The sequence below is a fragment of the Labrus bergylta genome, chromosome 23, assembly GCF_963930695.1.
Source record: "Labrus bergylta chromosome 23, fLabBer1.1, whole genome shotgun sequence".
In the NCBI taxonomy this organism is placed as follows: Eukaryota; Metazoa; Chordata; class Actinopteri; order Labriformes; family Labridae; genus Labrus; species Labrus bergylta.
In genome coordinates, this window is record NC_089217.1 from 15,859,984 (window position 1) to 15,932,072 (window position 72,089).

At 40.2% G+C, this 72,089-nt stretch overlaps 1 protein-coding gene across 2 annotated transcripts; it reads right to left on the minus strand.

The window, feature by feature from the left end:
- Positions 1-5,447: 5,447 nt before the first annotated feature.
- ntf3 (neurotrophin 3) lies at positions 5,448-54,158 on the minus strand. 2 transcript variants are annotated; one of them, XM_065951551.1, is made up of 3 exons: positions 53,989-54,157; positions 22,663-22,820; positions 5,448-11,458 (listed from the first exon to the last, which is right to left on the minus strand). In XM_065951551.1, exons 2-3 carry the CDS (start codon positions 22,753-22,755, stop codon positions 10,595-10,597), a joined length of 957 nt encoding a protein of 318 aa, XP_065807623.1. In that variant the 5' UTR covers positions 22,756-22,820; positions 53,989-54,157; the 3' UTR covers positions 5,448-10,594. The 2 variants fall into 2 exon arrangements, with proteins under 2 accessions (XP_065807623.1, XP_065807624.1); XM_065951552.1 differs by lacking the exon at positions 22,663-22,820 and having other exon boundaries at positions 5,450-11,458; positions 53,989-54,158.
- Positions 54,159-72,089: the final 17,931 nt, after the last annotated feature.

Genomic DNA, 72,089 nt, shown 5'->3' on the forward strand with positions numbered 1-72,089 from the left:
GGTGAATCATCTAGTTAAACCACTGGGTAATGGTTAAATTAATTGTCTGCACACAATCTTCCTTCACTGAACTAGACTAATAGAGGAAAAACGGTTTCCACCAAAAACAGTTGTTGGCATGTTGTAAAGAGTGTTTTATTCTGGATAAAATTGTAGTTTTTAGCTGTTCATTGTGATTGTATCCATTTTTAAATAGATTTGAGTTCAGATAATCAACCCCAAGGCAGATTTTGTGAAGGGACCTGTGAAGCTGTGTGTGTGTGTGTTCGTGTATGTGTGTTCCCTTTAGTCCAATAGGATACCATTAAAGAGGAAGCACACTATAGACTTTCGGTGCAAACTAGGCAAAAAAGAGCCTTGCAGAGAGTACGGCCTTTTCTCTCTCTCTCACACACACACACACACACACACACACACACTTACACATACATACATACATACATACATACATACATACGTACATACATACGTACATACGTACATACGTACATAGACTCAGTGGGTGGTCAAAGCTGTCTTTGGCTCCAGATGTTCACGCTGAAGGCCCGCTCTCATTCGGCCTCACAACTCAAAGTTTACCTGTCAATCATCTCGGTATAAAGCAGCTTCTCATTTCCTTCTTCTTTAAACCCTGTTGTGTGTGTGAGTTTGCACATCATGGTGACAATGGGAGGCCTGTGTGCACAGCAGTGAAATGTCTCCATGTGGGCTCCTCTCAACCCCTGTCAGCATCAGCTTACTGTAGCTTAAAAATTTCACATGATTTTGATCATTTATTTGGCAGGGCCTCCATTTTCCTTTTTAAATTACAAAGTCCATGGCCTCTGCATGCCCTAACTCTGTGTGACATGGAGGAAATAATACCATACTCACTAGATGTTGAATTTCACTACAGCTTCAGAGACAAGGTTCAAGTTTTTTGACCCTGTAAACGTGATATAAATTAGGTTTTTTGATTCTGGGGCAGCAGCACATATTGATCACGGGCTAATTTTAGCTTATGTAGGTCAAATGAATTTCCCAAATACAGCAGGATACACGCTAATCAGTGGCAGGAGTGAATTCAATTTAATTTTTCACTGTGGTTCAAGCTTTGTAAATGTAATTTGTTAATTCAATTGTTAGCTTTGATAAACTGGTTCCTATAATTTGTCCTTGCCTGCAGCCTTGAAATGACCTTAAACCACATTTGATAAACTTGTTTCTGTTTTGCAGCCAAATTGTTGACTTATCAGGCTTTTAATAAGTAATTGAAGATGGCTCAGCATACATAGATAAAGGATTTTTTTGCAGGACATACCTTTTTTTGGTAATACTGTAAGTTGGCCTCCCTTGGGACCATATTAGGACTCCTGTCTTGAAATACTTGGAGTTAAAGACGTGGCATTAGTGGATCCCTCCAAAGCCGTTTTGTGGAATGTCCGATGTCGAATGAAGCACTTGCTCTGGATACGACCCGGGCCTCTAAAGCACCGGTTAATCCCCGGAAAGTCAGAGCCTTTGGCACAAGAGCTGAGCAAAGTATATGTCTGACAGGGCTCCCACACGCAATGCAAATCCTTCAATGTTTGTAGGCTGAGAAATGTCGGATGTTACAAGTGTTTGGACATTAATGAATGGCCTCAGACAGGAATTAAGACATGTCATGAGCTGTCATGTCATGTTGGTGGTTTAACACAGCAGTGCCATGTTGATGTTGTGCCCCAATGGTGTGCTGGTTATTTTCCAACTGGAATAAACTGGTGAATTTGGCCCAGAAACCATAGAAAAAAAGTAATAAACAATGTAAAAGCTACAGACATATATCCAACAAAGTATGAGGTCCCTCGCTTGCTGATGATTTCCAGCTATAGTTTGAGCTGAAAGCTTACAGTTATAAAGCTAAAAATATTTTGTTTTAACTGGTAATGTTGAAGGACTTAGTTTACACGTTTGCATGCTTCTGTTGCACTTTTAGCAAAACCACAAAGTGAAGCTGGCACAGAATGAAATGGGGAAAAATGTATTTGGTCATGAACCAAAGCATTGCCCAAACAAAAACCTATTGGTGATGATGATACTAGATTAGGTCATTGGATATAAGTTTTACAGGTAACACTTTACAATAAGGTTCACAAATGTAGCATAGTAACCCAGGAATGAATGAGGAACTAACTACTAGTTATCAGGTAGCTATAGTACACAAAATGTTGCATAATTACAAGAGAATTTATTATTAGTTAAGCATTTGTTCAAGTTAGATAGAGAGTGACTCCTCATCACATTTTGTAAAGTTACTTTTAACGGCTTGACAGGGAGGGGTTAAAAAATACATGTATAAAACATGTTTTAGCCTTTGATTGACACATCTGTCCGTGGGCTGCAAACAGAGCTGAGAACAACAAACCCAGAGGGAGTTTGACCTCTATTCGGGAAGTCATTATTCCATAATATATTTAGTAAAGGTATTATTGAGCTTTGCTTTGTAAATATTCAGAATGTCGCAATTGAAAATCTAAATCTTTAACCAAATCTAATCTGCTGCAACAGTTACTTGGATATTTTGGAAGCAATCGAAAAATTGTCTCGCCAATGGCACTATCAGATCAACATTAAACATGCAGTTTTTTGTTTTGAGGGGAAGTTTCAAACACTCTATTTCTCGTTTAAATTGGAGGAGTTTTTGAAAGGTCTGGATCATGGTTTAGTATTATTAAGACTTAATGGACTTGCTCAGGTCGGTGATCTCGTAGTATTGGAGTTGTTTAACAATGGCCAAACCTCATCCACTCCTTTGATCCATGTAGTGATCCTGCCATCTGCAAACACTCCTGACCCTGTTACCCTCAGGCCTTTAGCAGGCTTGAGGACTGTATGGAAACCCCCAAATAGCTTACAAGGACTTTTAGTTAAAGACAGATCTCACGCACCACTCAGCACGAACAGCCCGGTCTACGAAACCATTCTCTGTAAATCCTCCTACATGTATCAGCACAGGATTGAAAAGAAAAACCCCTTGACGTTCAGCAAGCCCTCTTTACGCCTACACTTGTCAAGTCGCTGTTGTCCGACACTGAAAGAATCCCATTTCCTGTCATAATCCTTTTCTTGCTTGTTAAGCATGCAACAGGGATATAAGTTGAAGTCCAAATACAGAGGCCAAGCAGCCTTTGCTACCTATGGGGGCGTACTGGTAATTGATGCAGGATAATGCATACAAAGCACAGAGTTTACTAGTTATAGATCTTTCTTTTGGAGGTTCTGAGAACACAGCTTGCCAGGATGGGAGGAGTGCCACAAGATTATACAAAATGCTGGCTCCCATTGATGCTTCAGGGACAAAACACCTTTCAGAAATGTACTCCAGGGGTTTTGATTTATTTGAATCAAATGATCCACATTCAACGATATCACTGTTAACATGTTTCAGAATGCTTATAGAGTGGTCTGTCTTAGTGTAAGTAATATTCTTTCCTATTCTTCCTTCGTGCTTCTGCCAGTTTTATTGTAAGAAATTATTAATTGATAGGACACGGATTATTGGATCTAGTCACGTCAGCACTTTTAGCTCTGGGTGTGAGAAGAAAATACAACAGTCAGCCAAGGAGAATTATTGTGCTACAAGTAAAACCATTTTTTGTGGGTACTAGTTGATTGCAAAGACAATTTTGTTGTCTTGAACACTTTGTTAGATCCATTTGATCCATTTCCTTGGGAATCTGCTAAAACCTCAGGAAAGCATTTGACCATATGATACAACTATCAAACCACTGGTGCCAAAGATGAGTATTTTCATAACAAAAACAAGGGGGGGTCAGCTTTTTTCAGATACAATGGGGGGCCCAAGGGCGGCTGTGGCTCAGTTGGTAGAGTCGTCGCCACTCAACCGGAAGGTTGACCGGAAGGTTAAGGGTTCAATTCCCAGCTGAGCAACATGTCCGTTGTGCCCTTCGGCAAGACACTTAACCCTGAATTGCTCCCGCTGCTTCAGTGGTGGTGTATGAATGGCATTAGTTACTTCTGATGGATGATACTACATAGCGATCACTACCATCAGTGTGTGAAAGGGTTTGAATGGATGCGTGTGACATGCAGTGTAAAAGCGCTTTGAGTAGTCGGAAGACTAGAAAAGCGCTATATAAGCTCAAGTCCATTTACCAAGGAAAAAAGGTTTTGATTCACTGTACTGGAGTGTAACTATTTCATCCTGGTTATCTGTATCTCTCCTAGAGAGGCCCAAGCTGTCAAGGAGGAGATATCCTTAATTTACTAAATTCACTTAACAATCAATTGCAACTAGAGCACTGACAACATTAGTGCAAATTCAGTCAGCACATTGAAGGCGTTGCTGATCAGCTCCTCTCTGCAGCCTGACAAGTGGTAAGCCCCTCTTAGAATAGAAGATTACTGCCTCAAATCCCAGCTCTGCATATATGTACATCTCCTTAAGTCAGCTTTACCCCTCAGTAAAACCCCTTGGTCATTAGAGACTGCAAATTCTGCTGCTCTGGCCCGTTGCCTCCATCACCCTATTAACAAATCAACACCCCTGTAGGTATAGTGCAAGAAGAGGATACAAGAGGAGCGCATGTCTGATCACAGCTCTCTGTGGGAGGGCACAGTGAGGGGGGAATCCATCTCTTGCCGGAAGCAATGAGGTTAATGGGAGGCATGACGGGCTGATGGATAATCATGGGAGGTCTAATTGATGTTGTCACGTTTGGTGACAAGCCTTTGTGAGAGATAATCAGCAGTGGATGACCTCAGGACTTGAGCTGGACCTGTTACAAGGTGCCCTGACTTGATCACATTACTGCTAAATGTCTTGCCTGTGATCATTCACCCAGAGTCTGATGGCCACTAAATATGCAAAAATAAAGAAGCAGTGACCTCCTGGAAGAATAGAACTGTGTCATCTGCGTACTTTAACCATGGGGGCAAAGTCGTAATAAAAGGAGACCAGCGGTGGGTGATCACATTACTCATTTATAAATCATGCTGCTTTTCAGCTTTATGTGGTACCTTATTCTCTATTCTGGACTTTATTTTTCAACCATTGCTTGTTGTGTTGTATTCATTACCTTTTAGTCCATTGCAGTTCCAGTTTAGTAAGAGGAAAAATCGACTTTCTATGGTCATCAGCACTCAAGTAAAGCCAACGCTGTCCCAGCTCTTTTGACATTCTGAAAAAAATATGTCTATGTAAAACAAGGAACTCCAATTGCACTTTGCCTCTTTGCATAAGTCATATTTTCCTGGATTACTTTCCCAGATTTTTAAACGAACAAGCAATGTTTCAGCACTTGGTGTTCATGCTTTTGTTGAACACAGATGATTGTAACTAACGTCATAATCTGGCTCAAGTGCCATGACAAGTATGCAAAAGGACATCAGTTAACTGCAAATAATAATGATTTATTGTACGAAAGTAAACAAATGATATGAGAACTGCAAACATGGAGTGTGTCGGTCAGTAGTATGAATGTGGAGAGAGACACACCCTATGGTCCGGTTTTCATGCCCTGAGAGCAACCTGTGCTCTAAATTGGACCAGCTGAGTCCTCTAGGAATAAGAGAGGCAGAACTAATTAGTAATATCCTGGTAATTAAGTCAAGGTAGTGACCGTCACAATAACAATCTGCAGAAAAGCTGCAGAAAGTATGTCTGCTGTGTGCTCACAAAGTTCAAACACTTATAGAACTTGCATACAACATTCATATTGACTGTACTGGGTTTGTGCAGTAGCATGTGCCCTGATATAAGGCACTTGAAGTGGAAATCCAAGGTTCAGGGACAGCTTCTCCATAATTTACTTCATTTCTTTAAAATCCTGAGCAGAAATCAGGATAGAAGCCTTGTGCATCAACAGAATGGTATGTGGAATTGCTAACTTGATGTCACCTGCCAACAAACATGTTCGTGGTGTAAAATTTATAAAAACAATTTTATTGTCAACTTATCTGGTTTCTAAACAACAACGGTTATGATCATAGTTCAAGTTTTGCAAAGTCAATGAACTAATGGAGTTATTTAGAGAAATGTCCATCCACTCCATTTACTGCCTTACTTTAATTCCCCAGGGTGCATTTAAGCAAACAAAAAACCTAAACATGTCACAAAAATAGTTAAAATGGGAGAAAAGCAACATTTGTTTTTTTTCTATTTTTGGTCAAGAGAGTAATCTATTACAGACCAACTCTCCCAGCTTTGTTGTCGCCTTCTTCTCTCTGTGGGAAGCAAAATTCACAATGAAAACAAATAAATGTGTTATCCAGAGCTGAAATCACAAATTTAGATCAGAAAATATTCCCTGCAGACCTTGTTGTATTTCTTGTAAACATCTGGACATGTCATCACATATTTGTTGTATGGTCGAGAACAATGCAGAAAACAACATGAGGAGCTCGGGAGTGACCCAAAGAAGGTAAAGAAGAAGAAAGAAAGAAGTCTACTTTCAGTTTTTTTTTCTTTTTCTTCTAGCCAAAGATTTGTTGACAAAAATTAAGCGTGACCAAGCATGAGTGGCAACTCCTGACTTGATTGTTGTTTGCGATATGCTCAGAAGAAAAATCCCAAAACTTGTAGTTCCATTTTGAAAAATACTTTATTCCTGAAAGCCACTCCACTGTTGACAACACGGTGGAATCTGCCGTTAGAAGACTTGCTTATTGCTTTCACTGATACTCAAGGAGGATGACTCACACCGCATAGTAACCCGGGACAAAGTGTTGCTGTCACGCAAGCACTCACTTGTTATTTATCACTCTTAAAGTGGAAGCTGTTACATACCTACTCTTAACACACTCTTTGCTCTGCAGTGACCTATGAGGAATTTGATAATGACTGATTCATATGTTTGTCAATCACACTGCCTCTGATCTGTTTCTCATTCACTGCACATTTTTGGGGGATTTGCTTTATTTGATTTTTCAAACTTGTGTCTCTTTGCATGTATGTCTCTATGTCAGTGTTTCTCAACAAGTTTTCTTTTCATGAAATCAGATTAGCTTCAAAGCATTGAAAAATGTCATTAAAAGCATTTGACATTATGAAACCTTCATTTTTTTAAAGCAGCTTTGTTTGGGGTTGTTTCTGTAATTTGAAGATAGACAAAGAAGAATATTCAGACTCTAAACCTGCCTTGTGTCTTTCACAGTTATAAACTACTGGAACTAACATCAGATAATAAGAGGTCCATGGTGATAATCATCCCTGGAGTTTGACTTTGAGTTCATCCTCTATGACTGCTGCATACAATGGGAGCCATTCTTAAAGTCCCTTTAGATTCAGATAATTGATTTTAACCATTCAGTCGGAACAATACGTCTGTAATGTGAGTGAAATAATGTGAGGCAGCTGGTTGTTTGATACGCAAAATGTTTGATTTTTTTTACTCTGAACGATCATTGTTATAGACTCACATACACACATGTTCTGTCACTTCCTATCGTTTCTATAGAAAACTTCATGTCTTTTGACCACTGACCCCATTTGATAGAGATTTGGTGCCATGTGATATCACACTGTGTGCTACAACTGGCAAGATAACTGAGGTGTAAATTATCTAATCAGATTGCTGAATAAATTACTATTGATCAGACTGTGATCAAACCCCAACCATCGTTGTTCCTCTCTCTGGCTGATCAGTGCCTGAACACAACACGAAGGATAACACAGATTTTAGGGAGCTGTATCAGTCACATTTTTAAAATAAGGTTGTCGTCATTTTGCATGTCAAATATTACCAAAACTAACCAAGCATTAGCCATTCTCACTCAGTGCCTCTAAGTGCATGGTTAGCTTGACTAGGCCTTTTAATTGGACCACTGTCCTTGTCACAGTATACAAGCATGTATTCTATTCAGTATACAAGAAGTATTACCAACTCCGCTACAGTAGGTGGCGATAAACTGTATATATGCCACCAAGCCGGTTAGTCCTGAACCTTCTCCTGGTTACTATTGATCCAGGAGAAGTTGGCCTTGCTAACAAGTAAGCAAACAGGAAACTGGTTTACTTCTGGTGCAAATCTCTCTAACCTATAGTGATATCTGAAGGCAGACATCATTGTAGGCATGGGAACTATGGAGCATGCGCATCACACCAGTTTGGGTCTCATTGAGACGTATACATGCAAGACTAAATTGATCCCCAATCGCATGATCTAGGTGTGTTATTCAGACTTTGAGAAATTAAACTTTCATATCAGTCGTACTAAATTTGCAATTTAAAAGTCCAGTTTTAGTCGGACTAACACGCTCAGTCCACTTTGTCCAACTGCATGCAAATTCTAACTTTGAATTAGACATAATGGCCCTTCTTGTTCTTATCACCAAGTCCATTTGTTCTGACTGAAGACCCAGATCTTTCTCTGTCTACAAAAGGTATTATTTTTGCCGTTGATAGGTTTAGATTGTCATTGTGTTGGATATGAGCTAAACTTTCCTCGACAATAAAAATAAACCCAAGTGGTTGAACAATTATAAACAAGCAACTTCAATTTTCTGCATGTTTTAACTATTGTTTTTGTAAATCCAGTCTGTTGTCAATGAAGAGAACAATGTAACACCTGTTTCTGGTTGGAAATTGGCTTGTTATTAAAAAGGTCCTTTTTGTAGGGAATCTTTGCATAAAGCTGTCCCGCAATCTGAGACGTTTGATGTTTTTAATAGATGTTCTTTGATACATGAGTTAATGATGCAAGGACCAAGAAGCCGAAGGAGTCACTTAAACATTTTACTGAAAGTAATACATTTTGTCCCTCATATTGTTTGTGTTACTTTTTTTTTCAAATCAAAAACTTTAAAACTTTGGTCTTTCATCCATTCTGCATGAAACCTGTTTTACGTATATTTGCCTTGAATTATTACTTTGCAGCTGTAGCATGCAGGTCGTCTTGCATCTGCCAACTCAGAAATCCCAAGTCTGTCTAAACCTACTGCACTTTCATACAGCAGAATCTCCCTTTAAATATACTTTAAAAACTAGAAACAAAGACTTACAAAGGCCCATCTTTTTTTGACATGATTATTTACAGGAGTGCTTGATGCATGGGTATCTTCGAGTTGTTCAGGGTTGGTTTTTGGTCGCAGTGTTGTTGTATATTAACTGCATGATGCATGTAGTCTAAGCTCAATAAACCACATTTCCCATATTAGTGAGATCAGAGTTACACATCATCCAGTGCAACAGTGCAGCTTTTTAAATGTGTTTTTCAATTTAAACCCAAACCAAACAATGAGGCTCTCTGGCACAGATAAATACAATCCCAAGGCTGTCTTGTTCTTGTTTTTTGTTCTCAGGAAATATGTAAAAAAATGTAGACTATTACCAGAAACAGTACTTTACTTAAACCATTATATTAGTCCAGCTGATTATAAAAGGAAACCTCACGTCTCCTCTTTTCTTCAGTTGAGGAGGTCAGATGCAACAAAACCATTCTGGTATTGAAGTTTGAGACACAGTAATATAACCCAACTCCATTTTCCACACAGATAGGAGCAGTGTGACGGATTGCTGCAGAGGCCTAATAATAACTATTACTTTGATAAATTACCTTGTTTCAACCTTGTACTTCATCTTTACCTCCAATGCAAACAGCAGCAGCTGTTCAAATGACTTTTTTTTAAGGTGGACTGTTCTACTTTTGCAAGCATTTGTTAATGACATTTGCCGTTTTTAAGAAATATAGGTTTTTATTGATAGGAAGAAACGATAACAGCTCATGATAACAGTTGAGAGTAAAACTTGGTCTGAGGAAACCAAACAGTTGGATTTTCTTTCATCCCGGTCGGATTCCACAAGAATAACTCTTATCTTCAATTTTAAAGAAAGTGTCTCCCAGAGGAATATATTTGTCTTTTTAGTGTGTTAAAACAAAACAGTATGGAAACACAGTGTAATGCATAAGTTTGGTCATGAATCATAAATGTGTGTTTTGGTCGTATGATGCCTTGTATCTTTTTTTTCCTTGAGGGCTAGTTCTAATAATAGGGGCTCCATATTTGTCCATGGGAAAGGATCGTCCCTAGATTAAACAGATTCACCTCTGAAACATTTGTAGCCACTGCTGTGTTTGAGTTACCAAGTCCTATGTCTCTGCTGTGGTCAAGGCACGTGTAAAGTCTTACTGTGAAGCACCTTTGCAGCCCAGCTCTGTGTTATAGTCCATAGCATTTCTCATTCCTTTTTATAGACTTTTTTTTTTTCCTTTAGAAGAAGACTTCTTTCAATAAATAACACAAATATATTCATATGTCATATATAGATAGATAAACATGTATAAACTACATGCATTTCATATAATTTAAATAATTTATATTTACATATCCCCCCTACACACGCACTCACTTCCTCCCTCCCCGACCCCTCTTAAACAAGTTCTTCCGTCAACAGCGGGCGCCGCACTGTTTCGTGGATTTGCAGCACATTAACATGAAATATCATATATGGACCCATGGTTTCTTCAGTGAAAGTATTGTTTTTTAGCAGAAAGTTGCTCTTAACCACCGTGACACATAATCCTGTGGTGGGAGCACTGTGCACAGGAAATAGATCCTTAACAGGGAATATAATCCAAACAGGTAGTCCTCAGCAGGGCGTGTGTGGTAATGATTACGTCCTGTGACGTTTCCTTGACAACGCACAGACGCAGGAAGTGTCTATGCGTATCCACCTCCAGCCCACCGAATTCCGAACCTGAGTCAGCGCTCGAACGTATGTCTGTGTCGTCTTGCACTGCGAGTTCCAGTTCTTGTCGTCAATACCCCTGCAGCCACCTTTAAACGGCCTTGGGGTCCGACAGCGTGTCTCATAAAAGTACTGTTTGATGTCCTGCGTGGCACTGGTTTTAATTTTGGCCAGAACAGTAACAGGGTCCCCCCTGGTGTCCATAGCGTGGGTTTTATCCGTCACCCACTGGCTTTCGCTGTCACACACAGAATATTCCCCCCTGTAGCTCTTGTGCTCGGCGTATCGCTTCTTTCGCGTCTTGTTTCCCGCCGCAGCGCTGTCTACAAAATCGTCCGCGAGGTACAGCGGGGGAGGCTGCAGTGGCGGCCGGTCACTTAGCAGCACCCGAGGTGAGTTGTACCGCTTGTGCTGCCTGAGAATGTCCGAGTTCAACAACATCACCTCCTGGTCAATAAAGTCTTCACTGCTCCCACCACTGCGACCCTCCGTCCCCCACTGATCCGCATCGTTCTGCTCCTCCAGCGGAAAGTTTTCACTGAGTAGAGGAGGCAGTGTGTCCTGGGGCTCGCTGTGTCGACTCTTCCCCTGTTGGCTCTGGTTCCCCCGGGTCCTGCCCTTCGTCAGGTCGGCCTGAAGCAGCTGGATGATCAGGGAGTTTAAGGGGTCGGGACTTGCCTGCTGTTGTCCCTGTTGACTGCTGTCCATGGTGGTTGCCTGGATACCATAGAGGTACACGAGGACCATCACATACAGCAGGATGGACATCACTAGATTCACCTGTAAGATCTGCAAACACAAAGAGAGAGAACTTTTAAGGGTTATGCAGGGTTATGTCTTTCTTACAGAGACTAGACTAGATCACTATCTTGTTTTTCTTGGACCAGAAGTGGTAACCAGTAGTCACGTCACTGAGTTAAGTTATGACTTGTGAAATACAGGTAGTCATGCCCTACAGCAAATCATTCTACAGTGTGGAAAACTACTGGTTGAGACCATAAACTTGTTCCAGATTTTTTTTTTCTCTGTGCCTTCCAAGGGGCTAAAAGTTAAAAGGGGGAGGGGTTGAAATGAGGCAAAGGTAGGACAAGGTCAGCAATCAGAGCAGCAGCAGTGGCTAAAACATACAGCTTAGGGAGAATATGAAAGTCCTTTTAAACTATTTTCCCAATTGGTGCAAACTGCACCTTGCACCTGTACTCTGTTGGAACTGAACACAAGTTATTAGATTTGGTCAGACTCCTCAAAGTCACAATTATCTTTTTGTGAAAATCCAAATAAAAAATCACAGAAATAAGACGATCCCCACGTCTCCTGAACTTGCCCGAAGGGGATTTTCTAAGGGGTGAAGTGTGTAAGTCTCGGGGGGATTTGTGGGAACCTCTGGCTTGAACTCGACAAACCGCAATGTAAATAAGCAGCAGCAGTGTGTGACTGTGTATGTAAGAGTGTGTGTGAAGCTTAGAATGGAAACACTCCAACGGGAACTAACCTGCAGCTACATGTACAACATACCATGCAGCCATTAAACACCCATCATTTTGTTCCGAGTAATACATGCAAGTGCATTTAAAAAGGGGAAAAACGAGACCTGAATCCAACATTTGCACACTATGTTTTGTTGCCATTCCTCTTTAAACGTGTAAATTATGTTCATCGAGGTGAAAGACATTTCTTGGTTTTAGAGTAAATGTGATATGTACTCGTTTGAGAGGTAGTTTTTTTTTTTGAACGGGAAAGTTGAATCTCTGGACCAGCTGGATGATTCTTCGAGGTAACACCCTGCTTCATTTGAAAGCTGCATTTTCAACAATGTTAACGAACCAGCCTCTACCTGAAGCGGCTGTTCATACTACAGTTTATTGTTTTTGGCTGATCTTATTCTAAGGCTTCTGTCCTGTCAATGGTGCCAATTACTCTTTAACATATCAATCAAACACGCCCAATGATAGAACAAGCTTTATCAGTGTGTTTGGATGCTAATTTTCACTTCCACAGAGCTCAAAAACTCTGCTATGATCAGCAGGACGAGCACCATGTCTGGGAGATTTTTCTAAAGTGAATGCTAAAATGAGATGTAATGGAGCCACATATTCATTCCCAATCAGCACGGGCCAGGGAGCTGGTGGTGGGTAAGGAGGTGTTACAAACGTGGAGTAGTTCTCAGAAAACTGTATGCCTTTTTCTTTTCCTGAAGGAAAGCTTACTGACAAAGCCTCATTCAGCAACTTCAAAAAATTAGCAAAATCCAGGAAGTCTCTCAATAATGGCTATGAACAGTTTCACTGATGGGAAACTTGGTTGGAATGGAGCGCCATGTCATCCATTCATTTGATTAGTCTATATAGCTTTCAAATTCAGTCTGCCACTAGAGGGCAGTGAAAATAACCTTTTAACTGTGCAGTAAGTGATGACATGTAATATGAACATGCCTTCAAAGTTGTATGGTAAACCTTTTAGCTAGTTAGCTTATTTTAGCAGCCATGAGACACACAACAACTTATGTCATGTGTGTGGCCACCCATACAACAAACTATTTATTTTTTTTCATCTCCACCAAACTTAAAGAGTGTACAAGCTGCTCAATGCAACACAATGTTCACAGGCTAGCTCACAAGAACTTAAAAATTAAAACAGATGGCATTCATAACACAACACTGTCTGATGTCGGGGCTGATAAACAATTAACAGTGTTCCCTTTCAAAAAGGACAAAGTCAAAGAACAAACTTGACTTCTCTTCCAAACATGATAATTATAGTATTTACACAGATAAGCAGGTGGTGATGCAGATTGTAATGTGATACACACACACACACACACACACACACACACACACACACACACACACACACACACACACACACACACACACACACACACACACACACACACACACACACACACACACACACGTTCTCTGGATGTCTTTCAGAGAGAGGAGGAGAAAGAAAGGTGATAATGGACAAAACAGACGGCGGTGAACAAAAAACAGGTGAATTGTTCCCGTCAGTGATGTTACAGCTGGATGAAAGCTGCTGTATTGAGGGGCATCTGTTCATCAGCAATGTCACCTTACAATCAATGGCTCAGAAAAAAAACATGTTCGCACAAAAGCACGCTCACACATGCTAATAGCTTTCTTCATCTCTACAAACTACACAAAACACACAGACACACACACACAAATGCCTACTTCAAAAACTTGCAAAGACTTCAACTGTGCATGCAAGAATCGGACAGCAAAACTAGGAAATGGCGGGGAAACCTATTTGAGGTAGCATACAGTTAGTAAACGACAGCATCACTGCCCAAAGTTCAGGATATTTTATGAGGAAGAATTCCAAAAAATGTTACGCAGCTAACTCGAAGTATGAAATATTGTTGATATGGACAAAAAAACAAACGCTAATAATTTTCACATCAAACACCTAACTTTCAAAATGAATTTAAATTTTGGAGGGAATTCATTATTCATTTCACATTTGACATCAAATACTAAGAAAACACATTGATATATAGCTACATGCTTTGAAAAACATGACTATCACATGACCATAAAAACACATCAAGTTTCATTCAGACTGATATTCCTCGACATCAGAGTAAAAGCCAGAGGCAGAATGGTGGTCAAACTTGTTCCTGTGCTGAGCTGACAGCAGAGGAAGTAACAGAGGCGTGACAGCGCTGCGTTGTTTGTTTGCACCTCATGCTTCTTTTGCTTCAACACACCGTCTTCACCCCGTGAACACTCACTCACTAGGACACGATTATTATGTCATAGTGTGGTTCACTGTACAAAAGTGTCCTGTGAATCTGTCGTGTCCTCCTGCAGCTGTTGTCAGTCTAAACCTGTCGATAACTGCTTGTCTGAGCAATTATACACACAGGACAATATCTGTAAAGCAGCGTAGATAAATCAAAATATGAGAGACTTCAGTGCACTTAATCAAACTGTAAATAACATTCCTACCAAGATGCCAACAGTCTCAAAAAATATTTCATTCTCAAAGTACAAAACCTACATTTTTCTCCTGTTAATAACACATGCACTCGCACACAAACAATGTCAGATACAGATGATCCATCCTTAAACTAAGTATTAAAATGTATAAATTACTCATTAATCAACACACATGCAAGAGTCCAATGGGAAATCTGAGGCAGAACCTATTTATTTCATGCATTCCTTATTTTCAAAGCCTGGCCCATTCATTACCACAAGGTAATGTCGCCTTTAGCTGCTAGCCTAAAGCAGAAATCTGGAGGGGGGCACAGAGTTTGTCAGCTGTCTTTACTCGACACCCTCATTTATTTCTGTTCAGGACATTTGTCAGGCTTCATATCGATTAAACAAGCGGCAATAATATTTTCATAACTCTTTTGTAAGCTGGATCATAGTTTTCCTAATAATTATGCTTTAACACATAAAACTTCAGTTACCAGTGGACAAGTTTGATTTGAGCTGTCTCATGAGATTGTTATTCTAAGCAAAGCATTTATTCATCATGACTTTTTATTAGTAAAAAACTTAGCTAAGCTAGCATTAGCACTCGGCCATGCTAATATTTTAAACTTTATGAATAACAAACCCAATTAAAACACAAAATTGTCCCTTTGAAAACACTGATCTCTGTATTTTGTTGAAAATAAAGCAAATTCAAACCAATTGTTGGGAGATTTAACTTGTTAGGAAACAAACATTTTAATACGGACACTTCCATGCAAAAAACAAGATCAGTGAAAATACAAATAGTCCATGTTTACATTTCCCAGATGAAGTTCGACACTGAACTGAACTGAGACTTTAACGGCAGCAGGAGCAGATTTTGAACAGATATTTCCCATGCATGTACAGGACAGGATCAGCAAAGTAGAGTGATAGCCATATATAGACACATTACCTCATAGTTATGCATCCTGCAAACTGCTTCGCTCAAGAAAAAGAAAAAGGGTGTGAAAAAATAAAAGTTGCGTCTTCCTTTCACTCCTTTCTAAACTAAAAGCATGCCTTAGCCTGATGAGGTTTTTATGACACCACATGAACGGCTTTTAACCACAGGGGTCGCTGACATAAAGTAAGAGTTCCTCTCAGCTGTTTAAGCAGATGTGATTAGTGCCCAACCCCAGCTGCAGACTGTATTCCTCCTTCTTGCACTTGTTCTATGTGCCCCAGCCTTTTTTCTACTTTATCTAACACTGCAATGTTAGATAATTCTTCTAGAGATGCATTTGTTCATCAGAAGACCTCACCTCAAGACTTGTAGATACAGGGACTATTTTGATCCTTTTCCTTTTGATATGGGACAGGACAAAAAACACAATTCTACACAACACAACGAGAAATCCTAGCCCCTTTCACACATGCATGCCTTAAAATTTCTAGAAAAGGTCCAGGACAGCCTACACGTCTAATTTTCCTGAGTTGCTCGTTCCTCCACATCCAGGCCTCGAAATATTAGCTCTGCAACTCGGCTGTGCTCAGAAACCTTGCTTGCCAATGTCGTTTTATATTATCAAACTTCTAGTGACTGTAAACATACAATCTCCAATAAAAGGGGAGCTGAAATTGAGGTGGGGATTTTAGAAGGCTAAAAATTATTCAGAAGTCACAGTGTAATGTTACAACATATGTAGGGACGGCCAAACAACGGTGCAACAGAGTCCAATGATGACTTTTTTGCTTTTATTTGTAACTAAGTGTTCATGTATCGACAGAAGAGTTTGAAAAATTACATACATGAGAAGTATGACGCAGCTTCTATGTGATCAAAGATCTCGTCAATTCCACGCTGGTGGCTTGACATAAACTTTAAATATCACCTGCTGCGTCCAGACATTGGCTCTCCCTGACTTCTTGTGGCAGTTGAAGTGCAGGTGAACATTTCAGCCCACTCTGAAAATGTCAATGAGCATGTGTAAAAGGAGCTTTTTCTGACACAAACTTAGAGTTTTGCCTCAAATTAAGTCTAAATATAAGAATAATAAGGATCATTTCATAAATGTAGAGCCCGGCCTGTGAAAACTCCAACAAGTCAGACAAATTAATTTCCCCTCCTGCTGCTATAATCATTGCTTTAAATGACTTTTCTGTAGTGTGTGATGCTGACATCTTCGCTCATGGAGACAAATGAGGTACAGCAGGAGAGCGATAACTTTCACAGCGGGGAGGTTGTTAATGAGACTTTGAGCGGGCGTGTACATGTGTGTCCTGCATGCTGTCCTCAGCTTCTGTGTTTACTATCAGAGCTCAAGTCCACAAGAGGAAACGCCTTCCAACTGGGAACACTTCATGTCCTCACTTCAACTACAAGTTACCTTAGGACACACATCAAAGGTCAGGGTCAGCTCTAATTTAGGAGTTGATTAGGGTATATACTTAGTCATATAAAGTCGCAGTATGTGAGAGGCTGATTAAGCAAAGACAGATGAGCAGAGCTGACAGATGCTTAATGCTTCCCAAAGATAAAATGCACAAACATAATGGTGTTCAGACAGATTTTAAGATTAGCAAGTCTACTTGTTTAAAAGGCACCACGGTCCATTTGCTCATAAACGGTCTGCATTTACTTATTCCCTTTCAGTCTACTTTTGTTTGGCTTGATCAACACAACATCTGAAAATGTCCAACATTATTCTTGTTAGTACTTAAAACTATTTTTTTTTTTTTTAGAGAAAAGACATTGTCTGAATCACAAAACGCTTGCAAAGATTAAATGCACCACTTACTGGGCTGCAGAGAAAACAGCGTTTCTGGTCATATGATCAAGTATTAAAATGAGCCAGTATGCAGTCATATGGGGTCATATTGGCCCTCTCTATGCAATTCCGCTTCAATGCAAAAAGCGTCTAATTAACAAACAGCAGCACTAAAAGCCGCACGTGAAGTGTGGATAAATTACAGTGAGTCAAGAATACTATTCCGCCTCTGTACGACTTCAATAAATGATTTGGTTATGATTTTGCGTTGAACCAGAAAGTTCATGTGCATGTCTGGAGAGGTCTGAAACTATTACACATGAAGAGGGTTCAGGTGTATTTATTTTTGGAGTTGCCCTCGCTTGCTCCTTTCAACGAGGAAGCTTTGTTTTAAATGGTGAAACTGTTCGGTAAGTTTGGCAATAAACATGAAAAGTTCCCCCTCACCTCCTGGCTCATCATCTTTATGTGTGCTAAACTGGGCTCAGTCGGCACGAGGGAGCCCAGCCCTGCAAGCGTAGACGCTAAGCAAGAGCTAACTGAACGGGGCAAGACAACTTTATGGGTGCGGGAGAGAATGGTATGTACATTTCTGGAGCTTTTAGCAGATACATTTGATTCTCAGTGAATAAGACAGCGAGGTGTTGAGGTCTTGCAGGTCCGTCTAGACCCCAGAGCCCGAGTCCTTGGACGTTGGTCCGGGCCCAAGTTCGACTATGATAAATCAGTCAGGAATAAAATGGAACCGACAGTTCAGTCCCATTGTATAACTTTTGATCCCGGGCTCAAATAAATTAATCTTTAATAAGATTTAAAGAACCAAAACAAGGCACAACAAATGTTGAGTAGCAGAGTAACATGGTTAAACACCAGTGGAATAAAAAGATAAATAAATGGTAAAGGGACTTGAGACTTGAGGTCACACCTCCACATTCACACCCTGATGGTAGAGGCTGCTCTGTAAAGTGACCATCAGAAATAACTTATCCCATTCATACACATTCATACGCGGCTGAAGAAGCAGTGGGAGCAACTCGAGGTTAAGTGTCTTGCCAAACGACACATCGGACATGTTGTAGCAGGAGCTGGGGATCGAACCCTCGACCTTCTGATTGAGAGACGACCGACTCTACCAACTAAGACACAGCAGCCGCCTTGACCTCAAAAGTAAAAACAAAAACAAAAAAACAGAGCGCCAGATAGCCCAGTGGTTATGTCGCGCACCCTTATGTCTAGAGGCTATACTGTAGTCCTTGCTGTGGGTTCGAATCAGACCTCAGGATGTCAGCCCCCGGGTCTCTCCTCCCAACAAACAACAACACTCTCTTCAGCTGTCCTTTCAAGGCAAAAAACACAAAATTAACTTTAGAAATGTAACGAAAAATAATATAATAATAATAATAATTAGCAGAATTTTTTTTAAAGAAAAGGTTATGAATACTCATGTCGTCCTTAGAATCTCTACACTTTTGTCTTCTGCTGTCGGGCGTTGTACATTAACGCAAGAACAAAACTAGTCTCACAATGACCGTTCAGTGATTACTGTCAAAGAGGTTTCAGGGGGAGACAAATGATCGTCAGAGTTTCTCAAACACTCCAGCTGAAAAACCACTTAAAACTGACTAAAGATATTTTAGGGGCAAATTAAAAAAATACTTCTCTGACAGAGGAGCATGTACATTATGTGGATTTCAAGATAGATAAATAAATCACATCAGGAATTCACTCTGTTTTGATAAAATGCGTTAATTTGAGGAGATACTATGCCTATGATACTATGCCTAACATGTGAGCAATTATTCCAATTAGCTTGATTTATAGAATAGAATAGATGTTTATTTCCATTTGCACAGGTACAGGACAGTACAGGTACATTGGAATTCTTGTGCCTTTCTCCCTGAGTCAGCTTCTACAAAAACATTAAAATTATATATAAAATAGAATAGCATTATAAGAAAAAAAGTACAAATAAATAAATAAGTTGTAGCAACAGCTAAGTAAATTAAAATAAACTGTACAGAAGCTATGCACTGTATTAAAGCAAAGATAAAATACAAAAAAAATAACAAAGGGGAACACTGTACAATGAGATGAAATTATTAATATGTTTTCTTGTCTCTAAATTTATGTTTCGTGTTTGCAATGATGGACGGCTTTTTTCCTCATCTTAGAATCCAGCCTTTCAAAGAGCTGAAGCACTGTCTGCCCGTGTTTAACAACCCTCTCTACAAACTCGCTCAATTCAAATCCCAACTTTCACTGTGTTATTCTTGACCCTGCTGTCAGTAGAAACTGGAATCAGTGGAGGTAACACCCTAGCTGAAAACTTTTCTTCTCAAAGTCTTTACATTTTCCAGAAGCTTTTGAAGTAGATTTGTCTCTAGCTTTCGTCTGTCGGCTCTGTGGAGTAAACACTCTCTCTCTCTCTGTGCACACTGTAGAAGACTAAAGGAGCAGGTTTGGACAAGAACAAACATCTGATGCCTCTGGGAACTGTCTGATGACCTGTACATGAATGCGAGGAATCCTCTCACATTCTGAGAAGTTCTATTCATGACATGAAATTCATAACTAGTGCTCACGCCCAACTTGTGTGTTTGAGGGTTAGGTTATCATCGATAGCTCTGTGGTAGGTGCATACATCTTTTATTAAACTGACTTGTCCCCAAAAAGAAAAACAGATTTGACACAAACAGGAAGCATGTTTCTCAAGGCAGTCATGGTGTTCCTCTGAGCATCACACTTAAATGGTTAATTACTCAAGAAAAATCAATTTTTCATGTGACGATTCAGATGCTGCTGTGACCTGAAAATAGAAACAGAACTGGATGAAGCTGCAGTGTCTACGTCACCATGAGCCACCACAACTCCTGTGTGACTCCAAGTATTTATCACCAATAAACATTTGGCTACATATTCCTGGTTTTTATTGTACATATTTACAGCTCTGAAACCAATAAATACCCCCTGTAGCTCTGGAAGTCCCCACCTGAAGCTTACTGAACCATCTTTGAAATCACTTTTGAAAAAGGACACCATTTATTGCTGTTAACGTCATTGCCAACAGGTCATTTTTTCAACATTTTTCTTACATTTTGGACGCTTTGCAACAGCAATGGTGTCATTTGGAGCCCAGTGAGATGGGGAGTTGTGTTTTCCTATTGGGCTGATGACTTCAAAGTCCTCTAGAGAATGTAGGGAATAGGAAATTAATCTGTTATTTTGGGCACATCCTTAGTCCATTGTCAGGGATTTATTTTAACTTGCTAAAGATATTTCATGAACAATATACAACTTCAATTCTTATCTTTACAGTTCATCAACTGAACCCCAATGTTTTCATCTAAACCTTTCCAAGAAGTTCTGGTTCCTAAACCAAACCAAACTGTGAGTTACCCAACAAAACTACTCTGGCGTGTTTAGGAAGAGTCTGTGGATAAATAATATATTAACGTTGAACCTTCCTTAAGAAAAAGAACATTGACCTCCCGGAGAGAGCTTTGCACCAGAAAACTCTACAATTCACTTAGCAGACACTTTTATACAAAGCGACGTACATCAGAGAGTAAGAACAACACAAGCAAGGATCTAGAAAAAAGGGAACAATGTCAGCAAGTGCAAACAAACAGCTTCAAGTCTGATCAGATACAGGTGATGACAGGCAATGCAGAGAGGCAAAGCACAACATCGACAGCTGTTCTAAAGAATTCTAATCAGCTTTAAAACCATCCTAAATATTGTCATTATCAATCAAAACCATCGTCATCATCATCATAATCGTAATCAATATCATTACGTGCGTAGGTGTTCTTTAGCTTTTTCTTAAAGGTTCAAAGGGACGCTGCAGTTCGAATTGAATTTGGTAGTTTATTCCACCACCAGGGGGCAACAGAGAAGAGTCTAGTTAGATACTTAGGACCTTGTTGTAAAGGTTGGATCAGACGTCTTTCATTGGCAGAGCCTAGTGGGCTTAAAGGAGGGTAGACCTGGTAGAGAGTGTTTAGGAAAGGAGGAGGAGCCGTTGTGGCGTTGTTTTGAATGCTACCAGACAAATGCTGTTGAAAGCTTTTATATCAAAGACACAGATAAACACTTCCAAGAAAGAAATATGTTCCTATGTATGAACTGGTTAAAGTCAAATGTTTTGTTCAAAGCTGTGCCTAGCCTGCATGCTTTAAAATGTAAGTATTCATTGTTTCAAATGGACAAATCTCCCTTGAAACAGCTGCGTGTTTGAAAGCTGTCCTAAAAAGTGAACATTTTTTTCTACTTTTTACATTCAATTCTATGTAGCCTAAAACACAATGTAAAAACACAGACTGAATGAGAGTGGACACTTCACACACATTCACTGTCCGTGCAATCTGTCAGGTGGATCGAGACAAGAATGTAATAATTATAAGTAATGTCCGTCCTCTCTGAGTGATCAATGGAGTTTAGTTTTCCATCACCAGGCGACTTAATGACATGATCTCGTATATAATATTATTATATTAATGAGCAGTATCAGGTAAGAGTTGCATGTAATCTTCACACACCAGCTTCATTAGTAAAGAAAAAGTGCTGAATGAATATCTCTTGATATTTATTTCACAATGCAACTAGCCTGTTTAAATGCAGCAGGTTATTCATGAAGCTAATTAGCTTGTAGAATAATGTTGTATGACGCAGCATTTCATCTCATTATGTGGCGGATGGTTAATTTGTCTTTATTTCTCCATCATCTAATCAGGTCGTTGTGGTACAAGATGTCTAATATGTAAAATCTAAATAATGTTAAAGTCGACTGATTGACGTTTTTAACTGGCCATAGGAGTTTGTCTTTATATGTCCACCCAAAAATCTGAACATCAAGCATTGGCAATACAATTATTTTTGCTGACGAACAAAACAGACTTTAAAAAATCAGTTAACTCCATAGAAAACAAATCTATAACACATATAAGTGAGCACAACAGACCAAAATGGACAAAACATTCAGCACAAGAGCATCTTGAAGGGCTCAAATTGGTGGAATTCAACAAGTCTAAGAGTTTATCAACACTGACTCTACTTTTATAGCATTAACCAGTTATTGTATCTAATAACATGAAATGGGCCTTTATTCTACTATTGTATTTTGTTCTCTCAGTAATGCATTGAGCTCAGGACTACAGATGAGTGTCTTAACTTCTGTTGACCGCTGAATTCAAAGATTAGCCTTAAGACCTGACTTGTACTTAAACATAACAATCCAGATAAGGCTGTATCACCGCAATCCACTTTACTCTCAATCAGACACTCAGTAATCCTTCACCTGGAGAATCACACTTGGACCCGGTGCCATCGTCTCTGTTGGTTTGTTTCTGTTCTTCTCTTTGGGTTTGCCTCTCTGCTTTTCCTGCTTCATCAGCCCAAACAGTCATGGCAGAATGGTGGTTCTCCAGTGAGTCCAGTTCTGCTCAAGGTTTCTGCCTGTTTAAAGACAGTTAGTCTTTGCATTAGTTGCCACTTGTTTTTTCATGGTGTATTCATTTTCTCAGTCTAACTGACAAAGCAAAGAATAGAGTCTAGACCGGCTGGTCTGACGTAACTTTTGTTATGGTTTTTAGGCTTTATAAATATAAATTGATTGTTGATTGAGCCCTGCCACCTAAATCCTACCCATCAAGCAGAGATAAAAACATACACAAAAACATTCACTACATAAATTATACAAAAAAAATGATTAAACTAAATAATGACCATATAAAACATGGCAATTTTGGGATGGGAATTAACCGTAGACTGTATAAAACATGGACATGGTCTAAGTGACACCACCCATTGGTTTTGAACGCTCTTCTGAAGCCCATCGATGGCGAAATTCGACACTGCTCACATATACATATATTGAAAATGCTAACACTGCTCACAAATAACAGTTTAAATAACAGTATTTCTGCTGTTTCAATGGACATCGTAATAGTGTATGGGACTTCCTGTTCTTTTCGAGCTGGCTTCAAGTGGACACTAGAGGAAATGCAGTTTAGTAGCACTTCTGGATTAGCTTCATTTTCAAAAACCGGGCGTAGCAGCTTGGAATGTACAAACAGAAAAACATCATTGAGGGATAGCCCTGCGTTGGCCTTTTGCACTAAGTATAAATAGTATTTAATTCTATTACTAAGATCTGATTGAACCTCTCTTAATTGTAGGATGAGAAGTTCCAAGAAACCTGACTGAGACAAAAGCAGGATGCATTCCAAACCAAAGCTAAACGCCTGCTTCCAAGGCTGTTTCTTAAAGCTGGATATCATTCCTAAAACTGAACTGAATTTATCTATTTAACCAACCGGTGCACTGTTTACAGAATGTAGAAAGAGCAACCTGGACAGAGATTTATCAGCTAGATTGTATTTAGATGCAACTTCTTTGATAAAATGTGAGTGAATTAAAGTTCTGTAAAGCATTTACGTGCTTTTTCAGTAGTTACAGCATATTTTTCACATTACTGACCATGATGCAACACCACTGATCAACTTACTGATGGAACAACTGCTCCACAAATTCAGATTCTTTTCCCCTTGTTTTTGTTATTTTTGCATCAACTGTCTCTCTCTAATAAACCTCTCTGTTTTGAAGATCTGAGTTCGTTTCTCTCTCACAGGGGCCGTAATTCAATAACTTTTCAGCAAAAAATTGCAACACACACACACACACACGCAGACACGCAGACACGCAGACACACGACAAACTGAACCCAGCAAATCATCACAAGGCCACATGATTTTTAGGTCAAATGGAAATGATTACGAAGAGCCTTGATGCCAAAACAGAAGAAATTTGATTATAGTTTTTACAAGAGATTTTAATGTTTACTTCAACTCCTTTCTCTCTCCATTACTTCAGCTTATGAGGCTCAACACCCATTAGATCAATATCCAGGCTTCAGACCCTCCTCATCTCACGCTTCCATCAGCACATATACATCCTCATTTCTCTCCTCTCTCTCTATTCGCTTTAACTTTCATCCTCTTCTGAAGCCGTGGAAGAGTATTATGTAATTCATAAACAAGTCCAACTACCTCCTTACTTCTCAGGATCAACACAATTTGCAGAACTTTGTCTGTTAATGCAGTTTTTAGTCTTTACTTACATGTCACCCAGAACTGAAAGAATAACCTCCCATATCCTATAATTGTCCCAAAATAGTCAACTTCTAACAGAGCTTATTCAGATATTTGTGTCAGTGCTTCCCTCATCAGTGTGTCCCTGTCCGTGTCCGGAATACCTGTGCTAATCATTTCTAGGAAACTGCTAGGTCAGTTGCCAAGATCCTTGTCTCACCTGTGCTTCACGCTCACTGAAGCTGCTAATCTGCCTCAAGCTTGTGTTGAAACTTCGAGCTTCTGCACTCAAAAATGCACATCATGCACACATACAACAGCAGAGTGCTGATCTGTGAGATGGAAGAGATGCACTATGTCTACATTTGCAAATGCATGTAACTTGCGTTCAGCAAGATGCAGGTAGAAGCTGCAGGATTCATGCGGATTACTAAGGATTCATGCGGATAATCAGCCTCCGCGTGCATGCATCTTAGCCATGTTTCCCCCCCCGCATTGACGTACTGAACAGCTGCACTGACTGTGAGGTGATGCATGGCTGATGGACTTACGCAATAAAATGTTCATTTGGTGGGATTGTCTTCTCTTTCTTTTTGTGCGCATGCAAGTCCCTGCAACATCCCAGCCTTGCTTCTAATTTTACACTGTATGTACTGCCGCAGCAAGTGTAGTGTTTCACTTTCAGAATGAAACATCTCAGCACATGAGTCATTTAAACTAACACCAATCTCAAAGCAGATCATAAAAACGACACAAATTACAGTATATAAGAAATTGTGTGCATGGGCAACAATGTTTTAATATCAGTAAACATGAATTTCAAATTGATGTCATTTGATCTGTGTGCATCATTGAACCCTTTCGTGTTGAGTCTGCATTTAATTGCATTTAAACCGTGCCAGAGGACCACACGCCCTAGCCGACGGGGAAGCCTGATGCAAAACATGTAAAACCTAAAGTCCATACTGATGTACTCTTAAAGCCAAAACTATGATCCTCTTCTTAACTTTATCAAGTATTTCTGCCCATCATGGGTTCCAGACTGGTTTATGCTGTAAACTAAGGACTCCATAAAAGTCCCTAGTTAAGGTGATTCAGTGATTCTATAGTTACATTTTCAGCGAAAAATGTATGAAATATACTTCAAAGTGAATAACATGACTTTGCAATGTGTGCAAACATACACAGAAATAAGTTGAGATCAACTTGAGTTGTTATAAATTAAGAAGTTGAGTGTCAACTTGTTAATATTTAACTTCATAACTACTTATCAACACAAATTCTTCACAAAATGTTTGAGACTCAGTAAGACCAGCTAAACTTCATAAATAGAGCTCTGGAGAGAGGGGGAGAGGGGGAGAGGGCGAGAGAGAGAGAGAGGAAGAGAGAGAGAGAGAGGGAGGAAGAGAAAAAGAGAGAGAGAGAGAGGGAGAGATTGAGGGAGAGGGAGATAGAAAGACAGCAAGTGTTTACATGTGCTCCAGTGTTCACCTGTGCAAATGTCAGCGGAGCCTGTGGCGATGTTAGTCAGATCATGTCGGGGTTTGTTCTGTTTGTGTGTGTGTGTGTGTGTACGTGTACATGAGTGTGTTTCATGAGGAATGTTCACTTAAGAGGGGCCTCAGCCATGCTGGTTTTTGCAACAGAGAAAACATATGTGTAAGTTACGCATGTCTTTGTGAGCACGTGCATCACTTTAAATGGAAGTCAGGTTTGGATCAGACACGTTCTGCTCTGAGTGACAGAAACAACACTCCTGTCTGAAGAGTCTATCTTGCTAAATAAGTTCCAAGACTCTGTTATTGTGTTCTTTTGTTAGTGTGCATGTCAGAGGTTGTTCTTATTTGTGTGCATGGTGGATCAATAGAAACATAGACGGCACAGAGGTGCAGCTACAGCAGGCTCATGGCTTCAGGGCAGACGCAGACTTTTCATACTTGTACAATCAGATCACCATGTAGCTAATTAGATTTTCACATGAAGACACAGACATCATAGATGAGAACTCCCAGCACTTACTGAAGTGAGCAGGTGTGATCAATCCAAACTTATTTAAAATATTAACTTTTCACAAATATTCTCGTCAAGCTAGTAGAAAGTTGGCTTGAAACGGTAACAAAGCATAAAAGATAGAAGTAAAGATTCTCATTGAGCATCCTGTCATTAAGCATATATATAAGTGAAGATAATGTAACAGAAAACTCTGGGGAAAAAAAGCTTGTTTAGCGGGTAAGATGGTGTTTCTGATACATTTTGACATCTGCCCGTCACCACACACAACAATAGCACATGTATGGGACAGCTTGCACAGCACTGAACATACTGTTGAAGTCATTTGAGTCCAAATCAGAGCAGCGGACATAAGACTAACATTCATTTCAAACTGGTGAGTTACAAAATCCATTGCCATCTGTGTACAGGCTGGTATAAACTAAGCCCTCCCTTTCTTAAACACTCAAGATGAAAAAATGATTCTTACAACAAAAAAGTAAAATGTACATCCCGGTCCATCTGTGAGAAATAACGCACCCCCACTGGAGAAAAAAGCACCAGCTGATGAAACTCCTTCTTTTAAAGCTCAACACCTAAAATAGATAAACAGCTATAAATAGATTGTCAGCTTCTAAATCTAAACTTAAGCACAGCTGAAAACAGTCAACTGCGGTCAACAGTCAACACCTAGGCTTGTAGATAATAACTGTTGAATCAAGCAAATTCTCTAAATAGTGAGCTGTGTAAACAGGCAAAAGTCTGCCGTGTGACTAATCCAATGATTGGTTTGTGTGTAATTTTGTAAATATTAGACGAGCCAAACCGCAACCAATTCAAACCCAGCATCTGAAAATGTATATGAACCCTAAATGACAATATTTAGAGTTTGGACTGTAGATATTTTGTACACTATTAGATGCTCATGAGACCTCATAGTCAGGACCACTGTTGACTTGAGTTTCCAGTGGCTCCAGTAACGGGGTGAAGCACGGTCACGGTGGTACCTGCCTTGACCGAGTAGGTGCATGTGTTTGCTTGTGTGTTCATTTCAAGAGATTATTGGCACAGATGTAGTGTAACCTCATTGGGGTGTGGTGGTGTTAACATGTTGATGATTGACTCAATTACCGAAATACACATGCCTCAACTCCATTCTGGTGAACTACGTGAAGAGGAAAAGTGCATTTACTGGCAGTCAAGGAGTTGCATGTTAGAGCAAGACAGTCATCAGTCTGTATGATTAACAAAAAGTAATGATAATAGAGGCTCCGTCGATGTCTGGCAGCGAGGCGGCAGAAATCGAGCCAAGCAGTAAAAATCCACCAACATGGAGGAAAGATAATAAACTTCTGCATCTAAACCTCTTTATTAATTATTTGGTCATTGAGTCCACGATTAATCACTCAGTTTCAGTAGTTAATAATAGTTAATCACGATTAATTTCTTGTTTGAAATTCCAGTATTTTGCATTTTAAAATAAAAATGGTAAGGCTTTTATTTTGAAATGTTTGTCTGTCTTAAGCTTTACTTGCTGTTTTAATTCAACCCTGCTATTATTATTTTGAAATTATGTATGGACCTTCTGGTAGACGGAAGGATATTTCTTTGGCCTCGTCAGCCGAGCTGTCAGAGTTTAAAGTGAAATGAGACGTTCAAAGATGCAGCAGTGTCCTTCTTTTTCATCACTGTGACTACAGGGAGACACAGCCGAGGCTTGTCTACGGTGCGCCAAAAGGGACAATATAGCATGCGATTAAAAACATGATTGCCTAAATGTCCATTGATGTTAACCGTGATTAGTTAACTTTAATGCTGACAGCCCTAAAAACAACATAACTCAAAGCCACATCCTCATAGTTCAACATGTGGGTGGAGTTTCAATACTCTGTCGATCTCTGCGACCCATGTGGAAGAAGCAGTACTTGGTATTTTTTTTCTGAACCTCTCCTGTGTAAGTAGTATTCTGTAAAATAAATAAAAATAGAGGATCACAGTCAAAGACAAACCCAAAACAAAACAGCATTCAAAGATCACACATCAACAGCACATCTATTTTAATGTAAGGTGTTCACAATGTTTAGATGTTTTTTTATATATATTCATAAAGATGTGTTTACAAATAATATTAATACTGTTAATTCATTTTATGGCAATATTTTTCTGTTATGTTTTCCTTGCGATTCTCTTGGGGTCCTATTTTCATCTTTGGGTGTTTTGAATGTTTTACCACACCTGCCATCACTGTGCCTTTCAGCATATTAGTGCAGACATCGATGTATATATATGTATATGGGTGTGGCCATTATTTTTCAAAAACGATCATCTGAAGAAGGTCACACTTCACATTTCCCCTTACACCAGGCAGGCATATGTTCTTCTGTCTACCAAAGTTCTTTAACAGTACAAAAAGTGTCTTTGTCAGTCAGGGGCCATAACATTTCTACCAAACATAATGAAGCAGAGAGAAAATGTGGAGAAATCAGTAAGGAAAAGATGATAAAGAAGGGAAAGCAGAGAGAGTAGTAGGAGAATCTGGAGGTAGAAGAAAGAAGCTGAAAGCAACAGAAATCAAGAGTTTGGTAGGGAGGGAACAAGAGGCTAAGGGGAGAATAAGAATAGAAGAAGTTATTGAAGAAGTTGGGATGAAAACGACGTCGGCCAGCAAATCACTGTCTAACCGTGATAGTAAGTGGGACGCCAGCTTTGTAATCTATTGGCAGTAATGCTTACCAAGGCGAGCCAACTGCTGTTAAACAGCACAGCTTGGGAGGAAGGGGGGGGGGGAATCTTTTTGCACGTTTGACCCAGTATTTGAGTCTCTTAGACGACAATCTAAATTGCCTAATGGTAATTAATAACGAGGCATTACGGTCGACATTATGAACGCTGCATTTTCATCCGGTTATCGGAGCACCAAATGAGTATCATGTGATCATCCACTCCCAGACAAACAAACCTGACATTTACTTAAACTCCTGACGGCAGTGTTTTCAACCAGCAAAACAATGGTGGCTTGGCTCCAGTGATACTTGGGACAACAGATGAATCCCTCAATAACTTCTGATCCGTACGGCTTAAGAAAGAACTCATCAGGTCTTGTTCTGATCCTTGAGTGAAAGCCAAGTGATTTAAATCAATTTTTGGCTGCCAGGATGAAGTGTAAGGACACCTGCTCTTACCTAATTAGATTCCCCATTGCAAGTGGAGCAAAAGAATCGGAGTTCTGTCGTGCCGATTCATTGGCGTTCAGAATCTCTGCTCGTTGAGTCATCCAAACTCGTTAGCCCTCGAATGAGCGGAGAAGTGAACTGTAAAGAGTGAATGCATCAGCTAATGTGCAGAGATCTTCTTAATCCCTGCACTGAAAACAAACACTGAATGTTACTTGAGTTGAACTTTTGACACAAATTTGAAATTGGCTTGTGATTTAGACACAAACCCTCACAAGCCTGTTTATAGCGCACGTTTGCAGGTTGATGCCGTTGGCTCTGAATGATCAGCTGCGCTACTGACTCACTTACATAACAGACGCTTTGAGCCATCTGATTAGACAAACTGGTTCCGACTGTGCTTTAATTAAAGCTCAGCTATACACGGCTATATGTGTTTCACCAGGCTCTGCCCACTGCTGTGCTGGTGCTGGTGGTGGTGGTGTAGGGGAGGGGGGGAGTACTAGGTAAGGCTATAATACTGTTCTATAGAGGGGTCTGCTGTCCGTCTGTCCCGCCTTCTGCCCCCTCTGACAAAGACTGAGGTGCAACGCTTGTGTCAAAACCGAAGCTTCTCATGCCTTCTTTTAATATTTCTCTGCAGCTGTCGACTCTGTCATGCAGTCTTAGTTTAGGATGTTTGTTGTGATATGCGTCATCATCAATAAGCCTCCACACTCGAGGATCACTTGATGTGATGATGGAAAATCAAGTGAAATTACATCATGTCCAAGAATCCCTTTGTTGGTCTCCCAATACACTTCAGAATTGATTTTAAGGTTGCACTGTTTGTTTTTAAAGCTCTGACTTGTTTGGCCCCCCTGTACATTACCGACCTCCTTAAGCCCCGTACACTTCATCGAGGCTCCTTAGATCGTTCGACATGGGCCTCCTGGCTGTCCCCCGCTCATGGATAAAGCTCAAAGGTGATTTTGCTTTTGTAGTCAAAGCCCCTAAACTGTGTATACATCCTCCCCCCATTCCATCAGGTCTGCCCCCTCTGTCACGCCTCAAAACGTATTTTCATACTTCAGCGTTTGAGTCCTCTGGTCCTGAATAGGCCGTTTCTCTCAGGCTTTCTTTGTTGCTTTCTTTATTTGTATTTCTTTGTTCTTGTGTATGTTATGAACTCCTGTATATTTTGCTTTAATGCATTGTGCACATTTTCGGTCAGCTGCTGCTGTTGTTAAATGTGCTTTATTACAAAATGTGACATGACTTCAAATATTTCAAAACACCAGTAATCTTATTTAAACGTCGTCAGTATGAGTTGGAAACACTGGTGCATGTGATGTAACCGCCAGACTTCCCCTGACGTCTAGAAGTTGTGATTTTAAGGCTGATTATACCTCCAAGTAATCTCCATTTCCGCTAAAACATTGCAGTCTAAAACTTGCAGAGATTAAATTAAGATATGCAAAAAGCAAAGCAAAAATTAAATATTTTAAGCCTAATTTTGTAGAGCAACAAGGCCGAAAAAAATGTAGCATTTCCCTAAAAAAATCAACAGTCTAGTGTGCCTAAATTATTATCCTTCACAAATCTGTAAAATCTGTTCTTTAGGACCCATACCCGTTATTTAAGTATTTCACACAATGCAAATAGTTGAATAGCATGAGCAGCTTAAAAGGAAAACATTAGAAGAAAGGAGCTAGTTATTTTATTCATTACAATTTCTAGAATAAAGTGAAAATAAGGAGAACAAAGTCAAATTGAGAAAAATGGAACACTTTTTAGTATCAGGGCAAGACATGCAACGTTTAAACTTCATCCTTACAATAAGAGGATTATAGTAGTTTGTCATCATCCTCCTGATGCTCTTTCTGCTTTTATTGCTGCTCTGTAGAGGCACACACAAAGGAATCACCTGCCATTGATCATTTTGCAGATTTACTGAACAATTAAGCACTTGAGGTGTCTGAGCAGCAAAAAGGAATGAAAACAAAAACAGTTATTAAAGTCACACAGTAATAACATGTTTGTGTCAACTCTGGTTAACTGTTTGTCAAGTTTCTATTACAACTACAGTACAAACTTAAATCAATTACACAGATGATACCGACAGGACAGGAACTATAATGTAGCAGAGACAAGGGTAACTTCCAGTACCATAGTAAAGGACAAGTATTTACACTTTAAATTTTTCACTTAAAATTAATATTATGAAATCATACTGGACTGAAATCAAGTCTGGACCACCGACTGTGTCCGCCCAGTAGCCCTGAAACATTGTAAACTACTTTAGTCCAAACTGAGAAATGCATTTGGCATGAAAACAAAATGTGACACAAGTGATTTCTACATATTGGACTTTCATTTTACTGCGTCAAGTGATCAAAGTCTAACACAGATTACCAGCTGAAGTCATACCCAACATCAGATTGAGAATATAAAGATACACCACTGAGCCACAACAATTTTTTTCTCATCATGGCTATTTATAAGTGATTCCCCTCCAGAGAGAGAGAGAGAGAGAGAGAGAGAGAGAGAGAGAGAGAGAGAGAGAGAGAGAGAAACGTGCTTTAAAGAAAGACAAAAAAAATAATAATTGCGTCTAATGTTCATGCAAAATCCAATAAAATAAAGAAGAGCGATAGGAGAATAGAGGCATGACATTGACTGATTGCAACTATCTATCCAGATGTTTTAATCTGAAACTCCCCACAATGCGGTCTGTTTTGGGAGATGGAGGGGAATCACTCCGAAATAAAAAAAAATCATTGTGGGAACACTTTTGGGACATGCCAGGAATCCTTCAACGTGAGCTTAACATTGCAAAAATGCACCATTACTGCTGTGAGACACGATAGCATACCATAACAGACTATACCCTGCGTGTACACTTTACTGTCCTTTTGGGAAAATTTGTTTTGGATTCCAGTGCTGCGCACACTTTAATCTGCCTCTCCTTAGGTCCTTTATATCCCAATTTCCAATTCAAAATCATCTCGCTAAAACATCCCTTAGTCTCCTTTCCTTAAACGGCCAGGAATGTCACATTTAAGACAATAAATGAGGGCATGAGGATGTTAATTCCAGTTTTAAGTCTACGTCTTAGATATGAAGCAGTATTAAGAAGCTTGCCCTTTTCCGTCACTTCAATCAATCAATCCATCTCTATTTGTATAGCACCAATTCCTAACAAATGTTATCTCAAGACACTTCACAAAACATCAGGTGAAAGACCTCACTCTTTGCTATATCGTCTACAAAGACCCAACATTGATCCATCAAGAGCACTAAAGCAAAGCAAAGCAAAAGAACACTTTTGGTGTCCCTGCTGGTTGCCACTTTACCTTCACTCGTTGCAAGGCATCACTTCAGCTAGCTAAGAACAATCTCTTTTAAGAGCACAAAACAACAATTAGACACTGTTTTTTTTTCTTAAAAGAACTGAACAGGTAGCAGCATTTTTATCATTGAGCATTGGAGGTACACTACATGGACAGAAGTTCCCAATGTTTCCAGCAAAGTAGCTGTTAGCAATAGCTTTAAGTGTAGTTTACAGATAGAAGAGCTTTTGATATTCTCATTTGACTGAATTACCTTTTCACCAAATGTCTAACTCTTCCTTTTCGATATGTTAAGCCATATTCAAGTTTATAGTTCTCTAAATTATGCAACAATTTGCTAAACACACCTTTTTTTTTTTAGCCAACGGTAAACATTAGCTGCACTTTGTGATTTAGGCTCTAAGACAGTTAGCTTATCCGACGTGTCTTCCCCCACCTCCCACCTCGCTAGCTTTTCAGCCCCGGGGTGTTAAGGGAAGTGAAGGGAAGGGCAGAATTCCAATCATAACAGTGAATTATCTTCTGAACGTTTGGCTGTCTCCTGCCAGGTGAGTCATCTGCAGTCACGGTGATTATCACCAGAGAAAGCTAATCTGTGCCTGAGAGTGGCTCCAGAAGTTACCATGTTTTTGTGTGGCATCTGCATGTGTGGGTTTTGAAGAGGAGAGAAATGTTCAAAGTGCTTGTTAGCTTTGTGATTGAAGGTAGTGGTGTGAAGGGAAGATTAACAGGTAAAGGTCAAAGGGCTGTGTTTTTAATTGAGTCTGGTATGTAGGAACATGTACATTCTTATGTACATACATATGTACATATCTACAGGTACACATTCCTTCACCTGACTGAGAAAACAAATGAGAACACACACCTTACAGCAAGTCTTACATACCATGGAGAGAGACCATTTCTAATGAGTAAAATGTCATTATGATCTACTCCCAGTGCACACATCTAATTACACAATGCTAAACGCTACAAAGGCAACCAATGAGAGCCAAAGGAATCGGTCGCAGATGCAGAACTTTTCTAAACCAGTGTCCATGCTACTTCTTACAACAAATGTTTTAGGTCATTGGTATTATTTTCTTTATATATGGAGGCTTTTGAAATTCCTGATTTTCGAGTATTTCCATCAGCTAATCCCACAATAAAGATCAACCATCAAGTACAGTTTGATCCAGAACACAATACAAAGGACAACTGACTTTCTGCAGGAGAGACCACCTTGCAAAATCATGCTGAAACCCATGACAGGTACAAACTGACTCAGGTCAAAAAGTGAAAATACGCAGGACTAACATTTTAAAATGTAAGTAAAATCAAATCCTACAATTTCCTGTCAAAAATTGAGGAAAATAAATCAAAATTTAAAATAGGTAGTGGCTCAAAATGTTAATGTAACATAAATGAAAATTGAAACTTTGAAGCTTTAATATCCATGTAATGCATTCAACACCTGCTGGTCAGTAAAAGTGGGAACGATTAAAGTCCACCAGAACGGTAACATAAAGTTGCTCTTGTGGATATTTTTTAACCTTTTGTAGTGCTTGACAAATATGCACAAAAAAATACCTTCCTGTCAGTGCTTTCTCAGGATATTCCACTGATCTACAGCATGCCAAAAAGTGTTGCAACATGGCAGCAAAGTGCGGAAAGATCCAATTCTGCAGTCCAGTAAACATAAATGTAAACAACATCCTGACCGATACACAATACGTATACAAGAGACAATTCAATTTGGAAATATTTAACGAGGATGGAAACTGATCCAACATGTTTGCAGGGCCTCAAGGATACACAAAACATGCTTTGCTGAGAACTACTGGATGTAATCAGAAAACTCCACAGGGCACCTTTAATGCTATTTGGAAGACTTTGGAATTTACCCTTGTGAAATTAATTGGCTCTGTCTGTGGAAAGTAACCATAACACACCCGAGAAATTGGTTTCAAGCGGAGATCTTCTGATCTACTTTGCTGCAGGTTGACAGACACGTGTTTCACATTTAAAAAGATAGATTTGAAATGAGAATGAAAAATGAGCAGCAGCGGAGGTCGTAATATATAAAGCTATTTGCAATTCCTTACATGACTTCGTAAAGCTAGTCACACTCCATAGGACCATATTAAAAATATAAAACTTAGTAGAAATAATCAAACACGGGCTGAGACAGATTACAATATTAATCCATTTAATCCAAATCCATGCTTCTTTTTGATGCAACTGATTATTTATTTCCAAGTATCCCTTAACCAATGAACACAAAATGATACATTTCCTACCATGCACCTCGCTAAAGAATTTGTGAATTCTATCTTTGAGCTCCTTTTTCTACTTTCCCAGTTTGTAATGCAGCTTTTTGATAAAATATGTGTCGTCTTTCTGCCCATGTGATGGGACTCACCTATTTATGTCAGACTCTGTAGGCGCCACCAAAGTCCAATTGGGATTTTATATGACTGTTTATATTGTTTAAATCTTCAGAGTGACCAATATATTGACTTTGACATTCCCAAAAGATGTGTGTCATGTTGGGTCTCACTGAGTGTGCCCAAGTTCAGATTTAATGTAAAGAGAACATGCAGGAGTGTGTTACCACAAACCACTAAGTGGCCACAGTGTGCAGGAAGCACATACATACTATGCCACTGAAACATGTTCCTGTTTATCTGAGCCTTGACACTTGACACAGAGAAATGATCAAATGAATGAAACCAGCTGCTGAAGTGTTTGGGTGGCAAAGCGATCTCAACTCCTAACCCTCCCACAGTCCATTGAATAAACAAGTGCTGCAGTGTTGACACACGCCTGTTTAGTCCTCGTTTGAAAGACAGAGGAAGACGTAGAACAAGACAGCTTCTTTCCATTTCTCCCCACACAGCAGGCCAGACAGACAGACAGACAGACACAGCAGGACTGGCCGATGTGTTAAACATCTGTAAGAGTAGAAGGTAGTGTTTCTCCACTTCAGACATATGGCTGTCATTTAGCCTTTTATCTCACAGCTTTAAGGGCCTGATTTACAGAATGATTGCCCAGTGTTTCAATCAGCCATACTTACAGTCATTTTAGACAAATTGGCCCAAAACTATGCAGAATAGCCACCCTGCAAGACGTTTAACTGACAAACACCGCAAATAGCCATATGCAGTTAATCTAACCCGTAACTCACTGCAGAATAAATATGGAATGTCACATGCACAATTTCCAGTGATCATCATCATTTCCACCTCTGAAAATGTGTTACTTTAATTATCACCAAGATCAGTCTCGGCACATATGCACATCCTTTATACACACGTGTTAAAACTGGAGCAGTTGCACAGCAAACAATAAGCAGCGGAGAGTGGAGATCATTTATATAGACAATCAAAAACAAAACACAAGCAAACTGCACCGAGAGGCAAAACGTGATGTGTGTGTTTGAGCGTCAAAATCATAAGTGCATCATGCTTTTGTGAATTGTGGCTTGACTTGGAGCAGATAGCGAGAGAGCAAATGATTGCCAAGTCATGGAGCTATTCACGGCCTCAAACCATTCTATGTGAATTCTTGCCTGGAAAGTTTGTTTGGTTAAGTTTTATTCTAGTTGACTTTTGCTTCAAACCGTTGTAAATGACTTAAAAACGATCTCTTAAGGTAACCACTTCCTGCTGGCTTTTATTTGGTTTGTGCCATTTTAATACGAGGGGTCTTTTATTTTGGTACTCACTTGGCGGAAATGGAGATCTCGCAACTTAAAGTATTTGAATTGAAAATGACACAAAAGGAAACAGCTTATACATTCATGTCCAAAATAAGGGTTAAGGCTGAACATAAATAAATTGTATGGCTGGGGTTCGCTATGACCATCACTGACATTAACAACTCCTTTACAGATTTGACCTGAAGCCTCAGGCAGAGAAAGAAAAAATGAATACATTTTTAGGTTGTATTATCTCAATCTCTGAAATAAACAGGGTGAATGGAGTACTAGCACAGGTGGTGTGTGAGTAAGAGAGACTGAGTAGTAATGGGTGATAATAACAAGCCCAAATCAGCCATAGAGATCAGGGAAGCTAATCCAGTGCCAAGCCTAATAGAATCACAGACACAGGAATAGTCTGCAGGGCTCAACATTGGCTTTAACCTTGATTCATTGTGTGTCTATGTTCGAGCATGGTAGTATTCTCTGGATTAATGCTCCCAGAGCAAGGGCTGGATTACCAACCCGGGCAAAGTGGATAACTGCCCTGTAGCCCCAAAACTCTTAAGATCCCCAAAAAGCTCCAGACTCACTGTAGAGTTTTTCATTAGGTTAATAGTGAGGAGAACAACACCTAAGTAGGAGACAATTAAAACATGGGCAATGCTTTTCTGTAGCTTGATTTGCATCGTGCTAGAAATGCAACTAAATGTTCAAGCACCTGTGGCTGAGATAATTTGATTGGTTCACTTGATACTATTGTACAAAAACCAAAGAGGACACCATTATAGACATTAATTTGAAGAAGGGCTGTCAAACGATCATTTCAATAGTGATTAATTACTAAATTTCAATAGTTAAATATGATTAATCACTTTTTTATTGACTGTGATTCCATCATTTTGCATGTCAACAGTATTGTACTCCCTGTTTGGATACATATCTGCTTTTATCCTGAAATGAAATAAGGAACTTCAGGTAGATCGAAGTTAATGACATTAAGTAAAGTGCGAAAAAATAACTTGTTTCGGATCAATAAGTTAATGAAAACAGCTAAAGGCAACGGTACAGAATGAAAATGTTTGATGTCACAAGGTAGATATTACTTTTGGCTCGTCAACTGAACTGTCTGGGATTTATTTTAACTGAGCCCCAATGCTGACAGCCCTGGTTTATAGCTAGCTGCAATTGCCTGTTGGTTTCAAGAGCAGGCTGTAATAGCTAAATATGAAAGGTATTTGGCAGTCTCAATGTCTATGGATGTCTTGTGTTTATTGTTGTGCATTGCAATAGAACAGTTATTAGCTCCAAATCCAGCATGATAGCTCAGTTTCTGTTGGCACTATTTGAAGTGCACCGGGCGACCAGGATCAGCCTAACACAACAGCACAGAAACCCAACACCATTTTAGTTTTGTACTTCTTCACTAGCACAAATGTTGAGATGCTCACAACAGCTGACCAAGGCACTTGTGTAGGCTGAGTAAAGGCACTATGTAGATTCAATGCACAGGTATAAATCAAGCTTAAGGCTAGAGCTTGACAAACCTGCTTGCAAAACAAATTCTGAGTAGTGCTGTCCTCTATGAAGAAAAGACGGCCCCATTTTACTCCAAAAATCAAGATATGGGACCTTCATTGTTCCTGCTTTTACTAAAGAGTGCATAATTATTTTTATTTTTTATTTTCGCAATACAGATATGGAGCAAAGTAAACTCAGCTCATATCTACTGCATAAAGAGTGGGAGGACCCCCCCCCCGAGACCCCCAGGAAGGTTGCTCCAACCATTTGTCTACTAGCAAAAACATTAGGAAAGGAATTAAAGAGTTGTCAACACAATAGGTCACATGCAGCGCACAAGATTCTCCGTACAGATAAAAGAATGAACTGAACCAAATTTCTACCAGCGTTTACAAGACAAGATGTCATTTCTAAGCTTCGGGAGAAATAATTCAAAATGATTATGATTAGGATCTGTTTTCTGGTGAAATGTGTCATCTGACTGAGAGCCTTAATTCTTTTTCTTTTGCTGTCTGTGTATCCCATGGCGGGAAGATGGATAAAATCATTGTCACACTGATGAGCTGATAAATTTAGTTTTTTAAATTTCCTTCAATGAATGCTACAAACGTTAGCTTAGCGGTGAGTATTCATAGTGTTTGATGTATTTACATATTGACAGGATATATAGTTGGCTTCATCTATCCCCTTGCAGAAAAGCATTACATCTATCAACTGTGTAACACATCTTTTCTCATTTGGTGTTACAGCCTGACTTGGTCTGGTTTACTCGTAGCTGATGGGGGTCAGTGTTAGCTATCGTTGGCAAACTTGGATATTGCTACTTTAAGATAAAATCACTAACCTCGCTTCTGACTTACGGCTACTGTTACAATACCTTTACAAATAATTGTGTTCCTTCAAGTTGTCACTTTAGTCAATGGTTTACCCAAGTTACCCTTCCATTAAGATCAAAACTCTTATTAATGTTTGTTACAGACTGCCAGTGGTTAAAAACATGTGGTCATGCTGGCGTTACATCTAATGACTTTTCAGTCAACTCGATCAGGGGGTAAGTTTAAATAATTTAATTTTAAAGAATCTGGCAAGTATAGTCAAATTATTGAATAAAATTTTTTGTCCTCCATTACAAAACCAAATCTAATAAAATTACAAATCTAGGTTGGCAAAGTAATTTTATTACCCAAAATTAGTTTTTAAATTCCTCCTAATATTAACTAGGTATATTTCTTCACAAAAGTTGAAGTTCTAAATTTCCATCAGGTGCATGCTCGGAAGTAATCTCAGAAGGAATTAAGTTGCACTCATTGACCCTGCAAGATCCCCCCGTCTTTGCAAAATCTTAGTCTGTCACTATAACCCTGATTTGAGAGGGTGTCAGTCTTCTCATTTTTTATGGAAGGCATTACTCTCTAACTCTGGCACTTTGGATTTAAACAACCCATAACCAAGGTACATGTCCCAAATATCTGCACATTGTCAAACATTATAAAAGGAAAAGGTTGTAGGTGTCCAAAGTCAGCTTTAACATTTACAAGTAGCATCTACAGTATTTGTTTCTAAGTGAAGTCAACAGTGTCCTCTAATGTTGTACCTCAACATCATTTTTACCTCCCATATATCAGATTAATTTCTGTTGTCTCAGATAGTCTTTGCTTTTGTTTTAGGCTCCTGTAAATAAAAGCTTCTCCACTCAGATGGTGAAGCAGCAAGTAAGCACTTTATCTTCAGATACCTGGCTATCATACCTTTAATCTCCAAATCCGGGACACAAATCCTGACCTGAACCTTATCATTCAATCAGTCAATACCTGAGAAGGTACTTTACTCTTTAAGGACTGACATGTCTTTTAAGTTCAGTTTTGTTAGGGTACACATTGCTTTTGCAATGATAACATAATGATGATTGCACAGATGACTGCTTCCTGAAAGAAACTGCTCATCTGTTTGATCTCTGACAGCAGAGAGCATCACATGCCTGGTGATTCATTATCTCCTGTCTGTTATTTGGATGAAGATTTGGTTGGCTAATTTTGGTTCGGCAAATAAAGTTGAAAGGGAAATTCAATCCGATGATCAAATGGTTTGCTGTAATTTCACGGTTCTTGGAAAAGTCATTTGCCTCTCAGCAGCACTCAGCTTGTGAATGTTGCCTCTAATTCTCAGTCACGTTGAGGAGGATGTTAGTTGGTTGTCTGAAAACATCTTTGAATTTACATACTGCCCGATGGTGCACTTGGTACGTCAAAACAATTCAATTGAAACAGGTTAAACTAGCCCACCAGCTAGTCCAGATCAAATTGTGCATAAGAAGACAAAATACACAGCAAAGCCAGACAACACTAAAATAAACTTAAAGAATAAAAATAAAACCAAAACCAGCTTTTATATTAAGTAGACAGTAGAACAAATTGAATAACAGGTTAAACGACGAAGCTTCCCTAACCTTCAGCGAGTTCATCTGGCAATACTACCACCGTCAGACGCCCGTCCTTCACCATCGGACTGTGTCGTCCCACAACCACCGCCCGACGCCCAGCCACCACCATCAGACTGTGTCGTCCCTGAACCAGTGCCCGACGCCCAGCCACCACCATCGGACTGTGTCGTCCCTGAACCAGCGCCCGACGCCCAGCCACCACCATCAGACTGTGTCGTCCCACAACCACCGCCCGACGCCCAGCCACCACAATCACACTGTGTCGTCCCACAACCACCGCCAGACGCCCAGCCACCACAATCAGACTGTGTCGTCCCACAACCACCGCCCGACGCCCAGCCACCACCATCGGACTGTGTCGTCCCACAACCACCGCCCGACGCCCAGCCACCACCATCGGACTGTGTCGTCCCACAACCACCGCCCGACGCCCAGCCACCACAATCAGACTGTGTCGTCCCACAACCACCGCCAGACGCCCAGCCACCACAATCGGACTGTGTCGTCCCACAACCACCGCCCGACGCCCAGCCACCACCTTCGGACTGTGTCATCCCTGAACCACCGCCAGACGCCCAGCCACCACCATCAGACTGTGTCGTCCCACAACCACCGCCAGACGCCCAGCCACCAACCTTCGGACTGTGTCGTCCCTGAACCACCGCCCGACGCCCAGCCACCACCATCAGACTATGTTTTCCCACAACCACCGCCGTCCTCATTCATGCAAGGCCTGCTCCGACCTCCACGTCAACGGCAAGGAAGTGTGGACAACACGAACGACAGTAACACAAGGAGGAATGAACTAATCACAATCTAAATCAGCACTTCAATACTTTTAGAAGAAAACAACTTTTATCATCTGATCAAGTCGATACACATCAAGCTTTGTGTCACGCCTGAGTGAATCATTTCATCATTAGGTTGAATCATAAGCACAAATCAGACTTTCAATTTTAAGTTGCAATGTGTTTGTCTTTCAGTCTCTCTCATCTCACTTCATTTGGCAGCTGGGCTGAGCTGTATTGGCAGTTACTAATCTGCTCAGTTGTATTTAGATTGACTTCATTGATTTAATTTTAGTGGAAGACTAGTTCAGTTACACAAAGCCATTGTGTCGTAACTCGGATTGATGTGTAGCTTTATTTCGGTTCATGCTAAGCTCAGAGTCACCTGCAGGGTCAGGTCTTCGTGTCCATATTAGTTTGTTTCATCACCCTCCTGGCACAGCTTTTAGAAAGGTCAATGTGTCGGGTCAGAGTGCTTTTTACAGACACAGGATGAGGCATAGGAGAGGATACCTGCCGAGCCGCTGCTGACAATAGATCAGATTGTTTCTCTGACTACTAGAGATCATGATTTGATGATTAATCCTTCATCCAGATATAAGATATATAACCTAGTTAAACAACCAAGAGTTAAAAAGTGATGGTGATGTAACTTCAACCAGCAAGAGGGATAACCTGAGTTCACATTCACCTTACGTACATAGATAGCTTCACCTTTAGCTCAAGCACTGCTTTGCATGTGAAAATGATCATGTACTTAGACATTCAAGTAACTGCAGACTGGCTGTTGTCTCAGTAGCTCAGTCTGTAGGGACTGTGGTTGGGAGCCGGAGGGTTGCCCATTCAAGTCCCGGTACAGACCAAAGAATGGAAGTTGGTCTGGTTGCTGGAGAGAAGCCGAGGTGCCCTTGAGCAAAGCACTGAACCCCCAACTGCTCGCTGGCGCTCTTTCATATGCAGCCCCTCACTCCGACATGTCTCACATGTCTCCATTAATGCATGTCCACAGGTCCCATTTGTGCATGTGTGTATTTCAGGTATGCAGAGAGATGCGGATAAAATAGAAATAGAACAGTCATGTCTAAGAATCAATTACCAACTAATGAGTGTAAAAAAATATATTATGAAATCACCTTTAATGCATTCTTAATATATAGCTAACACAAGACAAAGAATCTCTCTTCAGTGTAAAAACTCATAAGTGAGAACGTGTATTTGTCTAATTTCTGGTTAAAAACATCACATTACACTTAATATAGGTCACATTCACCTGACGAGTAAAACCCCCCATTGTATTTCAATATTCAAGCAAAAGTAAATAAAGCCTGAATAGCTCGTTATTATTTATTTTTAAAAATTGGCCAATGCAGCAAGCAAAATCTATTTGTTACATTTCTTAGAATTAGATTCTTATTTGAAGTAACTAAAGTACATTTTTCTTGCTGCATTGGCACCTATGTTTACTCATTACTAGCAATTCAGGCCTTTTTTTCTGCTTGAAATAAGATGTTTATCTGGAGCTTTCAGATGAATATAGCTATAATATTAAGTGTAGGATATTTTTGAGTAGAAAATAAATTCAAACATTTGCTGATGGTTTAAGGTTTTACAGTGTGCTGTCCACTATTTAAAGTACAAAATGTATTACTGCTTTTGGTATGATTCACTTTGTCATTTGATCAAAGAAGTGATCACATTTCATCCAAATATCATCGAGGTTGATGCTTATTGGCAGAGTAATGTATAAACTGTGTTCCTGGTAAGCACAAGTACTTTGGTATTAATATAGACGTGAGATATTAGTGAAACAGCTGCTGCAGAGTTTGGAATATTATCAGACAGTTTTTGGTTCAAAGAATGACTAACTCACCTAAATGATGATCCTGCTGAAGAGTTGTCTGGGCATGAAAATTCCTGAGAACTAAATCTCCAAAAAAACAAACGTTTCCTCTTAGGATAACCGCGGTGCTCTAAATGTCAGTTCCTTGAGGATCAGGCATGGTGCAACTCTACATCAGAAAAAAGTTGCATTACTTCGTCTGTCATGCTATTGTCTTTGTTTAGAATTTATATCTCGTGGCACGTCGGTATCGTTTACCACATTCATACATTTGGATGAATGCAGTTATTTGAATTTGCCATTAGAGCTTCATTTGCCTTGGCATGATGTTCTCTTGCGTGTCATGCAATGTACCTTTTGAGTGCAGAGAGAGTCAACAGTCGCGTCTTATCATGGTTATTAGAGGTAAACAGACTAACCACTGCTGTCCTTCCACACACAGAGGTGCCACAAAGTCATGCTATTAATTACTCAAGGAACATTTGTGTGGATTTGTTTTCCCCATCTCCTGATTTGAACTACACAGCTGCATTTATACTATAAAAACCCCGTCCACCATCCTGACTTCAAATAGCCCTTTAACGCAGAGATTCTCTAACAGAACAAAAACTGAGCTCTGCCATTTGCACTTTTTCTCAGGAGCAAACAGTTCCCTCATACTGGTGCTCCAGTGTGTGATATTACACAACATGAAGGTTTTACAGATGCCAGTGACATTTAATTTACAGACAAACAGCACTTTTCCATCCTGTCCGCTCGGCTGTTTACAAAGACACTGTGTTACCTCTCTTACTACCTCCACTGTTGGCTTAATGGTGAAACAAGTTTGCCCGATGTTCTGCCTCAGTATTTCTAACATGAGAGCTTTTCAGACTGCTGTTTCCCTGTGCGACATGCCTTCAATATGAACCATCTTAAAGAAATCAGCTTTATGTCGCTGCTCTGTTGTGTTGCTTTTAAAAGGTAAAACACAGCAATATTACATCACTGAGATACATTCAATGATAAAATTGCGCTTTTCTATTCTTCTAACTACTCAATGCTTTTTATGCAGGTCACATTCGCAGCACATTCACACAGTGATGGCAGAGGCAGCTGCTACTACTACTAACATATCATCTCTAACTACCAACTTTAATGTCAGTAGAGTACATAAGATTAAAGAAAAGGTGAATAAATCAAAGCTTGATCTATTTAGCTGGCTTTGGTTGAAGAACTTGAGGACGTTTTAAACTCCAAAAGGCTTCTTCAGTTCTAAACTAACAGAGTGGTGGGCGGAGCTACAAATATAAGCTTCTATAGGTCCACCAGCAACTGATTTGCCACTTGCCTTTAAATAAGTGTGTGTGTGTGTGTGTGTGTGTGTGTGTGTGTGTGTGTGTGTGTGTGTGTGTGTGTGTGTGTGTGTGTGTGTGTGTGTGTGTGTGTGTGTGTGTGTGTGTGTGTGTGTGTGTGTGTGTGTGTGTGTGTGTGTGTGTGTGTGTGTGTGACTTCATGCCGCCCCTGCATGAATCAGTTGGGCCACCCTGTTCAAAAAGTCCAGATCCGCCCCTGCATCCCCTCTATCGTTCTTTTACAGCAGCACACAGTACACACAGCATTCTCAGATGTCAAAGCCTCAAAGTGCTACATGAACACTACACTTGGCACCAGCACACTTTCTATCGTGGCGTTCAAGTGAATTATCCACTGTGACAAATCACACGTTATTTATGCTGGACTTCACCGTGTCTGCTTACCGTCACGCCAATGAAAGAGTGTGATTTTGATTTCTTGTCTCGAGTAAACTTCGAGCTCTTTGACACAGCATTCACATTGTAAACAAAGCGGCCTCGGATGTAAACAGTTCTTCATGGTTTGAGAGACTTTTCACACTGGACCGAAATCCATCAGTCGATAACCCAGCTGCTAATCTGAAAAATGCTCTGTCAACAATGTGAGCTATTTTGTCTTGTCTAGTCATAAATTGGCATTTTGATGATTTTTAAGGATAGTAAAGACAGAGGGGACTCATCATCTCCTCTCAGGCCTCATAGTGTAGGGTGTTGGGAGTTTGGCTTGAGGGTGAGGATTAAAGTCTGGATTAGTCTCATGTCAGGGTTAAAGTTTAACCAAAGAGGGGACAAGTAGGGATTGGGTTCTTGTGTGGTTTGCGGTTCCGACTCTGAGCGGCAGGTTTCAGCCTCAGGCCTTCTGAACATCTGTGGGCTCAAATATCAAAGGTGGACACTAACCTAAGACGTCAGTCCACACAGGTGTCACCTATAGTCATCTTTTCTATAAGGAGAAAATGAAGATGGCCGCTCCCAAGTATTTGAGCTGTTGTTCAACACAAGGGAGTTTCAGCTCGACTGCATTGGCAGCTTTCACTTCAGAAAAGTCTTAAAAGCCGACTGTTGTCTGACGAGTCCATCTCTTTAAAGATTCCTGCAGTATGTTCTCTTCTCGTATCTACTAAAACAACAACACATGTTTTAAACGTAGTACCCCTCAGGTATTACAGCAGTGGGGTTTAACAAACAGCATGTTTGGTTATGTAAGAGACGTAAAAAGAAACATCTTCATGCCATGTGTGAGTAAAGGACACAATGCCCTTTAATGTGTGCACATGGTGAAGCACAGCAGACACACATGAAGCAATGAGGAGGATGAAATGTTCTATTAAAACAGACACTTTTATAATAAACATTTACAATGTTTAAGAATAATACCGCTCATCCAAGAACATCTACTTAAACAGGAGCCTCTCTGCTTCACTATTTGGGAAACATCATTTTTTTTTAAATTGGTAACCAGTCTTTTCTCATTGACCTGATGAAAAAACAACATTACTACAGAGGAGGGGAGGGGGGGTGGATGGCCTCTCGTGTGAATTCAATCTCATAAAACAGCTTGAATGGAATTATTACTCCTTTCTCCTGTTTCTATACCTTTTATGAAACCTTTATAGCCTCCTTTATTTTACTTTTATTAAAAACTATTCTCATTGTGCTTTTGATCACTCTTGTTTGTGTGTGTTAAATTATCTTTGTAGCATGTTGTTCCATGTTCTGTGAGTCTTGATCTAGTTGCTGTCCTGTCATGATTTCCTTGGTTTCTTTTGTCTTGTTTTTTGTTGTTGTTGTTATGCACAATTTACTTGTGGTTCTCAACTGGTGTGTCTAGACCCAATAGCCCTTTCTGTTTCATGTTTCATTGTTGGTTTCTTTGTTCTGTCACATGTTATCTATCGTCTAAGGTCCAAACAGCACAATTTTTCATTAAATAATTCTGTTGAATTCTGATTCCAGTTGAAAAATATCCGAAAAATTGGGGGGCAATTTTTTGCCAGTGTTGGCGGTGAGTCCTGAGACTAGAACCGTTGAGAATCACTGATTTAAAACAGTTTTTTAGGAGCTAATGAGCTCTATTCAGTTTCTCCCATTCAAGCAGCTGTTGGCGGCAAAAACATGTTAAAGTACCCACTGTGTTTCAAAAAGCAAATAAAGCATTCTTTGTCTTCTGTTAATTTGTATTAATTTGCTCATTTCCCCTCAGATTAATGTTATGTCCCTCAGAGGAGTCTGACCCTTAGATTTGGAGCCATTAGACTAAAATACCTCAGAAGGAGTTTCATGGTTTGTCGCTGTTGGCAAACTCTCATTGGTCATCTTATCTTTCTGTTGCTCTTGTCCTGTCGTGTTGTCTGATGACACATCTCATCCTGCTGTCTTTGAACACTCAAACAAATCACTCACTTTAAATTCTGTCCTGGGAAAATGTCCGAACAGGCTGTTCCATGCTGTCATCATAACGTCCTCTGACACTGACCCAGTGGCAGCAAAAATCGACTTTAAATAACTTTGAATTAACATTTAATATTCTCACTGATCGTTATGATTGAGGAGGTCATGAAGACTCTTTGGTATTGATTTCATTCTTTTTAGCAGCCAACTAAAAACTCCTCACAGTAGCTTTAATATGTTCAGAGTAGCTCCACCTGAAGCTGTTTACAGACTGATGCATCAGTAAGAATAAAGTGACATCTATGTTAAAGTTTGTAAGGCATGGCGGCCATTTCTTTACGGTTTTTTTTGCTCGTGTTGTAGTCCTCCAAATTGGTCTTGGTCTTTTGAAGGTCTCAGTCTTGTCTCGGTCTCAGACTGGGCGGACTCCGGATTTTAAATCAAGACCGGTCAAGACCACCACTGATAGACTATTTTTCCACGTCATTACTGTAGTAATGTAGTTACTGTCATAACTAGAAGGGAAAAGCCTCTTTCTAAAAGAAAAAAAAACAACTTCAATTCATTCATAATTTCAGTTTTGAATCCCCTGGTTACAGCCTCAATGTGAGAAACTTGCTCACTGCACAAGATGAGGATTTTTCAGTGATTTATTTATGGCCTTGGTATTGTGGGTTAGGGTCTTGGTCTCACCCTGCCATGGTCTAGGTCTAGGCTCTGTCTTGATCCCTGAATGTCTCAGCCTCTGAACACTCGGGTATGTCATGACCTTGATTAGTGTGGTCTTTACTACAACACAACTTTTTGCTAATTGCACCTCTGTACTTAAACGTGTGCAGGATTTTGGATTCTCCTACTTTGCATTTATTGTAATGCTAGAGGAGCCAAGTAAACTCCTCTCAAGCTTCTACCAAAATGTTTTCTACCTTTCTTTAACTAGATACTCTGAATCTAACATAGAATGCATTTCGAATTGAACCACCCCCTCCACCCCCCCAAGGGTGAGACGTATCTGAACAAATTCACTACTTACAGAATGAGTTTCCAGGAAGCTTCTACATTTTAAACAAGTAGAATAACATCTGATTTATGAGCTTCCTTCTGTAAAGAATTAGAGTCTGAATGTATTTTACTGCTACATTTAAATACAATCCGGGGGGCAGCAAATCTTGCACATTCTACCCCTTTGATGTCGATGAATATGGGTGTAAAATCATCCCAAAGCTGTAGACCTCTTATCACTGAATGTAAAAAAAACTAACTGGATTTAAGAACCTTTAAGAGCAGAGAGATAGGTTTGTCCGGAAATTGATCCCGGACACTATCAGTGATCGGCTGAACCAGGATGGGGATTTTATCAGGAGGTCACTGAGTCCACCTTTAATGTGGAAACGGAGAGAGAGTGGAAGAGAAGCAGGCTGGGAGGGAGAGTGTCAGATAAAGAGCGAGGCGGAATGTAAAGAGACGGAGGAACAAATGAGGGACATAAAGACCCAGATGGTGAATGTGAGGGAGATAAAGAAAATTGTTGAGACAGAGAGGCAGATTAGCGGGTCAGAGCAGACACACGGAGAGAGAGAGAGGAGGGCTGGACTGTCATATGACTGAGCTGCTGGGAAGGCCGAGCCTCACCTTGAAGCTGCATGATCTCTATCTCCGCTGTCTGGAACAGTTGTAGCGAGGACAATGACACGGACAAGGAGAGGTACTTTCCCTTTTTTTACGCGCAGCGCTCGTATTTCAGCTAAGAGTCAGTAACTTTAAACAGTTTAGGTTACAGGTTAAAGGAATGAATTCTGCAAATGAGAGTCCTGACATGTATATGTGTTTCTGCGCACTTTGCCGTGTCTGTTCCATGGAGCAATCTGTCCCATAACCTTACCCGATGTTTTGCTCTGAGCAGCCCTAAGAATGTGCAGCGTATAAACACTCGGCTAAATGTGTAAACCATGTCTGAGCAGACGGGCCTGTGAAAGTGAAACCATATAGAAAAGAGGGTTCAGCTTGATCCAAGAGGTGAAGCACAGGAAGTATGAAAAAATCCAAACTTTGTCTCAAACTCCTCCAAACATCATCTGCCTCTCTTGTACGTTTGCAATGCAGCCGTTCACTCGTCACTTCATGGAGTTTCTTAAAAAACCAGAGGAGTCTCTTTATGCAGAGTACTTCATGCCTACTAGAAACTACTTTACTCCAGCAGTGTTTCAAACACCACATTTGTCATAAAGCTTTTAGCAAAGTACTTGAGCTCCACTTGACATTAACAAGGAATGCCTTGAGAGTCTTGAAAAGCAGAAACAACCTGCAAGAAGCACGTGTTAAGTGACTTTTTTTAGAGCGGCAGAGGAGTGAGAGTGGAGATAGGTGGACAAGGACGGCAAGAGGTACTGATGATGCTTGTTAAGGACAGAGTTGATCATTCCAAATCTGCTTTTATAAGATTTTATAGTTTTGATTCAGTCTCTCCAAAAATATTTAAATTATTTTTCAAAACGTTTTTCAGGTCATGATTGTTCATGAGTGCAGTCCTCTACCAAAACTGTGTAATAATCAAAACCCGAGGTTTTGAGCCTCAAAAAATGATAATTTGTGCTCTAGATAGAAATTTAGTAATGAGTTGTACACACAAGAAAAGTGTTACACAATTTTCCAAAATGCAGCATCAGCAACAAAATCAGACAAATATTGCGTTGCTTCAGTGTACACTGACATACACAGGAGTTTAAAAGAAACACAATTCAAAGAAAAGAAAGTGAATTCTACAGTAAAGGACTTACTTCAGCGGAAATCTGCTAAATCTGACCAAGCCAGACTACTGAGGCTTTCCCCTTAACTTCAAATAACCTTGAAAAAAAGTATTTTCCTCTAACAAGAAATATGGATGTTGTGGCATCTAGCGACAAAGTAACATATTGCAGCCAGTGGACGCTCACTCTCCCCTTCCTATGTAGGACAACCTGCGGTGTCTGCAAAACTCCAGAAAAGCGTGAACAGTCGATGTTTGTCAGCTCGGGGCTTCTTCACAAATATTGTATTGCAGCATGTTGTCCACAGTGTAAGAGAACCCACTCGCTCAAACAAATCTAATTCTCAGGCAGCAAAAACCTGAATCTGATTTCAAGCCGATTGTAAATAAACTGTTCTTCTGTTCAGGAAGGTATGAGAAGTCATTGAAATCAGACTTGAGATATTGTTTTAAAAAGCAGGGACCATCTTCTAGCAGGGCCGGAGTTTCCCATCAGGAGGCTCTCGGGTAAGGTTTGCTATTTGCCCCCCCACCCCCAGCTACATCGTACATGGAGGACAGATCACATAAAAATTGCTTGCAGTCTCTCTGTGTCATATGAGGACGATGTAGATTTCCCCCCTAACCTGCGTTCTTTCTAATCGCCAGCAGGGGGAACTCTGCTTGTTTCAGTTAGATGTCCAATTGTTTGTTTGTTTAGAAGTCTTCCATAAAATGTACTCTCCCTTTCAGTTTATTTCCAGCAAGAATTTTCCTGACCAGTTTATGGACTAGATTATTATGGTCATCTTTAGCTACATAAAAGAGCAAAGAGGTGATGGTCTGACCCCTGACCTCATGACAGTACAACACAAATAATTTAATAGTCTGTAGCAATTTCTTTTAATTGTAACAGAAATATGAGCTCACCTGTTACCTACTTCACTGCTTGTCTTGTGTTGACATGGATCATCTTTTGGTAGTAGATGAAATTAGTTGTTGTGAAATTAGTTTAACCGGTTCATGTTCCAGCTGTTTCTCAGGCACGTACAGGCCACTTTGAAACTATGTGATTTAATCCTTGCAGATTGTTCATGACGCCTTGTTTTGGCTGAGATCGTTTAACTTGATTCACTATTTTTGGAATCATTTCACGGTTTTAAAAAAAAATCTGAAAATGAAAATGTAATAACAAACAATGAAACAGCATGAAGAAGAGAGGTGCCTAAATGTGAAACATGGGATGTTAAGGGAACAGTTTTTCAGAACGGAGAGGTCCAAGGACACTGAAGCCTCCAGTCAGTCCCTCTGGATGTGTCATGAAGCTAAATGAATGAAACATCTGTGTAGGGAGAACACAGAGGATCCACCCAGGCTGTCTTCTCCTTTTGCTCCTAATATGATCAGTAAGCAGCACTAGCAAGCTACCTTTAACATTACTACGTTCATTTAGACCCATATTTAGCTGGTGTGGAGTGTAAATCATCACTTGACATGTTTTTACAGCTGCAGACTTCCAAACACTCACAATGCTGTAATAGTCAACATGGAGAGTAAACCTTTCATGGATTCCTTGTAAGATGCAGCTGCAGTGTGCATCATATAGCTACACAAGCAGAGCACTGATTCATTCCACATATTTACATGTTGTTTCCAAAAACACAATACAAGGGAGGACAGGCAGCATGCTTTCACTCTGAAAAGCACGACTCACTCAGCCTCAGATTCAGCCCAAAATTACAATCCGACTCCTTTTTTAGAATTGAAGAAAAGTGTGCAGCTCAAGAAGTGACTCTGCTCCCGTGCTGTTTCTGACCACATAGAGGCGAACTTTGTCCTCAACTCTTTCTCCGTCCGTTTGCTTGTGAGTCTCAGCTGATCTACCTCGCTTTCTCATCGGACACAACTTAATAAATGTGTCAAGTAAACGTACAGTGGGTTTTGACTTTTTAACCACGAGAGGGGGAAACACTGAGAGAAACTAAACTCTAGCTGAAGAGAAAGAAGGTTGACAGGAAAATCAAAGCATTAGCATGCGCAGGATGCTAACCAGCTAGCACCCTTGTATGTAGAGAGGCTTGATTGGAGATTTTGGAGGGAGATCAGATTGAGAGCTTTAATAGGACACACTATTACAATATGCTACAAATGCAGGCAGAACTAACAACTTTTCCCTGGAAATTATTTTAAAAATATCCTTTGAATACCTACAAAACAAATGCTGTTGGTTCATATACATACTGTATACTGTGTGACTAAAAAAAACTACAACATCATTTTATATTTCATGGGAATTTCAAACTTGCAAATTTGGATCCAAACTGCTTGGAAAATATGATATGTTTACAAATAAGGAGTAAAAAAGTCAAGCAGATACTGGAGCGAAGTTGATTAGGCTTCAACCTTTCTGTGTAAAGCAAAAGGGGACATCAGTATCTCGCTACAGGAACATCATCAGTTTAAGGAAACACCTTGCCCCTTAGTCCCATTAGCCCAGCCCCTCATGCTTTCAAATCCCCTGTCACCTTATTAGTGTCTTTTCTCCTGTCGTGAAATAAAACATTGTTAAAGTGACATGCTGCAGCTGCACCGCTCAGGCCACAGCTGGAGTATAGGAAGCTTTTTCTCTGGATGCCTTGCAGGTCACGTTCAGACTCAAGTAAGCCACAGAATAGAACTTCCTTGCGTCCTTATTGCCTCGTCCTGCTGTGTGTCAGCATGTCAAGACGGGCCGTGCCTCAAATCCGCCACAGCAACAGCTGCTTCGGTCCGCCTCGTGCACACACGTCCGGCACATGCGCACACACACACACACACACACACACACACACACACGAGTGGAACTCCCACAGCAGCAGGGAAGCATCCACTACAGGCTTGAGACGCCCACTGATGCACGCCATTATCCAAAGCTGCACAGAGCACATGTCATGTCAGAGATTGCCAACCGCAGAGTGGACCATTACACAGGATTTCCTCCATGTTGTGTTATCAGACTGGACACACACACACACACTCACACAGGGGATGGAGCAGCATGAACATTTTTGGGTTACTGGGCTATTTGGCTCTAATCCCATAAACAGCTCCAAACATTCAAAATGTGATCACTGGGAGGGGGAATCTACCCCTGCACTAGGGGGTAGATTTGGTTGAAATAAGTAATTGATTGAATCCACATATGCACACTCAACAGTGCATATGTGGATTCAATCAATTAGTAGTCAACACACATTAATCCCAAACTACAGAGAAAACTCTAAGAGAGTAACAACAACGTTGATATTGGCATATTTTTTTGGCCCAATGCGTCGTTAAAGTTTCTTCGAACAACTAAGGTCTTGTAACTTTTACAGTTTAGAACACTTCAAATCGTTTGCAAATGGTTACTGGTGCCCCAACAGTGTTTTGTTGCATTTGTCTACTAAAAACGGATTCAGGATACCAGAAATCGTTGGAGATGTTCTCTGCGCGCACAGACTGATCTCTCTCTTTCCATCTCATGCGCAAAGGCTGCAGTTTGCATGCATACACTAACATCTATGCACGTATGCACACGGGGCAAAGGAATGCACCTTCGGTTTCTTTTGGGAGTCAACCGTGAAATATCAGCTTTCATTCGCACAAACATAATCAACTTTCAGCGCGTCAGTAATCCAAAGCTACAAGCTGAACCACATCTGAAGCGTTCCCGTGCGCACTGAGCCTGTTCCGCTCCCTCCAACACCCCGCACACGCCTTTCAAAAGAGCAAGACTCCTGAGTGCATGAGAAAACAGCAGGACTTTAATGTTTGTATGCGTAAGCGAGCTATAGAGAGACCCAACCCTTTTTTTTTTCTACCTGTGCACACACCGAGAGACGGATAGAAGAAGAGAGTTTGTCCTCTCCTGTTTGCCTCCAGGCAGCGCACGGCGTCTCACATTCTACCTTGTTTTACCTGCCAAAGCTCAAGCTTAGAGGAATAAATAAATCCTTGGACATATCATCCAACTCCTAAATTACACAAAGAGTAAATAGTTAATCTGGATCCACCAAATCCAATTTAGCAGCTTCTCTGTGATGCAAAATCCAGTTTCCAAAACTTTTTAAAGCTATTCGTGCATGCTGCGACTCCAGCAGCTTCAAACCATGTAGTCACAATATTTGATGCACTTTGATGGTAACTTAGTTTTTGTCATCTTATTACCACGATTGAACACATGTAACACCTTTGGTTTGTCCTTTTGGTGTTTGATTCCCCCAAAACCAAATAGTTCTTTAGCGACGACAAATCCTCCATGGAGCGACAAATCAAAGTAGATAAAAGCAGGTTCCTACCGTAATAAAGGTAACCATAGCATCGGCGTGTTAGTATCCAACAGAGTCGACATGAAGGTGATTAAGTTTGAGACAGAATTGTTCGGCGAAAACTTCCCACTTTCTGAGGGCTGCCGCTGGTCTGTGCGCTACACTGGTTCTGTGTGGAGAGGATCAGGGTGTGCGTAATGCTTTCTCTCTCTCTCTCTCTCTCTCTCTCTCTCTCTCTCTCTCTCTCTCCAACGTAATCTACGAGGCTCTCTCTGTTGCAGGACAGATGGCTCCTGGCGCATGTTGCAGCAAAGACCTGCATGCATGCTGCCACTGTCTGTCAGCGGGGCTAGCCTGCTGACATGAATTAGGGCACCGAATTAAGAGCGTGTGTGTGTGTGTGTGTGTGTGTGTGTGTGTGTGTGTGTGTGTGTGCATGCATATGTGTGTGCGTGACTAAAGCAAGCTTTATGTATTAATGAAGTGTTTGCAGAGGTTTGGCAGGTATACCCAAATGTGAAAGTTTAAAGTTCAGAATTATTATTATTATTTTAAATACTTTATTATTGAAAACATGAAATCTTTCCAATATGAACGTTTACAGTTATCAGTTCCTGATTAACACAATTTCACTAAATTCCCTGTTCATTAAGGAATTCAAGGGTAAAAACAGTGAAAGCCTATAGAGCTCCCGATGTCCCAAAAAGTAAAATAAAATAAAATAAAGAAAACACAACGTATCTTGTGCACATATGATCATAATTTGTACCCATCTTGTGTGCACAAGTTATTCTTTACATTTTCATTTTTTTGGGACTTCAGGGACTTTATAGTAAACCAGTATCACATACAGTAAAGATATATTAAACTGTTGCAGAATTAATATAAATACACAAAGACTTAATGACGACATAGCTTTGTTATGGAGCAGAAATTGTTGGAGAGGTAGGAATCGCACTCTGAAAAAGGCTTTTGACCGTGTATATACTGAACACACTGGCTGTCTGTAGGGTCTGTGAGTTGAGAACCGGAGGGTCCCCAGTTCAAGTCCCTGTGTGGACCAAAAATATGGAAGCTGGTCACCGAACTCCCAACTGCTCTGCCGCACTCCCTTCATCGATCCCAACATGTCCTGTTTGAGCATGTGGGTGTTTCAGGCATGTGTGTGAGTAGCATGTCTCTCAATAACAGAGTGTAACCAATTTCCCTCAGGGATTAATAAAGTATGTAAAATAAAAAATATATAGTTACTCTTACACCACCCATTGGTGAGTCAACTTCCTGCCTTTGCAGCTTATAATTCAAGATTTTGCTGTCGCCTTGTTGTTGGGAGTCTGCTTAACCCATGTAGACCTGATGCCATGTCTGAGTATATTTAAGAGGGGGGGGAGTTGGAGAGCAGTAAGGGGTTAGAAAATGCTAAATTCTAAATGAGCTGCTGGTTATTCCCTTGGCTAATCAATCAGCTGGTTAATTAGCTTGTAAAGCATCGTGTTTCCAACGGAACAGGAACATATTTATTGTGGTTGCAGAAAAAATCAAATCAAATCTTTTCTTTTTCTTTTCCCCGCAGCAAAAGATCTTGTGTGGGGGCGAAGTCAACAACAATCAAGAGACTGATGGACCATAACCAATACATCTTTGTGAGTAACACTGAACAAGCTTAAAAGACAGGTGTAATAAGTCCGGTCATTTATACCTACTAATTACTGCTTACATATTTAAAAAATCATACAGATTTTCACTAATGGAAAAAAACTAAACACTGACCTCTTTTGGATCTTTGACTGAAATAATTTGTCTCATATTTGCATGAAAAACCTCCAAACGTCACCAGAACAACAAAAAACTGCTGAGAGGTTGTGACGTTCAGTGAGTGAACAAGCTGAGTCGACATCCAGCATGAAGATTGCCTTCAGCCTAGATTTATTAAGCTCTACAGGGCAGTTCTCATTAACAGAGGTTTTAGATAAATATACATGAAAACCATTCCACACCCCATGCTATAAACAAACTTAATGAACCTGTAAAGTTTGGCATTTTGAGGACTAATGGGGATTGACTCACTTTTGGAGACATTCCTAAACAGCAGCTTTGAAAACTTCAGTTTTAACCTCTTTCTATTGGGTTAATTTTTCTAGTTCAGAGATTTCCACTTGGTCAGAAACTTTAAAGGTGTACTCTGGAGTTTTGGTAGAGAAATGTAAAGGTTGGTATTTGTTCATAACTCTATACACACACTGTCTTAAGAGGAATATTTGATCCCTGAAACCAAATTAAACCTGTTTGAAGATAAAATGCTATAGGTGAGAAGTTTTGGTGGTGAAACCATAACTCTCCTGGTAGCTTTTTAGCTCCAAACAGTGTCACATGGACCCATATTTTTCCTTTGAGTAAAGTTTGTGAATTTAGTTCAGAAAATAAAGTGTAGAATTTTTCCATGGCCTGCATTGGCTAAGTTATCAAAAATGTAGTCTTACCTCGAAATATTGCCCAATGTCTCCGGATCATCACTGTACGTTATCAGTTCAGCTGCTAATCAGTGTAACACACACACAGCAGTCATATCCAAAGAATGTTACTGTCCAAATGCTGTTGAGTAAGTTTTTACTTTTCTTTTAGTTAGTTTGATTTCTTCTCACATGACATAGGCTGTAATACTGAATTGGCATTTTGAGATAAATAAGGTCGTCTGAATCTGAGGGCTTTGGATCAAACACAAAAAAGGGAAAGTTACTTTTTCTTACTTGTATCTGATTTGCTTTATTAACTAGACTTTCAGAACCTTGCAGAACGTGGTGTGTCTAACTATAAACTTCCTATTAGACTGGGATTGGTTTTATGGTTTAATCCTCATTATAGCCCAACCAAAGAACTAGCTGGTAGGATAACAACTTTATGAACCGCTTTTCTGACAGCCATATTGGAAGGCACTTAAATATGACCAAATGTGGAGTTCTTGAGCATGTTGTCCTACTTACAGCTGCACCAGATTAAAAAGCGCTGCTGTCCCACTGGGTTTGTGTTCACATCATGCCAGTTTGTAGCTATACAGAATGTATTCAACTGAGGACACAAAGTGAGGATGTGAACACAGCTGATACTCCAGCAGACCAAATGATAGCATCCATGGTCTCACTTCTTATTTAGGAATTTTAGCTACTTTTACAAACTTTATTTCATAACCTCAGACAGAACAAAACAGACTTGGCATACAGATGGTGACTCTGTTTGCTGCACATCTGGTCTCACCTCTTCATCTCTTGTCAATCTCAAGAGAACATCTGGAAAATAAATGAATGTTTTCATTGGCGAGCAAAATACAGGCCAAGACTTGACCTGACCTGACCTGAGCGATAGTCTTGGGTGGTGGATGGACTGGCAGTATTAATCATTCAAAAATAAGTGGCTAACAAGGAGGGCATAACAGTGTGTCAGGATGTGAGGAAAAAAATCTGCCATTCAAATAATTGTGGTAAGAATCAGACTGGGTTAATGGAGAATAGGTTTGATACTATTATTGGGTTTGAGCTCTGCCAAACCGCAGTCATAAACCAAGATTTGTTTAAAGGCTGGCAGAAGCTCTGCCTGTAAATCACAACCTAGGGCAAAAAAACTTTTTAACTTAATCTGGCTTATTCTAAAATGTAGAGACCATGTTGAGCTGTTATCCAATAATGGGGGTACTGAGGACATACATGGACAAGCATGGACCGAATACATTCACATACAATAGTCTTTATAATATCTTACAAAAAGTAATTCATGATTTTGAACATGATCCTACAAATTTCCAACACATTCTCACTTTAGTGTTGGTAATGTTTGCTTTCTTCCTGTTCGGGGCTCAAAGTAACTCAACCTGGACATTTATGTTTACACTAAGATCTTAACCAATTTGTTTTTTGGGTTATAGTCCTAGTGTTTGACCCCATACATCAGCCTGCACCGCTACCCCACACGGACTGTCTTGGTCCATCTGCTGATTTGAGAGTATAGGCACTCTGAGTGTCCAATAATGTATGTTTCTGACCAAACAGTTCTGGGGACTTTTTGAAGAGGAACCATCCACTTGGGAGTTCCCTGAGAACCACACACCATGGGGACTTTTTTTGTTTGTTTGTTTGCAATCGCACCGCCATGTTGCTGGGAGAATACCTACTCTAAAGCCAGAGCAAAAAAGTTTCTTTACACGAGGTTCTAGGAATTAAAATAGTTCATAGTTCCTGCTGTGTGGAATCCCCCCCCCCCAAAAAAGGGAGCGGGTTCCAACAGTTCCTAGAATTATGAAAAAGTTTTGAAAAACACCTGTAGTTGCACATGGGACAAAATTCACTCATGATCCTGGGGGAATACGCGTGTGCAGTGCATGAATGAGAACAGGCTGTCCTTGCATATCCCACTGACAAAAGTTGAATGATTAGAGAAATGGGTAGATTAAATCTTTACACTGTGTTTCCATTATGAAAACCTTCTGGTTTAGTTGTAACATTTTGACTAAAAAATATAGAAGTTAACTTACAAATATATAGTTCTTTAATTAAATCCTTTTGCATTCTTACTTTTTTAGAACATAAAAATGGCCAAAGATTATATGAAAAAATTATGTTGAAATACGATCAACTGTGATCTTGCCTCTCCTTATTTACTGAAGGACTGCATTGAAATTTTGAACCACTAAAAATATGTGTTTGGGCTCATGCATTATGCAATGAACGGGGTTCATTTCTGGAACCACGAAATCCTGGAGAAGACAATGAAACTAAATCATCTGCACATGACATGTCAGCACATCTGAAGTACAACAACCAGAAGCAGGTGAAATCTGTTTTCTTGACATCTCTGCAGGAGAAGCTACAATACAACTTATTTAAAAAGGGTTATGCACGCTTAATAAGTTTCTTGATACATTTTGCAAAGTTAAGGGTCCCTTTAAGGTCTTTTATTTCTCAGTATAGCACTAAGTAAGAAATCTAGCAACTTTGAAGATGCAGTTTCTCTTTCTAAAGTTTCCTTAATATATGTTCTTGTGTTACTATGTTCAGTGATTACAGCACTCACACTTGGAAAAACCACCAGACAGACCTCGTAGGAAATGTGATTCACGCTGTTTGATTTGGGGAACTCATTTGCTTTTCTCTTGAAGACTTCTAAAGAGGTTTCCTGTGCAGGGTCCATTTGGTTCCATTTGACAGAGTGCTGATGGATGACAGTGAGACGCTTGGCTTTTGAATCATTTCAAAATTATGATCTTGGGATTTGTAAGATAAGCATGGTGCTGGTTGAGCAGGGGAACCAGAAAATGGTCAACACAGTAGTGGTGCAGTTGCAGCTGTGGTGGTGCAATGGGTTGGGGATATTAGACAGCGTCCTTCTCACATGATTACCTGCAGACCCTTCACCATTCAGTCTTAAAAGTTAATATCAGTGTGGCATGGAAGCTTAACTTGTGTGCTCCTTGATATTTTCTACTGAAAGTACCAAGAAATCAGGAGGTAATTTGTAATGTTGGGATGCGCTCTTGCTGCATTAAAGGCTTTATTTCTGATGGTTCTTTATGTTGCTAGCATGACGGATGAAGAGTAGCAGGGCATCCCATTCTGGCGATGATGACTGCCCCAGTGGATTATGGTGGGGGGTTGCTACAAACCAGTTTTGGCTATAATCCTCTGGGTGTGCGGGCCAAAGGATGAGATCAAATCTTCAAGCAGCTTCAGGCGCATTTCGAGCCCAAAAATATGTGTCAGCGTTTGGTCTCTGAGTGAGACTGAGGCAGTAGATAGTGATTCCTTCCAGTCACACCCTCAGTTTTCTAATTAGGTGCAGACGAGGCTGGGCTAGCACTGTGACTAAGCGAGCTAACTTTTAAGAATGTCACACTTTGGGTGGACGCACGGTGGCATCTGTGATTTGCTTTTTGTTCTTGCATGCTAAGAACCAGAAAAGCACCACCAACCTGACTGATAAGCAGTAAACATAATATATTAAGAATATTTAGTCATCTAAAAGCAGACTATTAGCTGAACTTGTATGAAGATATCTATTTATTGACATTAATTAAAGCTGTATTCTGATTGGATGACCAACAATTGGTTGTGGGGATGTATTACATGATGTCAGATTGTCCTGCCACTCTTGTACTCACAGACTGTTTTCCTGCATACCACCTGCCCGCTGAAACCCCAGTGAATGGTACACTTCACACAACAAAAACAGAAACCAGATTGAGTCCTGAACTGGTTCCTCTTTTACAGACTCTTAAAAATATTTTGCACAGAATCTGTAAAAAGTGGTTCAAAACAAACTAACTGGAGATAAACATGCAAAATACAGGGAGGAATAAGTGGACCACATTTAACTTTTTTTCAGGCAGCAGACACTTCCCTAAACCTTTTTTTTTGCAAATTGTAACTGGAAGTAATAGAGACATGTAGTGGAAGAATCTAAAAGAGCAGCTTTTAAAGCATAACCAAGTTGTCATGTTTGGCTCAAACACTACCCTACCTGACCTTCCATTAGCTTCCTTTGCAGTTTCAGCAGATGTCTGTTCATCATGAGCCTGGATTTGCTCAAGATTTCTGCCTCTTAAAGGAGGTTTTTTCTTGCCACTGTAACTTTTGCTACGCTCATGATGGATTAACGTTGAAGTCTTTGTGACATAACAATGAGTACGGTCTTTTACCTACTTTTTGTAAAGTGTCTCGAGATAACATTTGTTATGAGTTGCCGCTATACAAATAAAGATTGATTGATTGATCTAATATTTTAAAAAAATGGTACAACAAAGAAAGAGAGGATAAATGACTTTCAATTACATTTTTGCATCACTAGAATGTAAGCAACAATGAAACAATGCCACTGTTTGTTTGTATAAAACATGCATCTGAGGTGCATTTGAGTCCAAAGATGAGTCAGTTATCTACTTGTATTAGTTTCCTGTCTGCACAAGCATGTTACAATGGCATTAACACAGATATCTGTAATGAAAAAAACAGTTGCAAAAGCCAAGTTTAAACCTTACTTTTTATTTGAAGAAAGAAGTCTTGTTTTGTGCAAATGTAGTCTTGAACACGAGCATTTGAACATTTCTTGCTTTGTATTTTGATATCTGTGCTGCTCATTTCTGGGTAACAAAGTGAGGAATCTACTGTACATAGTTTCCCCCCCTCTATGACTAAGCGTTAGTCATACATCATCAGAGGTCCCTTAATACCACTCTTCCATTCAGCATCATCACTGTAAAGGATGTGTTCAATTTTTCACGAGCACAATGGCAACGCACGTCTCCAGCAGGTCCCCCAGGCCCAACATGTGACATGACTACTGTGTAATAATGATCCTGGACCACAGTGAAGTCATCAAATATGAAAGGAGCGAGGGATGGGGGTAGGGTGGGGCGGGGTGGGCGGTTTAAAGAAGAGATAGAGAGTGATGAAGAGGAGGAGGAGGAGGAGGAGACATAGAAAAAAGGATGCAGGGAAAGATGGAGAGCAGGATGATAGAAATCAGTGAGTTAAGCGCAGTGGTGTGCTTATCAGCTGGACAGGTTGTAGCCAGGGTGGCCTGCGCCCCACTTTAATTCTGGTTACGATACCACAAAATCCTGAATCAGGTATGTAACTACGCTGTGTTGCAAGGCTGCTGGTAGCTGTCTTTGCATTTCAATGTGGCAAAATTCTAGTATTTTAACTTTTTACTAAATGCAAGTTTGTTTTTATTGTGCATACTCGTGATTAATCACAGACTCTAGAGTGATTAATCCTGACTAAAATATTGAGAGGATTAACAGCACCAAATGTTTGTTGACGTGGAATAAAGAACAAGATGTCCAGAACTCCAGTTGTCGATGGGCCTTACAGACACTAGACATGTTAACAGCCTGGTACTAAAAAAACAAATAGGTCTGACTAGTTATTGTCCTCTTGGGCACATACTTGACGGGGGGTGAATTTTTCATAACGGCTCCGTTTTGATTTTAAAAAACGATATGTGTTATCCATAGCTAGGCGCGTAGCTGACATGATTGACAGGCAGCTTCATCAAGAGTCTTAAACCCCGCCTCAGCTCCAGCTCTCAGCCTGTCGTTAGGTTGAATGAAAGTTAGGCTGAGACAGGATTTCCAACATGGCGGCTGCTGCCTATGAGCCTCCGGAGCCTCCTGCAGTAACAGATGGGTGACGTCAATCAGGCTTCGTCCATTAATATTTACAGTCTGTGGTTTAGAGCCAAAATCAGCCAGTTGAGAAATATGTATTCTATATTTGAAAATAAAGCTAAACAATGTTTGAAAGAAACCGCGTCATAAGGTCCCGCTCTCGTCAAAGAACCATAAGTCTCATCACAAAAGACAAACTTCCCGTGGGAATCATGAGCGTAGCCTGTTTTTGTAGCATTCATTTATTCTCGTCTGTTCTTTTTGTTTTGTCTTTCCTCCAGTTTGTTAAAATCTCCTCATAAATAAATATGACTTGTATTAACCTGACTGGATTCCAGATTTCAATGTGGACTTGGTCCATACAGCTTGTAACATGACGCCATGTTGGGATACCCTCAATAACCATAAACAAGAAGACTTAGTCTTTGCTGACAGACTAAATCCCAACAAGATCACAAGCAACATCCTCAATTAGACGAGCCGGATTAGTTTTGTTTGCACAGTAAATTCCGTGTTCTTTATGCTGATATCCAAACATGCCTATTCAACAGCACTGCACGTTTCTTTGTTTGCACTGCGATGGGCATCGACCAATCAATCCCAACCTCCAACGGCAAACAGCGCTTCTGTTGAAAATATCAACAGGGAGTAATCGACAGTGCAATGTTTCTGTCACGGCATTCTGCGTATCATGCGACTTTGTTCCATGGAAAATTCAACAGCAGTGTTGACTGATCTTTGCATATTAAAAAGAGATGAATGCAGCACATGCATGCTTTTTGTACCTCCAATAGGAAGGCAAACAAACACGCACACACACTTATAATTAATTGAGACAGATGTGTGACGGCGAGCAAAACAAACACACCTGTGAGACAAATGGATGAGAGAGGATGAGGGTGTTAGAAACATTAAAGAAAGGGGGTAAAGCAGGTAGAGAAAGAGAGGGGGAAAGTTTAGGAAAAAGGAAGAGGGAATGAAAAATGAAGGGAGAACGGGTGAGGAGAAGTCTGCTGCTCTGCTCTGCTGCCTCTCAGACATTCAGACAAATAAACAGAGGAAGAAGAGAGTGAAGAACACGGGTTACACACACACAACATGTGTGAGAGTGTGGGTTAACGATTGTTCAACCTGTCGCCTTGATGGAGTGGAAGTCTCCTACATGCTGTTGAACATCTCAGAACTCACACAGACCTCCCAGGGGGGGAGAGAGAGAGAGAGAGAGTGTGTGTGTTGACACAGGCACCAGGTCGGTGCTGATTAGAGACTTCTGCTCCTGAGGGACCAGAGGGAGGAATGTGTGTTGAGTGTGGTACATGGTAACGCTGTACATGTGTGTAATAGTGTTCCATTATTTCAACTTTGCAGAGTGTGTGTTGCTGTGTGCATTCATCCCCTACACATAAACTTTCTCAGATCAGCAGAGTTATGGTAGAGGGTTGTTTTGTTTTTCAGCATAAAAACATAGTTCAATCAGGAGAAACAAGTGAATTAAGACAATTATTTATTAGAATGGATGACATGGAAATGTGACTTGTCAGTAAGACTTTGGCGCTTGGACTCTATGGGGGCGGTTGATGTGTTTGAAGAATGTAAATTCTGAGCGTCAACAGAATAAATCCCCCCCATGGAGTCCAGACTCTTGTGGTGGTGAAGTTAACGACTTGTTGAGGCCGGATGGGTGAAGAATTGTTGGATGATGATTCTGTGAAGACGGGCGGTGATGGGGAGGTGGAGGGGCGTACAAAACATTGGCATGAAGGAGGCAGAGAAAGAATCATATTTGAAAGGGGAGCAGAACGATGATAGGCTGACAATGAGGGAGGAACGCCATGTGATTAGTTAGATGAGTTTTGCAGCTGATTAACCAATGACAGCCCCAGAAAATGACAGCTTGAGAATGACCACGGAAATGTGAGTAAGCATGCAAAAAAGGGATGGACGAGAGATAGGCCTGACCGTGAAGGCAATTATAATCTTCCTGATTGAACTTACGCTAGAGCTTCATTTGTCTCCCGATTTGTCAGTTATTCCGCACCTTTATATAATTAAGTTCATCTCGTATAGACTGTTAAAACCAAGCTGCGACCTCTGGAGTTGGAAAAGTAAGCCGATGAAAAAGAAAAAACTGCAGTTCAACAAGTGTCCACATGGGGATAGCTGCAAAAGTCAAGACATCCCCATTAGGTCCCATTATATAATGCCAATTTAGACACCAGAACAAAGAAACAGGGCAACAGTCTGGTCCAATTTAGTATCAATAGTTCATTTCTTTATTTGTACAAACTGGGGGTGAATTTCATTTTATATCACATCTGCTTTGATTTAATTTGGAGTTTTTCCACAAATTTGCATACTGGCAGAGTAGACTGACATGGGGACGCAGTGTAGCTTTTTCAAGATTGATCGTGACTATAGGTTGTGATAGCATTTCTAACATGACGACCGCCAACGTCTGGCTTCCTAACGCCTCTTCAGAAACCAAAGGGTGACTTCATATTTTGCAAGTTTTATACAGTTTATGGAGCTTTTCAAGCTAGCCTTAAGGGGACACTAAAGCTACTTTGCTTTTTTGTCAATTCTAGATATGGTCCATTTTTCAACACCAGAGAATATTGCTTCTTGGTCTAAAGACACAGTTGATAAGCTTGTACTCACACACACTTTACACTCATCCCTTCTCTGAAAAGGATTTATAATCTGCACAACACTAAACCCAATGTAGATTGGAAAAACATTTTTCTGACAGTATGGTCTTTTGACTTTTGACTCTGGCACAAATGTGTCTGTTGGGTGAAATGTTCAAAGACAGAGCCTAAGAAATAAAGAGAGAGATGTTTGACTAAGAAGAGAAATCAGAGGAAAGACTAGTGATGATTATCAGAGCAGAACACTGCATAATTCATTGTGCTCTCTAGGGACACAGACAGAAGCAGGAAGAGTGATGGAGTGAAAGGGGATAAAAAGTAGGTGAGGGGAGGAAAAGAGGAGAGAGAAGCAGAGAGCACGAAGAGAGGAGAGGAGAGAGCACGGAAAGAAAGAGGGAGCAGAGTTTGAAAGTGTGACAGAAGGTGGGACAGGGGGAAAGACTGAAAGAACAGGAGGGTATTAAAGGACAGAGGAGGAAGGACGCACCAAAGTTGAGGTGGTAAATGAGGTTTTGAGGGACGAGAGGACAAAGCGCTGCATTCATTTCAAAACACAGGAAACCTTTCCACTCTGTTTCTCTACTTCTAATCTGGTAGATGAAGCTTCCTTATTGCAATCAAAACATTGAAACGCAATGGCAAACCAGGAAAGATTTTAAGGAACCAGTTGTTATGATTTGTAAAGCCCTTGCCAGTTGTTACAACATATTTAGCTCAGGGCTAACAGATGAGCTGTAGCTATCAAGCTAACCATTAATACATTACCCAGCTGGCTAGGTAAGCAGCCTTTAGTAACCCCAACATGCTTCAAAGCTTCGCATTCTTCGGTTTTGTAGTACTCGAGTCCTGGACTCTGACTAGAGACTGACTCGAGCCCTGATTTTCAGGACTTGTGACTCGACTTGTGCACTGATGACTCAGACTTGGACTCAAGGATTTGCTGCATTTGGACTCAGAGTCCTCTTCTGCATCTTCTGACTTGTTCACTAAAGAACAATGTGTCCTTGTTTTTGTTAGTTTATGAGTATATAAGCCCTATCGATGTATTCATTCATTCTTTTCCAGAAAAAGACGCGTGTTCACTTGCACGCCGATCATGTGCCGTCTTTTCAGCCACAGTTTGAGTGTTGAGGTGATGAGCAGATTGCAGTCATGTCATTATGAATTTCGGCAAACGATGTTATAAAATCTAAAATTCTGATGAATAAAAGGTGTCTTACAGGTATGAGTGAGTTTTTATGAGACTGTAAAACAATCAAGGAAACCTGCACATCCAAACCAAATAGGGAAGGTGCAGTACAGAATCACTAAAGCAAAGAGAGAGAGGACTAGACCAGCCTGATAAAGAGCAGCTGTGCACTAAACGTCATCTCGGTGAAATACATTTTTGTTGTTTTGGAGCCCTGCAGTGTACAAGCCTTCTCTCTCTTTTCTCTACTGAGTTTATTAGATACCTGCAGTGATCCCACCGCAGCAGAAACAATAAATGCGTCTTTTCAAGAGTGGCAATGTGTTTTTAAATGTTCCTCAGCTTTGATGCTGAGCCCTTATTGCAGTGCAAGACTTAATTTACATCAGACTGGCTGGGGATGAATTTGGGTTAGTACACATGCAGCACATAGCTTCAGAGCCATTTAACATTATTTCCCCTTACTGCCAAGCCAGGCACAAAATGGCTCATTACACTAAGAGCCTCTTTAGCTAAGGGTGGTGCTTGACTGCAGATGTGAAAGCTGCACCAGTTTGTATAGATAAAAAAATGTCAAATTGTAAAATTGGGACAATCACTGTTATGTTGAAAGGCAAAGACACCCAAAGATTAATTAAGCCAGAGTTAAAAATAATTGTTCCTATCTAAATGTTTGGGTGTAGATGCTCTTCTGTCTTAGTGATGTATGATCTGAGTAATTAAAATCCCTTTTACCTCACATGTCTTCTGTAGTGATACTGCAGTCATGACCTGGCTGTGCAGCTGCTCTCTGCTGATCCACTTACCATCTCTCAGGACTCGTCTTCAGCACCTCTCTGCAACGGACTCACAGGAGGTACGACTTCTCTCACTGCAGGTGTGTCCATCATGAAGCTGGTAACATAGTGTAGGTGCACCTAGCTGCAAATTGGATTCATTCTTTGTCATTTGCACTTCTTCCAATGAGCCTGAATGTTATCAAAACTGATGTCAACCTTACACTTCAGCTAGATACAGAAAAATACTGATAGCACTGAAGAAAATGACTTGAACACATGCTTTTTAGGTCAGTTGGTGACTCTAAAATTGTCTATAGGTGTGAATGTGATTGTGGCTGGTTGTCTGTCTATATGTCAGCCCTGTGATTGATTGGCGACCAGTCCACAGTGTAGCCCGCCTCTCGCCAAATGACAGCTGGGATTGGCTCCACCCCAACCCCCCTCGACCCAGAATGGGACAAGGGGTTAAAATAATAGATGGTAGGATAGCAACAAAGTTATAAGGAACTTGGTAGCAGCATTTACCTGTAGGTAAATCCTCCTCAGTGACTTTACTGATACATGCAGAATGATTTTTGTTGGGTCAACAACGCTGAAGCCAGAGTGATGAATTTGTTGCAGCAAATGACAAGTGATGGCAAATTAAAATGTGAAATCATAGCAGGATGGTTTTTGCCTACATCATAAGGCTGCTTTTACACAATAGTTTTGAACAAGAATAGCAGAATCTGCTATGATGGTGTGAATGGATGAATGTCACCTGCGGTGTAAAAAGCGTTTTCAGTAGTCGGAAGATTAGAAAAGTGCTACACATGCTCAAGTTAATTTACCATTAACATCATTTTAGTGACATCACCCATTGGTTTCTGAAGCAGACTTTTTAAGTACATTGATGGAGGTCCTCATCTTGGAAATGCTGTCTCAAACTAACTTTCCGTAAACCTAGAAACAGGGAAAGAAGATGAGCTGAGGCAGGCTGAAGCCTCCTAACTGACAGTTCTGATATGCTGACCTGTCAGTCAGATTAGCTCCACCCCTTATGCATAACTCTTAGCCATAACATAATCAAAACAAAAAAGTGATTAAAAATATTCGTCCCCTCATACAGTGTGTACAAACAGAGAGTAATGGTGTCAAAACATTTCCAAACATCTGTATCTCTGTTACAGGAAGTTAAAGACGTGTTTGTGTCAAAAACATTTTGAACACTATGCTTACGTGCATTAGGCTCACCTGATGACATCTCAATGACAGGATTGTGAAATCCCTGAAGCAAGACCTTTGGCTCTGCAGCCACTGTGGCAGATTTGCATATAAAGACGGCCTGTTTGTTTTTCTTCAGTCACATGAGGAGGAATGTACAGCGTGTGAAGGGGAGAGCAGTAACAGTTTGACAGATGTTTAATGGTGATATGTAGACATGAACTCAAATGTGTGTGGGCTAGAGCACGCAATGGGTAGAGAACGAGCAGGGAGACAGGGAGGTGCCTGATTGGTTCATCAGATTGGTACCTCGTGGCAGACATTGGTAAAGTTTTTTCATGCTTACAACTCCTACAGATGACATATTTTCTTAATTTCTTTTTCAGAGCACATGAGTTATTAATTTCTGTCAGGACCTTAAGACAAGTTCAACCAAAATCTTAAAAAGTCTACCTGGAGGAAATGACCAACCCTGCCTTTAATTGATCTACCATTGATGCTTATTCAGACCACACAAAGCCGCTGCGACGAGGACTACAGCCTACATGGGGCGTGCAACATAACCGCTAAGCTGTCAGCGCTCCCTTAAATTTACAAAATGTTTTGAATTAAAATATTTATTGCAAAGTGTGCTGGCAGCTGGAGCCCTGCCTTTCACCTCGATCACACCAAGAGAGGATCTAATTATTGTGTAACCAGTTCTACTTCATTCAAAGTGAGTTCATGTTAAGGACAACAGGTCTTCACATTTCCAAAAGGTGTGAAGACAAACCTGAACAAAAAACTGATCCTGATCTAACCCAACCCTAACCTACGGGCCATGCTGGGAGGGCTTTTGCCTCTGTAGGTTGCTTGGTCTACCAACTAAGCTAAACCAGTACCCCATAGTCGGTATATATCCGTCATCTGCTGGGTGGACGTCTGTTTGTTAGTGATGAAGCTAAGATGAAATGCCTGAAGCTGTAAAAATCCAGTGTATTTCTTTCATGAAGCCACGAGCAATACCTCAGTGCACACAAATCCAATGACCCTTTTCCCCTTGTAATCTCAGAGAGCACACCTCCAAACGTCTAGAATCAACAATATCCCAAAGATGCAGAGATAACTCTGCTGGGCCACTTTGTGGTGTGTCCAGGTCCTTCATAAGAACGGTTTCACATGAAGCTTGTGTGAATACCAAAAGGAGCTCATTCGCATTTATGAGAAAATTAATAAATAGTGTTTCTTAGACTCATGGTTTGAACTATCTACTGTTTTAATATCCAACCATCCATCCATTATCCATACTGCTTTTCCCGTTGGGGGTCTCTGGGGGGGCTGGAGCCGATCAGCTCTCATTGGGCGAGAGGCGGATTACACCCTGGACTGTTTGCCAGTCAATCACAGGGCTAAATTTTAACATGTTTTTGGCAATTTTTTTAATGCAACAGGTTGCTTGAGAGCATTATCTGTACAACATCTTTACAAGCTAATACTACAAACTTTTCAGAGCACTGGGAGCAGAAACACTGTGTCTTAATATGAAGTCTTAAAATGTTCATTTGAAAGTCAAAAGTACAAACAGAGAGCCGACAACCAAGCCGAATCTTTAAAATAAATATCCTGCTTCGTAATAACTGAGTTGGTTTGAGAGTCAATGGCAAGAAAATAAACTGAGAGGATCCAGCAATGAATTCCTCAAGTTGTTGGAATTCAAATCTAGATGAAGTCTTGTCATGAGACCTCTGGTCTTATAAATGGCCTGATGGAAGTTTGGGTTAAATGGATTACGTTTGGTTTTGTGTGTTTGATATTAGAAAGTCTTTTGTGCTCTGCCCATCCTAACTTTAATCTGTGTGTAGGTGTTTTCCCTCTGGTGCTTTGGAAAATAAATTACCCTGAACGAGATGTGGTAGATGTTCTGTGTCTGTCAGCATCTGCAGCCAATTAAAGCCGTTAAAAGGGAAAAATCTCTGATGGATGGATATTTGTCCATGTGGGTGTCGGGGAATTTGATTGTTGTGGGAGAACCAGAACTACATGAAAAAGAAAACATGTAAAGTATCTCTCAAGTGCTGCGTGGAAATCGAAAGAGTAGATTAAACTGTGTAGACTGAGTGGCAAACTACAATTGAATTGAAAAGACAAGATTTTATTCCAACAACTTCTGCACGGTTATATCAGTTTGTCAACAAAAAAAACAAAGAAATCATAATAGAGTTAGCAAAAAAGACCAACAAAAAGATTGTTTCCTCACTGTCCTCCAACCTGTGGAAGTTTTGCAAGTGAATACTCTGTTGACTACAGTCTAAAGTAGGTTCCCAACCCAGGTTCTGGGTCCCAGTAGAGGGAGCGCAACAGATCTTAAGTGGGGCACCAGGCTCTGTCTGCTCGGTGGTTGTTAACATAAAATTTGCACATAGTTAAGTGAAATAATGATAAAACACCTAGGAAGTATGGTCTTGTTAAGAATAAGGCTGTATGCAGATTTTGATAGAGTTTTATCAATGAAATCAATTAAAATTCACGTTTACTGTTAACAGCCATTTAACACTTTTTAGTTTGGGTGCTTGGGGTGCACACTATTTCTAAGATTAGACTCTTGGACCTCCTACTAACTTCTATTTTTGCATTTCTTTTAAAAATGTACTTTTGTGCTTTTTGTGCCTTTATTTTTGCATTTCTGCATTTCGTTCTTGCACACATACAGTAGTTAAAAGAAAGTATAGTCAGGGCTTCACGGTGAAAACATCCTGTCTGTCTGCTGAGAGTTGGTGGTAACTGCGCCACAGTAGTTATAAAGGAAGTCAGGCTCAAACTTTTTAGTAATCGGGACAATTCCACCTTTTTATGAGCTAGAAATAAATTGTGTATATTTCTTTTCCATTCCTACATTTGTATATCCTTTTCCTCTACACATCTTGAAGGAAAAAGTTAAGCTTAACTGACAAATCTCTTCATCCTTTTTCTTTGTAACAAATGACTTGCCCCCAACGCCTCTTCTCCACTTACGACATTCTTCTGTGTGTGTGACAGCGATCCTTGGCCGCCGGCTGAATGGGACAGAAGAGCATCGGAGGAGGGGATATGTTGAGGAAAAGAAAGTCTGGAATTGCACCAGGATGAAGGTAGGAAAAGGAAAAAACACATAGAAGAAAGATAAATGAGGCAGAGGAGGGGGGAAAGGGAACAGGGTGAACAGGTGAGACAAGGACGGAGAAGAAAAAAAAAAAAGGAGAACAGCTTTTACTCCTGAAGGGTCAGATTTCGACTCAGTTTTATGGGTCATTGCTTCACTTTTTACCCCACTTTTACACAACCACATACACACACGTATGCTCACACGTGCACGCAAAACTGAATTAAACTGAGAAATTCTATAAAACACACTTTCAGGGCTTTATTTTTATCTAATGCAGCAACCCTCCACAATGGCCCTGATTCATGGTAGAAAAGGGATGTATATAAAAATCTTTATTTTGGAAAGAAGGAATAAAATACACGTACAAAAAGCTGCTCGATGGAAGTTTTCCCAGCGAGATGTTTGTGACTTCTCCCTCAGGGCCTTGCGATTCCTCGGCTCAGTTGTTGGCTCAGTCTCATATTTACACTCTTCTAATACACACACATGCATTCACCCGCTGCCTTTATCTCTTTCTCACTCTGTATTTTGCTGACACACACACACACACACACACACACACACACACACGCAGTCTCCTGCTTACGCACAGCAACATTTAAATAAAGTTATAGAATATAAACTTGAAAAACTAGAAAATAGACTTATACAAGAAATGTACATAATCCGTGCAGTGATAAAAATATGTGTACAATTTAAACAAGAACTTGTAAACAGTTGAGGAAAGAAATCTGTAATTAGACCTGAATATAAAAAAGTGTTGACCTTCTGAAGTTGTGTTGTCTATATATGTAGCAATGACATGAAGAAAGACATCCAAACACTGCTGATGTGTTTTCTCTTAATCTGCATGAACACATCAGCAGGCACACACTCATATGATTGTTTCATAGGGAGGGGTTTTCTGGCGACAGGTGTGGATGTCGGGACACTGTGGCTCTTCTGTTTGAACATGACCCCCCCCCCCCCCCCCCCCCCCCCCCCTCACCACAACCCCAAGTAATTTAATTATATTTTTCTTCTGATGTTTAAAGTT

Excerpts from the sequence above, each read along its gene's own strand:
- ntf3 (XM_065951551.1), bottom strand. The coding sequence starts at position 22,755 with ATGAAGCAGGAAAAGCAGAGAGGCAAACCCAAAGAGAAGAACAGAAAC. Across the intron at positions 11,459-22,662 it reads GTCCAAGTGTGATTCTCCAG|ATCTTACAGGTGAATCTAGT; the intron begins GTGAAGGATTAC and ends TTGTGTTTGCAG.